Source organism: Urocitellus parryii, chromosome 4 (assembly GCF_045843805.1).
Source record: "Urocitellus parryii isolate mUroPar1 chromosome 4, mUroPar1.hap1, whole genome shotgun sequence".
In the NCBI taxonomy this organism is placed as follows: domain Eukaryota; kingdom Metazoa; phylum Chordata; class Mammalia; order Rodentia; family Sciuridae; genus Urocitellus; species Urocitellus parryii.
The window spans coordinates 173,060,402-173,130,140 of NC_135534.1; the positions used below are offsets into that span (position 1 = coordinate 173,060,402).

The following is a 69,739-nucleotide window of genomic DNA, read 5'->3' on the forward strand; positions in this document are numbered from 1 at the left end:
GTTGGTTAATAATACCAAGTTACAATCAGGAATAAGAAGTTCAGGTGTGCTGCTACATAGACAGATGAGTACAGATAACAATACTTTGTGAAAAGCTCTAAGAAAAGATTTTTTGAAATTTTTCACTACAAAATAATGATAACTAAGGAGATAGGTATATTTAATCTGATTTAAACATTGTACAATATATATACATGTATAAAAATATTACATGGTTACCCTTTAACATGCATAATTTTTATGATTTTGTGTATCAGTTAAAAATAAACTCTAAAAATCAATTCTGTGAAACAATGTGCCTAAAAAATCTACCTAATTTCCTGTTTCTCTGTTCAGGTTTTTGAAAGATGAAGCCTCTTTAATTCAAATATCCATCTCTGGCCCATTCAGCCAAGGCCTGGGAGGAAGGGAGATGCCCCTGGGTGTTACACTTGCCCCAGCTGGACACATCTGGGTCAAGGTAGGAAGGCAGTTGTTTTCATCAGGAAAGAATCTGACTGAGACCCAAGCAGACCAAAAGGAGATGAGAACCAGAGGAATGTTATGATACCAGACATGTAATGACAAAAGTTTAACAAGAATTGGAAGGATTGCAGAGTAGGATCAGCACCCCCCAAAATTAAATTAATACTATCTGGGCAAATCTAAGATATTTAATCAGAAGAAAAGGAACAAAGACACAATTATGAGAAAGAAAATAAGAGATACTAAGGAAGAGACTGGCAATCTAACGTATAATTTATATGCTCAAAGAAGGACCAGAACAAATAGAAAAGAAAATTTTAAAAATGAAGAAAAATAGCTTGCTTGAACTGAAAAAAAAAAATGAAAGAAAGATATCCTCAGATGAGAAGAACTCAGTAGGATCCAGGTGGGATTAATGGCAAAAGATCAACTCGTACACATGCAAGGATGCCAATAATGAACTTCCAGGTAAGAAATTAAACCTTACAGTATCAGGAAAGCAAAAACAAAGTTATCTACAAAGAAAGAAAAGTTAAGCTAACCTTTGTCACAACACAAAAACAGTGTTTTAAGGTGCAAAGTTGTAATATAAAACTTCTCTTCTAATCAAGTTGTTTCCCATGAAAAGCAGCATGATACTCAGATGTGCAAAACCTCAGAGCTCACCACCCATACAGCTTTCTAGGGAAACTCATCACAATGCTCTCCCTCCAGCTAGTGGGTGGAAACCAGAGCATGGGATGTCACCAAATAAAAAGACTACAGTGACCACTACAATCCTATTCACATAAAAGCTCAAATAATTATAAATATGTTTTCTCAATATTGTTGAGGGAATGAGCCACATTCTCATAAGAGAAGATAAACAGCATTAAAAAATAAACATGCACAGGTCAGATTCTGAATTATATAGGGTAAGGTAAACATGTTTTAGATTAATTCCATTAAAATGTAATAATAGTTATAAAAAAGAGAACATAAAAGTAGGACAAGCCATTGGAGATCAATTTAAAATCATCTAAAGCTGCAGATAGTATTTTTCCTGAGGCTTTTTTCAAATGGGGTAATACATGCTTTTGCCATTGTCTTTTAATAAGGAATTCATGCATCAGGCAAACATTAATGTTTAAACCAAAAAGTGTGTGTGTATGTGTGTGTGTGTACACACACACACACTAGTGAATTTGTGGAAAAAACTAAAATTATTAGGGGGCAAAAATCTATACATTAGAAGGTGCATGTTGTTTGAAAAAAAAATAGAGGCAGCAGAGACTCACTTCATGTTCTACTGCGCAGAGTGGCCTTGTCTTAGTTTGGGCTGCTATAACAAAGTACTCCAGTCTGGGCAGCTTAAACGGATTATTTATTTCTCATAGTTCAGGAGGCTGGAAGACTAAGGTCAAGGTACCAGCAGATTTACCTGGGGTAAGAGCTCTCTTTCTGGCTCCAAGACAACTGCCTTCTCACTGGGCTCACGTGGGTTTCCTTGATGCCTGTGCACAGAGAGAGGGGAATCACTGTTCTATTATTAGCACTATTCTATTAATAGCACTAATTCTACCATGAGGATCTCACCCTCCTGACCTAATCTAAACCTAATTATCTCCCCAGGGCCCCAGCTCCAAACATTATCACCTTGGGGGTTAGACTTTCAACATATACATGATTGGGTGGAAGGATATGCAAACATTCACCCCATACCAGCCCTTCCTCCCCTCATCAGGCAAGCAGCCTTCAATGCTGTGCCCAGGAACACCTGCTAGTCATACCACTGTCCTCTGCAGTCCACACACACACACACACACACACACACACACACACCAGCTGTGGACTAGTTTGACTGCAGCCACCCATACAAGGCAACTTTCTAGCTCTTCAAGTCCAGGTGCTAAAAAAACTCCATCACCTAGCACCCTTCATCACCCTTCTGGCTTCACAAAGCCTTGAATGTGGCCTGTCAACTGTGAGTCATCCTTCCATGTCACCTTCTGGCACAGGGAGGTGACTCAGAGAGGATGGAGGATGATTCCCTAGATCCCTCCTGGGAGGATGGGAGGGGAAATAGACGGGCTGGGCAGGAGGGTTGGCAGGTTGATCCTAGGCGTGTTTCATTTCCCTGCAGGGAGAAAGCAGCTCACTCAGCAGGCTGCACATCTGACACATTCTGCTGTAAGTGGTCTCAATTGCCTTCAAGCTTAGAGCTGGGGAGGTCAAATGGAGGAAAAGGAAAAGACAAAAGGTGAGGGTTCCTTCATGTGCAAGCTTCTCAATAGGGGAGAAGTGATTCAGGGAGAGAGGGAAAGCAAGGTGAGAAAGGCAATGATGCAATATGTGTGTGCCTATTTCCAGCCATAATATGTGTCAAATAAGTTAACATTAAATCCATTTTTATGCTACCTTAATGAGTTTGGGTTACATTGTAATTTGGGGTATCCATGATGGCATAATTATCTCACTTTGTTTCTTATATACCATGTTTAGGTTTCAGAAGGCAAAATTATCAAGAATTTTTTTACTGTTTTTTCAAATCACTATTGTAGAATCAATCAGATATGTGTTTTAATATACATTGATTACAATTCACTTTTAAGGTAAGTCTAAGAAGTTTACTGTGAATCATTTATATCAAACATAGGCTGGAGATATAGTTCCATAGTAAAGTATATGCTTAGCATTTATGAGTCCTTGGGTTCAATCCCCAACCCACAACAATAATGAAAAAGAAATTACTGAACATTTGAGTCATTTATTATCCCTCTTCATAAGAACACTATTGAAATAATATAATTTATCTAAACACCATTTCACAAGTGTTAGGAACAGTTAATTTAAAAAATTCTATTGTGTGCTATAAGAAAGGAACTAAAGAGATCGTTTTAGTAGTAAAAAAATTCTTCTTCTTGTGTGTTAAGAGTGGAAGAACAGTTATTTAATCAAAACAAATATGCTTTGCTTGCAGACTTTCCTTAAACCTTCAAAATCCAGCTAATAAGCATTCTATTGGTAGGTTGATTTCTATTCTTAAAGGAGAAAAATGCATTTCTCTTCTTATAATTTCCTTCTTTCTAAAGAAGGATTTATATAATTTTATTGCACACATCAGTTGACATAATTTGAAAATAGCATACTTCCAAGGTACAGATAATTTTCACATTCTGTTATCCATCCCAGGGCATTAAACTTGAGGAACAATTTCCTTCATTTAACAAAATTCACAAAGCCCTGAGTAGAGAAACAGAAAATCAGAAATCAAACCCCTTGTACATATAGGTTTAGGATCAAGAGAGGAATATCCAATATTATAGCTATTATTTAAATTACTTTGGATATTTTGCCAAATGGGAGTGGGAAGGAAGGCAATAAAAAAATATAACTATATAACTATCAGAAGGTAAACAAGATTATCAGATGATAGTCTACTTAAAACTTCAGTAAATCAATTGCTAAGCTATCAGAACTAATCAAAATGTTCATTAAAGTAGTTGTGAAATCAATGACCCAAATCATGAACTTTCCTATATAGGAGCAATGAGCCAGAACCATTTGGAAAAATATAAAACCTGCTCCAATAGCAATGGTTATCTTTTTTATACATAAAGAATGACCACTTGGAATAAATTTAACAAGAGACATGGAAGATACAGATTGAAGGGAAAAACTACAAAACTATCCTCCAAGATATAAAGGAAGATTTAAATCCATTACCAGGAAAGTCGAGAGATGTACAATTGAAGTCCACCCAGATTCACTGAGATCCCATTCAAGACCAGAGCCAGTGATTATGCAAGGCCAAATCTAGAAAACTGGGTTTCCTTCAAGATCACTGGATGAGGAGAGGTCTCCATGCTAAAAGCCTCACCAGGTCCATGTTTTTGTGGTAAGAAGACGTCACACAAAAGAATATAAACAAATGGAGCTGAACTATTTCCAAAGATTGACAAGCTTCCTGCGGCAAGCATATTACTTTTATACTGTAAGTAAAGGTAATGCTTACAGCTGTAAAGATAAACCCCATTGTCTCCTGAAAATTACTTGCTTACCTACAAATCCAATCTGCCTGAAAGATCGAGAGAGGATAGGAACCAGACAAATTGGGTCCCTGTCATCCTCAATGCATGGCTTTTCTGGTTGCCCTGAACTTCAACTTCACACGAACAGGGAGAAAGATCTGAGACCAGGTCTGAATGAGACGCCCTTCACTTCTGCTCCTATTCCCCTAGTTATACTCAGTCTTCATGATGTAACTGCAAGGGAGGCTGGGAAGTAGACCATACTGCTTCCCTTCCCCTTACTTAAATTTTGTTGAATAAAGTATGTTTATTGTAAGGAGAAAAGAAGCCACCCAATTATCTTCTTCATATTACTGGAGTCTGCCCTTTATTTTATTTTTTAAATTTTATACACTTGGAGAAAACTTTTCCAAAAATGCATAATAATTTCCCTGTTCCAGTAGAGTGGACAATAATGAATTTTTTCTATCCTCAGGTCCATCACTAAGAATATCAGCTCTCTTAACTGGGGCTACCTTCAGGAACTCTTGAAATTCTGGTTCTTTACTTCTATACTAAAAGTCTCTGAATTACTCTCTTTCTGTAAATTCTTTTGGTGTTTTTTTTTTTTTGTTATTTGTTTTGTTGTTTTTGTTTTGGTTTGGTTTTTTGGTTTTGCAGTGCTAGGGATTAAACCCTAGGCCTCATATGCATGAGGGGCAAGTACTCTATCACTGAGCTACATCCCCAGCCCTGTAAATGCTTTGAAATGGTTCATTCTGAATCCCTCTACAAATTAAGAATGGCATCTGTCATTTCTTACTGCTGTTATCACTGCAGGCTCCTAGCAGTTCCTTTTCCCTCTGATATCTTCCTTCTATTAAGGGTTTTATATTAAGGTAAAAAAAATGTATCTAAAGTTCAAGCAAAAAGTTAGCTCAGACTGAGGCCCACCCCTGAGTAAAGAAAATGAATTTTTATCAACTGGACTTTTAGTTGATTTTGGTAATCCAATAATATCCTTTTTAAATTGTTTCTTCCAAATTTTTACTGTTTTAAGCAGGTGCAAATAAACAATTGTGCTATTTTATGATAGAATCCTAGAAAAGAGAATAAAATTAAGCTCAAAGAGAATCACTTTGTAAATAGTTCTGTGAAGAAAATTTTAAAATAAGAAATAAAACTAGAATATTGACTAATAAGGAAAGGAGTCTGCAATGTATTGTTATGTAGAAAAAAGCAAGCTACAAGGTGGCTACAGATAACCCTTTTTCTGTAAAAATAAAAATGCACATTTGTATAAGTTTAGAAAAAAATCTGAAGAAATTGGGAGTAGTTATTTCTGAGACATAGCATTACTGATGATTTTTACTTACAATGTTATTTATTTATGTAATGTTTGCCTATTTTAGAAGTAAGTATTTTTTAACCATAAAAACAATAAGGATATTTTTAATAATTTTTATTTTTTTTACACAAATGGAGCACAACTTTTCATTTCTCTGATTGTACATGATGTAGGGTTACACCATTCATGCATTCATACCCATATATAGGGATAATAATGTCCATATTATTCTACCATCTTGCCCCACACACACTCCCCCGCCCCTCCTCTGTCTCCCCTCCTTCCCCTCTGCTCAATCCAAAGTGCCTCCCAACAATAAGCATTTTAAAACACAGTTTATGATTCTCAGAACATAAGTTTCTGGAAGTCCTGGATGACAGATGAGCAATCCTCTACATATTGCCTGCTGCCACAAATAAAAAGCCTCTCATAAACACTGAGGTTTTTAGTCAAAAAAATATAAAAAAGCATTGAACTCAAAGTCACTCTCATAAACAGGGGAAGTTCCAGGAAAGGGTTGATGGCTTCCCCCAGAAGACTTTGTCTGGAAATCTGTTGGATATGATGTTAAATAGAGTTTCAAGAGTCTATCAAAGCCCTCACAGTTTATTATAATTAGAGTCACAGTGTAACCTATACTCGAATTATGATGAAAATGTATTTTGTTGGGAAGAATCCCAGCAACTACACTATAATAAAGGTTTTCAAAATGTACTTCCTTTCCTAACAAAAATATTGGTAATTTAGTATGCAAAACCAAATGCACTTAATAGGCTTCTTCCTCTGGGTATCTACTAAGGGGATCCCAAAAGAACACCATCTGCCCAACATTTTGTCTCTATCTTGCATGAATATCTATAAAACGGTCAAATGGATTTAGGCATAAACTCCAAAATATCCCAGTTTAAATTAAAATGTATTCCATTGATATAAGTAATGTGTTGCTTAAGTATTGCCACAAAAGTACCACTTAACAGATTATGCCAACAATAAGCATTTATTCTCATGTTCCTAAGTCTGCAGGTCTGGCTGGGACAGCTCAGCCTCAGACTGTGAGTCAACTGGGGCAATTCTGCTCCACATGCCACTCATTCTTCTGGGAATTGCAGAAAATCTGTGATATGCTCATGGCAATGCAGACCAAGAGGGCAAGACAAAAACCACAAGCATATTTGAAGCTTTTTGTCATCATTGTGTCCACTAATATCTCATTGGTCAAAGCAAATCACATAGCCATTCCTAACATTAGTAGGACAGGGAAATATACTCCATCTCTGATAAGAAGAACCACCACAATGTCACATGACACAGGGTGGAGACACCAGGAAGGTTAAAGAATTGGTTACAGTAATGTAGTCTTCCAAAAGTAGTATTAACTCACTGTTAACCAACAATACAATAACATCTCTGCTTTTATATTTAGCTAGTCTTAAAAAGGAGGACACTAGAAAAGAGGACAGAAGGAAAAGGGAAAGTAGGATCCAGAAACATGTAGCATTTTGGACACTGCCCAGAAAGAGAGGAAGAGTTGGGGAAGGGAACACAGTGGAGGTCTCTGGAAGGGGACATTATAAAGCAGAACACCCTTATGAAAATATTCACTGATGAGAATTCATAAATGAAGATAAAAAAGAAATGAAGAAAAACAAGATAGTAGGAGACATAAGCATAAAGGATAAAACTTTTAAAAATCCCAGAGAAACACAAATTTTAAGAAAATCATGCCCAGAAATAAAGCCATTCAGGCATAATGAATGTCTTCATTTAATGCCAGCACTTCTTATATGATCATTACAAGTCTATTGTCTGTGTTTTATGATTTATAATCTGAATGCATCTATGAACCCCCATGAGAATCTCTCCACAAGAAAAAAAAAAAAGGTGTGTGTGAGTATGTGTGTATATCTGTGTGTACAAACAGAATTTTTTTTTTCTTCAACCAGGCAGATCAGTGACTCCCTGGAATTGGAAACCTGAATACAGAGGAAAAAAAACTAAAATGGCAAAAGTTCACTCAGCTTTATGATTGCCCTGAAGAGACCGTCCCATGATTCCTGTTCCCCCCATCCTCAAGAGTTGTTCTGCCTTCCTGATCCCTCTGAATCCTTACTCTGAATTACTTCTCCACATTTCTTTCAGTTCTGTGAACTGTCCTTTCATCCTATCGATAAGAATATGTTTCTGCCTCAATGAGCCAAAATTGACTTCTGTTGCTTTTAATTAAAAAAAGATGCATCAAGTACAGTTTCCTATTCCACATGAGATGAGGTGGGTGGGAAGGGATGTGAGAGAGCAAGCAAGCGGACTGAAGAAGCCTCGAAGCAAATTACAAGGCATGCTATCACTCAAGATCTAATATCTGAAATCATTCCATGAACTGTTACCATGGCAACCTTTCAATGTGTATTCAGTGACTTTATAATATATTAACATTTTATTATAAACCAAACTATATTGACTTAATTTGACCTTGATTCCTTTTTAAATATAAATTATTTTGTCTTATAAAAATTATCAGAGCTTCTAAATCAAGATGGGGTGTGAGCCAACAAATACACTTTTCCCTTTAAAGTTTCTATGGAAATGACAATATAAATAAATGCTCTCCATGCTTGTTTCCTACCACCACCACTATTTATACATACACACACACAGACACACACCACTCACTAGAGCCCATCTCCTGCCATCAGAATCGATGAGCCAACATGGTTGATATGGTTAATCCCTTCCAGTTGATTGATAAAATGAAAAAAAAAAAGTCAAAATGCTGGTTGAGTTTTTTTAAATATAGAATCTGGCCAGTTGAATAGAAAAGTTATCTGTATTGGAGGCAATAAAATGTCAAAGAAGAAGGACACTGGGCAGAAAAGACATGGCCTCCGAGAAAGTCAAGATGGTGGCAGCAGAATATCCCAGAGAGCCTAGGGAGGTAGAACCCTAGGGAGAGGTGTGCCTATTTCTCCTCCAGCCACACTCTGTAATTTCCTCATTACCTACATCCAGAACAAAGTCAGAATTTGGGGCAACAAATTGTTTCTAAAGCCATATGAGGCCATTGAACACCATGTAACTCATTCATATGCCACAAGAGTCTGATGTCAGCCCACTCCCTAATTCAGAGAAGAATTTCATCATTCCAGAAAAAAATAGTCAGGCACCCAAAGAGAATGAATAGAAGAGAAATAAACCTACATGGGAGAGATTTTTTTTAAAATCCAGTAATAAAGAGAAATAGAATATTTTATGAAATGTGGTGTCCACATGACCAAAAAGAAAAAAAATGCAAAGAAAAAACATGAGCAGAAGTTCTTCCAAGCCCAGCATCCCCACACACTGCAAATCCTGAAGTAGGGACACTAGGCAGCAAAAGAAAAAAAAAAAAGAAAGAAAGAAAGAGTGATAAATAGGAAAAGATGAAAATTATCCATGGTTAAGGAAACACAGATTTAAGCATATGTCAGTTTGCCTCATGTTTATAGGGGCATTGTGTTAGTTTGTATAGGCAAAATAGAAATAGGAAAGTGAAAGGAGGAGTAGGGAAGAAAATGAGTTGAAAAAGGAGAAAAAATAAATAATTTCTATGAAATTATAGTAATGAAAATTGTGGTATGAGTTTAATAATAGCTCAATAAAACTGGAATAGGGGTCTGTAACAAACTCATGTATGTACAGTCATGGACTATATAACTTACTTGCACAACTAATTTTTAATAACCAATATAATATCTTTTTAAATTATTTTAGTTGTAGATAGATACAATACCTTTATTTTTATTTATTTTTATGTGGTGTTGAGGATTGAACCCAGTGCCTCACACGTGCTAGGCAAGTGCTTCCCCACTGAGCCACAACCCCAGTCCCCAATATAATATCTTAACAGTAGTATTTTTTAAAAAAAAGCAAAATAATTAAAATGTAACTGTTATGCATATCTATACTGGAATATCTTTTTTAAATCCCACTGCCCCCTCCAAACTTAAATTCCAAACTATAAGCAAGCTTCCCTAGAAAATGAAGGCTAGTATTAAGGTGCTGAAGTTTTATTGGGAAGTACAATCCCAGTGCAGCAATGGAAAGGAAAAGGAAAGTGAGGGAAGAATGGGAAATATAAATAGTCACTTCTCTGTGACAGCCATAAAGATGCCCCGCCAATCACCTGGAAGGTAAAAGGAGCACCTGCTTGGCCACTCGGGATGTTGCTGGACAGCCTATATGGGAAAATCATGAAAGGGAAGGCAGAGAGGGGCTTTATCTCCTAACTCCTTCTGGTCAAGTTGCCCCGGGAGAGGTCATTTCTGTGTACCTTTGGGTTGACTCACTAGGTTTCCATACAGAAGTAGAAATCAAAGCTGGAAACTCCAAGAGTATGGCTGGTCAAACTAAAGAGGAATTTCAGGGGTCTTCACGAGCAGTGATCCAAGGGTCTGGAAATGGGTAAAGCAGAGAGAATCTACAGAGGTACAAAACATATGTTTGGCACTCATGATTAGATTTTCATTTTTTAAAAATATGGTAGTTATAGAGTATACATTTGAAGGGAGGAAGAAGTCAGACAAAATGACCAAGTAGGAAGGCAACAGACTAAGGTGCTCATAGTCAGATGAAGTAACAGGAGAAAAATTGCTAACACTCTGAATAATAACCACAGGGCAACACTAAGCTGCATCCATACATGCATTATAAGCCTGGTCAACTAGCTAGACAGTGGAACCACTAAATCAAGAGAGAAATCAAGAGATCCAATGTAGTGGTCAGAATTGGGTATTGAGAAATTTATGGACCTTAACCATGGATCACCATTACACCATGGGCCTGAATCTCTTTGTTGAAGTGTAGACTGGATTTGTATAATTGAGATTCAAAGTGTAGATGGATGATATGATGTTAAGAAGAGTGTGTAGAATAAAAATATTAAGAAACACCATTGTCTGAGCAGAAAAAGCCCAGACAATGAAAAAGAAAGAAGCAGTTAGAGCTTGAAGCAGAAGCAAGAGAACAGAATATTACAGAAGTTAGAGAAAGGGGAAACCTATGGATCAGGTTTCAAAAGAAAGAAAGAAAAAAACAGTCTAGGGCACAGGATAAGGAGCTGGTTTTAAACAGAAAGAGGAACTATTCACCCTGTGGAAGAAAGTCCAGCACTGGATGCATGTAGGCAAGAGGCCATGAAGGGGGATGGAAAGCTGAACATGAAAATGCTTTTGGCCTCCATATTTTGATAAAGTAGGGGAAAACATAATTTGCTAGGAGTATGGGAAATGAGAACTTAGAAAAAAGTAAAGCCAGGCATATTGGCACACTTCTGTAATCCCAGCTACTCAGGAGACTGAGGCAGGTGGATGGCAAGTTTGAGACCAGCCTGAACAGCTCAGTGAGACCCTGTCTCAAAATAAAGTTTTAAAAAGAGATAGGGACATAGTTCAGTAGTAGAACAGTTGCCTAGCCTACAAGAAGCCCTAGCTTTAGTCCTCATTACCACCACCACCACCACCCAAAAAAAGTGGTAATGGCATGGCATAGTTGTTAAAGGCCATGAAAGAGGAACCTGATGAGCCACCAAACTAAATGGGACTACTGAGAGACCAGCAAGGGCTTAAAGTCATCAATGTGCAGTGCTACCAATCTGCAAGGTTCATTGCAAGGTTTATGGATTTTTTTTCAAGCATTGATTAGCTAATCTGAAGATAGGAATAGTAATGTGAAGTAAACTGTGACATTGAGGCAGGGATGCAATATTGTGGAGTGAGTTTAACAGTAGTCAAAGTAAAGGGGGTACTTGTGAGAGAATATTTTAGATGATCACACACAATGTACATGGAAAAGAAAGAAGCCCCCAAATAGAGTCAGGGATCAGGATGCTTGAGTTTTACTTGAGTCTTCTAATATGAAGGCATTTTATAACATGGCATACCATAGATAAGAGAGATACAGGCACAGTAGTTAAGAGCATGGGCTTTGGAGCCAGAGACTTTCTGTTAAGTTTTATTACTTATTGTCACTTAGCCTTGGTTTCATCACACCTAGTCCATAAAATTGTTGTGAGGATTTAAAAAAATTTTTTAAACTAAAAGAGGAGCAGGGAGCACAGCTCAGTGGTTAAAGCATGTGTTTAGCATTCCATCAGGCCATAGGTTCAATCCCTTGCACCAGAAGAAAGAAAGAGATAGAGAAAAGAAACAAAATTATAAGCATTCTATGATTCTACCTATTAGGAGTTAACATGCACAATACATTGGGCAGAAAATGCACTGCTCTTAATATTGATGCTAAATTTGCCTATAGGCAGCAAATGTTTCCAAATGCAGATGAATGCCCAAAGGAAACAAGTGAAAAGCCTAATCCAATTATGAGCTCTTCTTTTTCCTTGACAGAAAATGTCTTAGAAAATGAGTACACAAGAATGGTCAGCAGCACTCGAGGAGGGTATGCCTATTACAATTGATTAAGTCAGCAATTACAGTAGAAACTCGAGCCCTTTGACCCAAAATTTTGAAAAGGAAGGAATATTTCTAAATGAAAAAAAAAAGAACCTTATTTTCAGATAACAAGTAAAACACAATCATAAGTAAGCAGAGCCAGTGTTCTTGGAAATGAAAGAATTATTCTTGGTAAAACTGGGAAAAAATGTCAGAATTATCTGGTGTGTTAAGAAATAGTCCTACTCCACAAGCCCTTATCACACCCTCCTTCACCCTGTAAATGGTTACCAAAAATGTGAAAGACACATACTTGCACAGTCATCTCCATTGGGAGTCTAAGACCACCCTCGAACACCAAAAGCTACATATGCTCAAATCCATTAGAATAAAATGGCATAGTATTTGCATAAAATCTATGCACACCCTCCTGTACACTTTGAATAATACTCAATACAATGTAACTGCTATATAATAATTGTTATACTGTATCATTCAAAGAACAATGATGAGAAGAAAAATCTGCACATGTTTCAGTTCTTTCCCTAATGTTTTTATTTCACAGTTGAATCCATGGATGCAGAACCTGCAGCTACTGAGACCAGACAGTATGTCAAAGGTATAAAATAAACAACTTCAATGATATCCCTTAAAATGCACCTGCAGAACAGATGTAGCCCCTTTGTTGGACTAAAAAAATGAAAGATATTTTACCTAATTATGTTTGAAGACAGATAGTTTGCACCATAGTATACTAAAATCCATTTAACTCAAATAGCTTTAGAGCATACAACTATACAGGGCAACACCTGCTGTTCAGTGCCTAGCACACAGAGAGTATTTAACAACCACTAAAATCCACTGCAGCCAATATTTTTGAGTGCTTAATAGGGGCTAAACACTGTTCTTGACATTGGAGATTTGGTTAACACATTTTTTTAAATTTCTCTTTATTTTGGTAGGGTTTGGTCTTATAAAAGTATTACATGATTGTTGCAAAAAGTAAAATAATACATCACAAGAATTTCTGAAGTGAGGTATTCTTCTGATTTCATGTATAAGTTTCAAGGAAATTGAAAATTTTATTCTGGTGAGCTGCAGAGCAAATAAGAGCCAGAGATATAGTGATTACAGATCAATCTGACTCAAAACCTGTGTTCACTCTACCACATTGCATTATTATTTTTTCTTCCAAAAGGAATAACAGAAGAGACTTGCTCATAGATTTTACTCAGCATTGCAGCCAATTCAACAGTAAGCTGACACATTTTTATTTTATTATATTAATTTGCTTTGCTGAAAACGTCCCTCCTTTTTATGAAAAAGAACTTTAAAATGCAGTATGAAGGCTGGGGTTGTGGCTCAGTGGTAGAGTGCTTGCCTAATATGTGTGAGGCACTGGGTTCAATTCTCAGCACTACATTAAAAATAAATAAATAAATAAATGTATTGAGTCCACCTACAACTAATTTTTTTAAATGCAGTATGATAAAATGCTTCTTGGAATTAATAAAATATTGTAAAATTTTATGAATATGTTTGTTCTCAGTCAAATCTCTCCCCCATTGTATAGACCTGACCAATGGGCACTGGACAATGATTTTCAAAAGTCTGATGGTTTCAATTTGGATTTCAAACATTTCTTTTATTATTACTTTAGCATATGAAGTATGTCACATGAAATGCAATGAGCATGCTTCAGACACACAACTTTAAAAGGTGTTTGAAATACCAAGGATTTTTTAAAGGATGGTTTAATTAGTAATGTCAATGATAACAATCAATTCTGTTTGGAAAATCTAATGTATTTTACATTTGTAAAATCTTGTTCTTTTGCCTGGAGATCTCTCCTACCTATGGCTAATTTTATTGAATAATATTCTTCTCAATATGCTTTTAGAGAATATTTTTTCAGTTGTAGATGGACACAATACCTTTATTTTGTGTATTTATTTTTATGTGGTGCTGAGGATTGAACCCAGTGCTGTACACCTGCCTTACACATGCTAAACAAGATAACAAGTAAAACACAATCATAAGTAAGCAGAGCCAGTGTTCTTGGAAATGAAAGAGCATTCTACCACTGAGCCACAACTCCAGCCCTCAACATGCATTTTTAAAAATATTTTTTTAGTTGTAGGTGAATACACAGTATCTTTATTTACTTTTATGTGGTGCTGAGGATCAAACCCATTGCCTCACACATGCAAGGCAAGTGCTTTATCACTGAGCTACAGCCCTAGACCCTCAACATGATTTTTGATGTAAGTAAAAGCAAGCACAACTTTTCTTTCCTCTCCTTTGGGAAAAAAAAAGTTAAGCAATACAAAGATTTTTTTAAAAAAGCTAAATCAGCTCCTGCCACATTCTACACTCTCCAGCTAACCCCGAGGAAACCATTTTATTATTTTTTTAACATTTTTAATTGACAAATAATAATTTTATATATTTACTGTGTAGAACATATTTTAGAATATATATAGGTAGTAGAATGGCTAAATCAATATACCCATTATTTCACATACATAACATTTTTTATGTGAGAACACTTAAGATCTCTGTTAATTATTATTAATGATATATTGTATTCTTGCAAATTACCCAGAGATTATAATATATTGTTATTAACAATATATTGTTATTATATTGTTATATTGTGTCATTAAAAGAACAATATAGCTATCATGTGGTACAATAGGTATCTTGAATTTATTCCTCCTGACTGAAATTTTGTATGCTTTGACTAATATCTCCCCTATTCTTTTCCCTACCCCCAACCAAACCCCTGGCAACCACCTAAACCCTGAACATGCTTTTATTTTTAATATGTATTTTTCAGTTTTCGTGGACACAACATCTTTATTTTATTTCTATGTGGTGCTGAGGATCGAACCCAGCGCCCCGCACATGCCAGGCGAGCGCTTTACCGCTTGAGCCACATCCCCAGCCCCTCAACATGCTTTTTGATGTAAGTAAAAGCAAGCACAACTTTTCCTACTTCTTTCTATGTGTTCAACTTCTTTAGATGCTTCCTACTTCTTTCTACGTGTTCAACTTCTTTAGATTACAAATGTAAGTGAGATCCTGCTGTATTTGTCTTTTTGTGCCTGGCTTATTTCAATTAGTACAATGTCCTCTGGGTTTATCCATATTATGTAATCACATATTCTTTATTCAATCATCTGTTGATGGACACCTAGTTTTCTTCTACTTCTTGGCTATGGTAATGCTGCAATGAACATGGAAATACAAGTATCTCTTTGACACTGATTTCATTTCCTTTGGCTATATACCCAGTAGTAAGATTGTTGGATCATACTGTTTTTTTGAGGAGTTACAACAATGCTTTCCATAATGACTATACTAATTTACATTTCCACCAATGGTGTGCAAGGGTTCCCTTTTCTCCACATCCTTGCCAGCACTTTTGATATTAGCCATTCTAACAGGCATGGATGGAGTTATATATCATGACTTTAATTTGCACTTCCCTGGTAATTATCAATTTTGCACATTTTTTTCATATATCTGTTGGCCATTTGTATGTCTTCTTTCAAGAAGCATTTAGTCTGATCCTTTGCCCATTTTTTAACTGGGTTATTTGTTTTCTTGCTATTAGTTTCAGTTTCTTATATATTTGAAGATCTTAATTCTTTATCCAATATATGGTTTCAAATATTTTCTTCCATTCCATAAGTTGTCTCTTCACTCTGTTGATTGTTTACTTTGCTGTGCTGAAGCTTTTTAGCTTGATATAATTCCATTTGTCTATTTTTGGTTTTGCTGCCTATGTTTTTTGGGTTGTAGCCAAAAAAATTGTTGCTCACTCCAATGTCCTGGAGCTTTTCCCCTGGAGCTTTTCTCCCAGGATTTTAACAGCTTTGGGGTTTCACATTTAAGTATTTAATCCATCTTGAGTTAATCTTTTTAATATGGTTCAAGGTAACAGTTTAATTTCATTCTTCCTCATGTGGCTATCCAATTTTCCCCAACAACATTTATTGAAGAGACTTGTCCTTTCCCCGTCATGTGTTACTGGCATATTTGTTAAAAATCAATTGAGCCAGGTGCTGTGGTGTATGCCGGTAATGCCAACCTCTCAGGAGGCTGAAGTGAGAGGATCACAAGTTCAAAGCCAGTCTCAGCAATTTAGTGAGGCCCTTGTAATTTAGCGAAACTATCAAAATAAAAGATAAAAAGCTGGAGATGGGGCTGGAATTGTAGCTCAGTGGTAGAGCATTTGCCTCTCATGTGTGAGGCACTGGGTTTGATCCTCGGCACCACATAAAAATAAATAAAGGCATTGTGTCCATATACAACTAGAAAAAAGGGGGGTGCCTGGAGATGTGGCTAAATAGTAAAGCATCCCTCAGTTCAATCCCTGGTACAAAAAAAAAAATTAAGTCTATGGATTTATTTCTGAACTCTCTAATCTGTTCCATTGTTCTGTGGGTTTGTTTTTGTGCCAGTAGCACACAGTTTTCATTATTTTAGCTTTGTAGTATATTTTGAAGTCAGGTAGTGTGATGCCTACAACTTTGTTCATTTGCAAGATTGTTTTGACCATTCAGGGTCCTTTTTTATTCCATATAAATTTTAGAATTATTGCTATATTTTTGTGAAAAAATGTCATTGAAATTTTTTTTCAAACAGAGTGAGTTTTTTAATATTTATTTTTCAGTTTTCGGTGGACACAACATCTTTATTTTTTTATTTTTATGTGGTGCTGAGGATCGAACCCAACGCCCCGCGCATGCCAGGCAAGCGCATTACCACTTGAGCCACATCCCCAGCCCTCATTGAAATTTTTATATGAATTGCATTGAATCTGTAGGTCAGTTTGGGAAGTATAGATATTTTAATAATATTGATTCTGCTAATCCATGGACATGGGGTATTTTTCCATTTATTTGTATCTTCTTCAATTTCTTTCTGAGGTGATCGATGTTAACAAAAAGTGAGTTTACTTTCTCTGTATTCACACAAACATACAAATATTTATCCAAAACTATAAGTGCAGAAAATTCTTTTCACCAAAATATAATCAGATTATATACAATACTCTAGAAATAAACTGACCTTCTTTTACTTAAGATAGAATCAACATCCCCCTGAGAATTAACATTTTTACTAATTTCTCAATATAAATATTTTCACATAAATGAGATTATTTCGTATATACTAGAAGATTTTAAAGCAAACCTTTTTGGGAGGACAAGGGTATGACTCACTGGTATAATACTCGCCTATCATGCACAAGGCCTTTGGTTTGATCCCCAGCACTGCATAAGCAAATAAATAAAGCAAACTTTTTCAGTGTTTTTTTTTTCTTTTTTCCCCTCCTCCCTCTTTCCAACTTCATTATATCCACTGTTTCCTTTTCTCCTTCTTCATCATTCCCCCACCTCTGGTTAACAACCTGGCCTTTTCTGTCTTCTTGTACTTTTCTCCATGATCAGGAACCCACAAATAAACATTATCATGCATTCATATACTGGAACTTTGGGCTGTCCGAATCATTAAATGGAATTATGTGGTACATGTATCTCTACAACACTCTCTCCTCACTCAGTGACCTGCTCCCAAGTCAGCTTCTACAACTCTAATGGAACACTAAGTAAGATTTCCAAGTGATGCAAAATTACTGTTACCAAGTTTTTGTCATTATGAGCATTGTCTTAAATATATATTCTGAATTACTATACCTTTATTTCTATGATATATAGTCTCAAGTGTAGGATTGCTTGATAAACAAAAATGAATGATTGAATTTTCATTAGATATTTCCAAGTTTCTTTCCAAAAAGGCTCCAATTATAGATAGATATTTCCAGCAGTAATATGACAGAATCATTTTTCCGTCTCCACAGTGGGTGTTATTATTCCTTTTAAATTCTGAAAGTCTGGGCTGGGGGTGTAGCTCAGTGGTAGAGTGCCTGTATATCATCTGCTAAGGCCCTGATTCAATCCTCAGGACTGCAAAAGGAATAAGAAAAAATTTTAAATCTGCTATAAAGTGATATTTCATTATTGCTTAATTTGCATTTCCCTTACTACCGATTTAAGCATTTTTCTAGGTTTCAGGACAATTTATATTGCTCATTTTAAAAAATCGGATTCATTTTATTGTCAATTTTTAAGGAAACTTTACATATTATAGAGATTAACCCTGTAACTGTCATTTGTGTTGCATTTTCCCCCAAATCCTTCATGCAATTATTTCTTTATGTTATCTTTGGACATACATACTAATGATTTAGCTTTTCTTTTAATAAGTTATGGTATTACCATCTTGATGGATCTCCCCTACCTCTGGCATGAATATTAGTTCTTTCAATGTTCTTCTAGGATACTTTCTGTTTTCATTTTTTACAAGTAGACATTTTATCTACCTGAAACCTATTTTTATTAGTTATGGGAGATGAGATGAATTCAAATTCTCTTCTAGTCAGTTGTACAAGCACTAGTGTATAAATAAAACACAATTTTCCTACTTAAATGCCACCTGTCTGTTAATTTCTCATATATATCTTTTGTCCGCATGGCTTTTCTTATGCTAATACCCCACTGGTTTGTTACAGTGGTACTACAACATGCTCTGCAGCTGAGAATGCATGCCCCCTCACCATTACTCTTTTATTACTTTCACAGGCATTTACTCTTTAATATGAAATTCAGGATTACATTAATCAGCTCCAAAACACATCCTCTGAGATCTATAATTGAAACTATATTAAATTTATAAAACTAATTTGGAAATAATTGACACATTATACCTAGTCTTTAAAGAGTATGGTTATGTCTGTAACTTTAATCGAGCTTTTATAGCTTTATTTCAATAGACTTTTTACAAATTAATGTATTGTTTTATTAATATATAATAACATTATATTAATTAGGTTAATACATTTTTAGTAATAGTACATATATTTGATATATAATTAAATATAGATATTTGATATGAAACATTAAATAATAGATCACCCTGTGGTTTTTGTCATATCACTTAAAAAATTTTTCAGATAATTGGTTGACATTATAACACAGTCCCATCTATTTATTTGTGTGAACAACATTTTCAGTATATATCTATAAAAGTAAAAAATAGGAGTCAAATTGATGCTGAACCCTAGTAATATTAGTCAAGGTTTATATGAAATAAATCAACAATAAGGTAAGGTATATTATTTTGTTTTGTTTTTGTGGTGCTGGGGATTAAACCCAGGGCCTCATGCATACTAGGCAATCATCAATAAATTTTATATCTTATTGAATTTACTGATTTGATTTCTGAAATTTGTTTTTAAGTACTTCAGAGAATAGGGAAGGCATAACAATGGCAGAATAATATTTTTAGACAACTGTTAAAGCTAGCTGACTAGTTACTGTTCTCTATGCTGTTGTGTATGTTTTGGTATCTTGAAATTGTACTAAGTATTTTAAGCTTTCATAAGGATTGTAAATAAAATATTTTTTTAATTTCCATGTCTTTCTAAGTATATACTATTAATAGAGAGAAAAGTTGGTGGTTTTGAATCTTGAATCTGTCCACTTTTCCAAAATCATCTATAATTCGAACAGTTTATTATTAGAATCTCTTTGAGTTTCTTAGACAAATCATCATGTTATCAACAAAAATAATTTTTGCTATTCTTTTTTAAGGTTTATGGCAATTTTCTTATTTTCTTACAAGACGTTTATAACAAGGTAAGATAATAATGACAAATAGGCTTCTCAGTGAAATGATTGCAGAACAATATTAGTTATTATCTTTGGGGGTATAGCCTTTATCTTTGAGTTTCCTTATATTCTTACTTGGAATTTTTATTAGGAATAATTGTTAAATTTTACCAAATATTTCTCAAGTCTATATTGATAGGATCATTTTTTTAAATACTAATGTAATGAATTACATATATATTAATAGTGAATCAGCCTCCACTACATGAAATATACCCTATTCTAATCAGTGCATTATTCTTTTGTTAGAAAACTTAAATTTTTGTTAATATTTAATTTAGAATTCTTAAATCTACATTCATAAGTGGAAGGTTATATTTAAAACAGTTTTTCCTACTCTCACGCAGTCACACAACATGTCTAATACAAGACATACGGGGGTTTTTCCACCAAGTAATTCTGGACATAATTCTCCAGTGGATACCAACTAAGTGTCCTCTAATTGTTAGTTCTGACACTCCACATGGAGATAGCATTAGATCCAACTGGTTGGAAGCCAGTCCCACAAGACTGACTCTCACTTCAGACGTTAATCACAAGCACAAGTTGTGGCCTGCAAGGACCTGAACAGACACTTCTCAGAGGAGGACATACAATCAATCAACAAGTACATGAAAAAATGCTCACCATCTCTAGCAGTCAGAAAAATGCAAATCAAAACCACCCTAAGATACCATCTCACTCCAGTAAGATTGTCAGCCATTATGAAGTCAAACAACAACAAGTGCTGGCGAGGATGTGGGGAAAAGGGTACTCTTGTACATTGCTGGTGGGACTTCAAATTGGTGTGGCCAATTTGGAAAGCAGTATGGAGATTCCTGGGAAAGCTGGGAATGGAACCACCATTTGACCCAGCTATCGCCCTTTTCGCACTATTCCCTGAAGACCTTAAAAGAGCGTACTATAGGGATACTGCCACATCAATGTTCACAGCAGCACAATTCACAATAGCTAGACTGTGGAACCAACCTAGATACCCTTCAATAGATGAATGGATAAAAAAAAATGTGGCATTTATACACAATGGAGTATTACGCAGCACTAAAAAATGACAAAATCATGGAATTTGCAGGGAAATGGATGGCATTAGAGCAGATTATGCTAAGTAAAGCTAGAAAATCCATAAAAAACAAATGCCAAATGTCTTCTTTGATATAAGGAGAGCAACTAACAACAGAACAGGGAGGAAGAGCATGAGGAAAAGATTAACATTAAACAGAGACGAGTGGTGGAAGGGAAAGGGAGAGAGAAGGGAAATTGCATGGAAATGGAAGGAGACCCTCATTGTTACACAAAATTACATATGAGAGGTTGTGAGGGGAAAGGGGAATAAAAAACAAGGGAGAGAATTGAATATCAGCAGATGGGGTAGAGAGAGAAGATGGGAGGGGAGGGGAGGGGGGATAGTAGAGGATAGGAAAGGTAGCAGAATACAAAAGTCACTAATATGGCATTATGTAAAAACGTGGATGTGTAACTGATGTGATTCTGCAATTTGTATTTGGGGTAAAAATGGGAGTTCATAACCCACTTGAATCAAATGTATGAAAGATGATATGTCATGAGCTTTGTAATGTTTTGAACCAATAAAAAATTTTAAAAAATAAAACTGAGAAAAAAAAGAAAAAAAAAACAAGTTGTGGCCTGTGCTTCTAACCCACAAGCTATAAATCAGGATTCCCACAACCCGCTCCAAGCGTTCAGTTAATTTGATACAGCAGCTCACAGAACTTGAAGGAACATTTACTTAAGTTTATCCATTTATTATAAAAGATATTACAAAGGATACATAGGAACAGCCATGTAGAAAAGATTCAAAGAAAAGGCATGTGTGAAGGGGCAAGAAGCATCTAAGCCCTCTATAGGCATCTCACTCCCAGGATGCTCTTCCAAACCCCAAGTCTTTTTGTGTTTTATAGGGGTTTCATTGCTCAGGCATAATTGATTACATCATTGACCATTGGTGAGGAACTTAACCTTCAGTTCCTCCCCACTCTCAAGAGTTGCAGGGAAGAAGGACGGAAAGTCTCAACCCTCTAATCATGCCTTGGTCTTTCTGGTGACCAGACCCATCCTGAAGCAACTTAGGGGCTCCCAGTCACCAGTCATCTAATTAGCATACAAAATACACCCTTATCACTCCTAAGAGTGCAAGAGTTTTGGATCTTTGTATCAGAAAATAAGGAAGACTAAATATTACAATATATAATCTCAAGAAAGCAGGGACTCATCTATTCACTACCCCTAGAAAAATAACTGACACTCACAGAAGGTGCTCAATGAACATAAACATTGAACGCATATGTATGTGAAATTGGTCTGTGGCCTTTAGCTTTATATGAAAGCTATGCTAAATTTATTAAGTGAATCAAGGATCTATCCATCTTGTTCTATGGTCTTTAATGGTTTAAATCCTTGCTGTGCAAAGGGCATGGACCAGCAACACCATCATCACCTGGCAGTTTCTTAGAAATACTGACCATCAAGTTCCACCCCAGACATATTGAATCACACATAATCTATACTTTAACAAGATCCTGGGTGATGCCTATTAATGTTTTAGAGGCACTGGTTTAAATAGCATTGTACTATCTGTTCTTTAAAAGTTAATTAGAGGGTTGGGGATGTATCTCAGTTGGAAGAGTGCTTACTTCCCATGGGCTCTGGGTTCAATCTGTAGCACCAAAAACAAACAAAGGGAAGAAGAACTGACCTGGGAAGTCACCTGGTACCAGGTCTTTTTAATGATACAGCTTTAGTAATTTTTCTAGTCTCTCTTATGGTGATGACTCTGTTCAAGTTTTATACTTCCCTTTATGTCACTTTATTTATACACACGTTGCTATGAAATCTTTCATTTCCTCAAGATTCCCAAATATTTACCATAGAATTGTACTTATATTCCCTTAAAATCATTTTAATCTCTTATATTTCCATAGACATCTCTCTTTCCTTGTGCAGATATCATATAATTACACTTCCTTTTTTCTTTTACCTGGTTACTGATGGGTTCATTTACCTTACTGCCCTTTTCAAAAAATCAGCTTCCAAATTTATGTCATATTTTGATATGTAGTTTTGGGGTTCTATTTTACAATTAATTTTGTAATTTTCCTTTTCCCATTTCACTAGGTTAATTATATCTCTATTATATTTTTCTTTTTCTGAATTCTTAAGATGAGTTTATTTTTAGACCCTTGTTTGAATGATGAAAGCTTTTAAAATCAATCCATTTTATTTGGAGAATAGGTTTTGCGGTATCTTACAGATTCTTGTACAAAGTTATAGACTTTAGATTGCTAAATGCAATTTCAGCATTGATTTATTTAATAAACAAAAGTTATCTGGCAGCATAATTCTTCATTTCCAAGTGGTCAAGATTTTAATTATTAATCTTAGTAATTAAATTATAAGTGTTGCTTTACTACATTTTAATTAATATATAATATTAATTATGATCAAAGAATTCACCTATCATATCAAACTTCTTTTTTATGTATTAAGAGTTTCACCTTTTTTTTTTTAATGGTGCTGGGGATTGAACCAGGGCCTTGCACATGCTAAACACATGCTCTACCACTGAGCTACACCCTCAAAATAGAATCAACTATTTTAAATGTTCCATGAACATATGGGGGCAAAAATATATCTTCTCTATTCAACAGATATAAGGATCTTTTTATTTTCCATAGGCATAACTGTTTGGGTACACACACACACACACACACACACACACACAAACGAGTTTATTTATTGTATTGTTATTCTTATATGTACTTTTGTTCAAATTTGAAAAGTACATACTAAAATCTCTCATAATTATTTTGCTTATCTCACTAGTCAGTAAAATTTATAAAGAATTGTACAACAGGGCTGGGGATGTGGCTCAAGCGGTAGCGCGCTCGCCTGGCATGCGTGCGGCCAGGGTTCGATCCTCAGCACCACATACCAACAAAGATGTTGTGTCCACCGAGAACTAAAAAATAAGTATTAAAAATTCTCTCTCTCTCTCTCTAAAAAAAAAAAAAAAGAATTGTACAACAATAAATTGAGGTATAAGAGCTATTCCTTTGTTAAGCAAATGAATCAGAAAAACATTAAAGGAATTCTATCAATAGAACTATCTACAGTGGATTAAATTACAAGATTGTTTTCTTCAGGAAAAAAAAAACTTTTTTGCTTGATGTCAAATTAAATCCCTCAAACACAAGAACTATATATCATATCATTTACTTCTTCCCAGCGCGCCTGTGTGTGTGTGTGTGTATTGGACACAATACCTTTATTTTATTTTTTTCTATGTGGTGCTGAGGATTGAACCTGGGGCCTCATGTGTGCTAGGTGAGCACTCTACCGCTGAGCCACAATCCCAGCTCCTTGACTCTTTTTTTTTAATGTTGGCTTTTTGTGGTTGAAAATGACTGTGCAATTAAGTAATTGTGTTTTTTTTTTTAAATTGACTTTTCTCTCAAGAAACAAAGCCATAATTAATACAGTGAAGAGAAACTAAAAAGCAATTCAGAAACACTTTTTATTAAAATACAAAGTCCTAGTAGGCTAACTACAAATGTGATTATGCACAAAGAACCTGCCTGCATTGTTAATCTTTAAAAAGCCTTTCTTTTCTCTTTGAAAACTCCTTTTTGGATTTTAAATAAAGGAGTAGGTATCATGCAAAACACAATTGAATCATGGCTACAGAGTAGCCCCAAATGGAAAGAAATTAGTCACAAAGGAGAGAAGATCCTCTGATATCCACCTATTAATTATGTTGGTTTAGTGCTCTATGGGTTCTGTGGGGATGAAACAGGTAGAAAACCCTAAGAAAGGACCCAGAATGTGAATACTGCAATAACAACAGGTACTTATACAAAATGTTTAATTCCACACAGGTGTAACAAAGGAGCTGGGGAATTAATCTGCACCTGATCAAATGACAGCATTGATCTTGAAGTTAACTGTTGCTCTAAACATTTGTGAAGTGAATTCCTAAACTTTTCACCTATAAGATTATTTTCTTACTTTTAAAAAATGGTAGCTCAGTGGTAGAGCACTTGCCTGGCATGAATTAGCCCCAGATTCAAACCCTGGTATTAAAAAAAAAAAAGTTCATTAATTAATATAGAAACTCCCACTGTCAGCTCTTATCTTTGAAGAGGGGATGAATTATTTCCTTTCCCAGAAATCTTTTGAATTACTAGTGACTTGTTTTGTCAGAGTTGTTTGATTGGCTCCTAAATCATAGTTCACATCGCCAAAATGAAATGTTTAAGCCTGCTGGTTCCTTATGATGGAAAAGAAACCAAAAATTAGGATGAATAAGTAGATTACACCAACTCCACAGGAAAGTTTCCTTTGAAAAACAACTCATTATTATAGTCATATTTATTTGGTAACCATCTGCCAAGTACTTTACCCTCTTCTTTTCATTTTCTATTGTGTAATCTTACACAATAGAAGGTATTACAGGTGAGAAATCCCACGATCAGAAATGTTGAACAACTTGCCCAGTGACACTCCACTAAGTGGTCAATCTGGAAATATAGTAGTGACTCTGAAGCTTTCAGTGTGGGTGTTATGTCAGGTGTGGGTTGTTGAGAGACTAAGAAAAATCAAGATTGGTCACTAAAGAAAAAGCACAAACATTTTACCAAAAGGCTGCAGAGAACCCACTGTCAGGCTGGCCAACCTGCAGCCCTTCCTCAGGTCCCAACCCAGGAGCATCCAAGTCTACTGCTGCAGGATGAGCCAGGAAGGGCAGGTACAACCTACAACCACACTTACCCATGCAAGTCAGCTGGTTGCTCCTGTCTAGCCCTAGCAGTCTTTGTTTAGCAGTCTTTGCTATTGTCCAGATCGTACCAAGCCCATACTGGCCACGAGCATTCTGCAGGGAGGTTTCTACACCAGCATCCTCCACCCCCAACCCCTCTTGCACCCCAGCTCCACCCACAGAGCAAACCCTGTACAAGGTGGTAGAGATGAACTCCAAGTCTCTTGAGGGCACCTGGTACAGGGCCTGAGGCTTAGCCTCTATCCCCAGCCATCTAAGACCCAGGACACCCTAGGGTTACTGCCTCCCAGGCCCTCCTTTCCTCTGGAGCACCTTTGGACAGCCTCCAGAACCTACCATCAAGCCAAGGAGTTCAAAGAGCCCTGGGGGCTCTCTACTAGTGATGATTCTGCTGCTGCCTCCTGTGGCTTCTCCCCACCCAGTGCAGCCTACCAGGCTCAGCTCTCAGTCTGGGCCCCAGGCCAGAGCTTCCCAGCTGGAGGAACTAAAGCTCCTGGTTGTTTTGCCATCCCTCACCTTCTTCCAGCTCTGCTATCAGGGACTGGGACACCATACACACCTGCCCTATACCTTCTTCCAGCTGGCACTTCCATTCCACTCCATCCGATCACTGTTTCCTCACCCAGGAAAGAAGAGGAAATCAAAACCCACTGGGCCAGGTTCTGTTCTAGGTACTTCATTTACTTCTTGCAGTTTTAACCCTTGATTTTATCCAAAGGAAACTAAGGTACAGAAAAGCCAACCTGGGAAGGGAGGATGCTAAGAACCAAACCTGCTCTTTTCTATGCTCTTCTGCTCTGTGGCAGCAGAGAATTTGATGGAATAAGTCAGGCTTTTGTAGTACTTTCTCCATTTTTTGTTAATATGGTTAAAACTGTACCACCACCTTCTAGAAAGAGAAGGGTGCAGCTGGGTAGCAGAGGTGATTTTATGAAGGGGTCTAAGGGAAGGTAATTTTTCCAAATACTAAGCCCCAGCCAACAGTTATTTATTTCCTTCACTTGAGACCAGCTTGGTTATTCTCAATTTGCTTTTTAAGATACTGTAACAGAAATTCAAGGATCAGTCACCAGCTTCAGGGAAATTTTGTGGGGATAAAGAGGACAGGCCTTGGCATGTGAAAAATGTTCTATCTTCTAATTGCAGATCCTCCACCTCCTACCTTGGCCTCTGACATAACCACTGAGCCGTAAACTCCTCAAAGTAAGTCATTTTGGCCTTGCTGCTGAGGTTGGTGACTGCCACAAAAGGAACCTTGGTAGTGTTGATTTAGTGTGTCCATACCCAGCAGACCATATTTTCTAGACCCTGCAGGAGGCGGGTGGGAAATCTCATCTCAAAGGGACTGGTTTCTATTTCCCCTGGCAAACATAGCATGGGAATTACTTGTGTCCCGGAAGACCAAACTCCTACACCCCTCCTCAATGGTCACCCTATTGTTCTCTTCACCATGTCCTTTTCAGGAATGATTCCCACCCCTTTCTCCAAATGCAGACATTGTTCTGATATTTCTTCTAACACCTTTAACCAAAAAACAAACTCTGCCTACAGAACACTGAGCTCAGCAGGTCAGCCTAGCTCCTGGAAATGCAAACTAGAGTTTCAAAAAGATGTAAAAGATTGCTAGAGGATTTTTGGTGTTTTGTAGAGTACCTCCGGGCAAATCACACCCTGTGACAAATTCTTCCCAAATTGTGACAATTCAATCATGACTTCTATGAAGGATTGACTTTTTAGGCTTAATATTGATGATAGCTATTCTTGCTCATTTTTTCCCAAAGTGGGTTTGGTATTAAAAATATTAAGGCAAATGGACAGTTCTTTGAATACTATTTCAATTCTGTGGAGCCTGTGCACTGGCAGATAGATACAGGCAGGAGGTGAAAGGCCTCTGCTGATGGTTACTGTGTTGGTCAGCTTTCTGCTACTATAAGAAATATCTCACATAAATCAACTTATAAAAAGGAAAGGTTTCCTTTGCTCATGGTTTTAGAGGTTTCAGTACATGGTTGTTTGGGCCTGTGGCAAGGCAGTAAATCATGGTGGGAACATGTGATAGAGCAAAGATTCTCATTTCACAGCAGCTAGAAATATCACCTTCAAGAGATTGCCCCAGTGACCAGACTTCCTCTCACTAGGCTCTACCACTTAAAGTTTCTACCACCTCCAAATAATTCCATGAGCTAAGGACCAAGCCTTTAATAAATGGGCCTTTGGGTGCACTTCCCAAATCATAACAGTTACCTTGGAGTTGAAAACCATTTGACAAATCCAACCCAGAGAAGGCTGCATGCTGTCAGAAGAAAAACAGGAGGAAGGGTGGAGGTCTCACACTCTACTCTCCCTAAAATGCATGGCTTTTTGCAATTATGTTCTTTTCCCTTGAAGCTCTTTAACAGCAAATTCTCACGATCAGGAAATTGGAACATTGGGAGGAGGAAACATTTCATGTAACAAAAGTTCCCTATCAGATAATGCTTAAATCTTATACCTTTCTGTATAGATGGATAAAATAATTTACTTCAAATTAACCACAGAACTAAATGTAAAATCTGAAACTATAAAACTCCTAGAAGATAACATAAAAGAAAATCTAGGTGACCTTGAGGTTGGCAATGACTTTATAACACCAAAAGCATATCCAAGAAAGAAAAAATAAGTTAATTTTCATTAATACTAGTGGGGTACTTGCAGCTCACACCTGTAATCCCAGTGACTTGGGAGGCTACAGCAGGAAAATCACAAGAATTTAAGATGAGCCTTAGAAATTTAGGGAGACCCTTTCTTCTCAAAAAGTTTTAAAAGAAAAAAAGGACTCAGTGGTAAAGTGCTCCTGGGTTCAATCCCCAGTAACAAAAAAAAAAAAGAAAGAAAGAAAGAAAAAAAAGAAAGGAAGAAAGAGAAAAAGAAAAAAAGAACAAAATAATTAAAAAATCCTTTATCTTAGGACAACACTTTGTGCAAATAGAGTTAAAATGCAAATTCCTACCTGAAAGCAGTAACATTGAGATGCAAAATCATACTAAAATATAAAAGACTAATAGCATATCTAGCAAGCATTATCCAATAGGGAAATTTTGTTGATGGAATGTATCCTCCTCCCCCAGTGTTCCACTTCCCTTGTCTAGGTTGTCTTGTTCTATTGTTATAGTGGGGGTAGGTAAAAGGAAGACAAGGTGAGCATCCCAATACAATTACTCCTATATAAGAAAAGAGGAATAAAAGTGTTTGTGAAACGTACAGGAATAAAGTCTCATCTAAGAAATAAACATGCCATTTCTACTTTAGCATCTTGACATGTGACTTCTTTGATGAACAGAAAGAAACCTGGTGGTTCAGGTCTTGAAATTAGAGTAAATATTTCTTGGTTATCAACAGCCAAGGCAGTCTCTATAAGTCACAGGTCCAACACAGCATTCAATTTATAGACTTACATATTTTTTTTATTTCTTTCAAATTTAGTTATTACTAGAAAGAAAGAAGAACTCTTAATATTCAGGTATATTATCCGACTATTTGGCTTAAATACTTAGAAACCTGATAAAGAGAAAAGAAGTAAAGGTAAAAAAAAATTATTATAAAGACAATCATGAAAGTTACTAATAAACCAAGAACTACTTTTCTGAAAAATAACATAAACCAATATCTAGCAAGTATAATAAAGAAAAAAATGCAAAATGAAGAAAGCAAAAAAGAGGGAGAAAAAATAATAGCAACAGAAATCAAATCAAAAATAAAGTACAGGGCTGGGGTTGTAGCTCAGTGATAGAGCGCTTGCTTTGCATGGGTAAGGCCCTGGGTTCAGTCCTCAGCACCACATAAAAATAAATAAATAAAGATATTGTGTCTATCTATAACTAAAAAAAAATGTAAATAAATAAATAAAGTACAGCCAGACACTTTGGCACATGCCTGTAATCCCAGCAACTCAGGAGGCTGAGGCAAGAAGATTGCAAGTTCAAAGCCAGCCTCAGCAATAGCGAGGCACTGAGCAACTCAGTGAGACCCTGTCTCTAAATAAAATACAAAATAGGGCTGGGGATGTGGCTCAAGGGTTGAGTGTCCCTGAGTTCAATCCCCAGTACCATTCAATCAATCAATCAAGTACAAAATTTTTGCTTGCATTTCTAAAAAAAAATATTAAGGAGATTCAGGTCATATCAAAAATAGCATTCCCTTCTCCAAATCCCCTCTCTTCTCCAAATCTCCCAGAGCATGCCACACCTCCATTTTCCCAGATGCCCCGGAGTCTTCCCCAAATATTCACCTCCTATATCATTTTTAGTCTTTCTTTTCCCTTTCTCTTTATCATGTAGCTTGGTTGAGTTTCTCTAACTTCTTTTTGAATCCTTTCCACTTTTCCCATTATTTAATTCCTCTATCACAAAGAACATCCTGGAAACTTATCCAGCAAGCTAAAATTCTAACCATTCTTCTGATTTTCAAACTCCATCTATTCTACCCCATCTTCTCATATTTGTGTCAAAGCCTGGGTACTATACAAAAAAAAAACAGCTAAAATGGATTAAAGATTTAAATGAAGGCTTGAAACTACGAAACTAGTATAAAGAAATCTAGGGGAAATGCTTCAGGATATTGGAATGGGAAAAAGATTTTTTATAAGACCCAAGAGCAAAAATAGACAAATGAAATTATGTCAAAGTAAATAGCTCTGCACAGCCAAGGGGGGGGGGGATCTACAGAATGAAAAAAAAAGCAACCTAAGCATGTGAGAAAATATTTGCAAACTATTCATCTGACAAGGAATGGATATCCCAAATATATAAGGAACTCAAACAACTTAGTGACCAAAAAAATAAAAAAAAAAACCTAAGCCAACTTTAAAATTGGAAAAGAATCTAAATAGACATTGCTCAAAAGAAGATACACAAATGGCCAACATGTACATGAAAAAATGCACAAAATCACAAATCATCAATGAAATGCAAATCAAAACCATAGTGAGATATCATGCATACTACAGCTGTTAGATGAAAAGTAACAAGTATTGGCAAAGATGTGGGAAAAAAGGAAGTCTTGCATAATGTTGGTAAGAATATAAATTAGCATAGCCATTATGAAAAACAGTATGGTGATTCCACAAAAAAATTTTTAAAAAGAACTCCCATATGATCTAGGAATCCCACTACTAGGATATATATAAAGGAAATGAAATCAATATGTCAATGAAAAATCTGCTCTCCGTGTTCATTGCAGCATCATTCACAACAGCTGAGAAATGAGAACAACCTAAGTTGTCCACCAACTCATGGCAAATAAAATGTAGTACATATATGCAATGAAATGCTGTTTAGCCACAAAAAAGGATGGAATTCTGTCATATACAACAACATGGATGGAATTGGAGTACATTACATTAAGGAAAATAATTCAGGCACAGAAAGACAAATATCTTACTCATGTGAAATCTAAAAAAGTTGATCTCATTGATGTTGAGAGTAGAATAGTGGTTACCAGAGAGACTGGGGAGAGTAAGATAAGACAAGAAGGAAGATTGGGAAAGGTTGGTAGATGGGTACTAAGATATAGTTAGATAGGAGAACAAGTGCTGAAAGTCTATTGCACACTAGGATGGCTATAGATAACAATAATGTATATTTCAAAAAAGCTACAGAAAGGATTTTGAATATTTTCACCACAAAAAAAAATGACAAATGTTTGAGGAGGTAGATAAGCTCATCCACATTTGAACATTACATAGTATATTCATGCATCAGAAATCACATGGAACCCCATAAATTTGCATAATTTTTATGTTTCAATTTTTTAAAGTAAAAGAAAAATCTGGGTACCAGGTCAAAGCATTCATGCATAAACCAACCTACAAATCTTATCATTGATCCATACCCCATCACAAATGTTTGAGTCCAAGACAAATTGAAAGAATAAACCTAGAGAACCCCAAATGTTCATCCCCAGAATTAATTGGCAGTTCAGTATGTGGAAACCTAATGTAACATGTCACATCAATGTAACACACATGGGAAATCATGGAGTCTCAAAGGGTACTCAAAGTAATTTGTACCTACATATATGAAGTTGCTATGGATGACAATTTTGAATAACTAAAATATAGTTGGTATCTCTAACAGACAGAGATTGAGGTTAGGGCAAACAGACAAAATCTACTACGTTTCTAGATCTAGAAATCAGATCCAGAATATGAAGTATCTTCATGTGTGTCATCCTTAGGCTCAGTTAAATTTGGACTTGAAAAAAAATTTTTTTAAATAAAAATTTTAAAAAAATTTGGACTTGAAATTTGGCCTTGCAGGATGCCTGTCTGTCTCTGTAGGGCTGAGGAACATCTGACTGGAATGAATATGACTTGTAAAAATTATTAGCCATTCTTTGTTTCAATAAGCAACTATTTATTAAATAAATATCTTGCTTGCAAATATCTTGCGATAATACTAATAAAATTTATTACTTCTGCAGTATTCAGACAATACTAATAAAATTTATTACTATAAATAGCTGAAAGTTAAATATATCCTTTGTGGGCTGGGGCTCTAGCTCAGTGGTAGAGCACCCGCCTTGCATGTGTGAGGCACTGGGTTCAATCCTCAGCACCACATAAAAATAAATAAAGATAAAATATAGGAGCTGGGATTGTGGCTCAGCGTTACAGCACTTGCCTAGCATGGGCGGGACCCGGGTTCGATCCTCAGCAGCACATAAATAAAATAAAGGCATTGTGTTGTGTCCATCTACACCTAAAAAATAAATATTTAAAAAAAGATAAAATATAGATAGATAGATAGATAGATCCTTTGTGACCTATCATTATTTTAAATAAAATTGGGGGTTTTTTTCCAAATTTACAAATACATATTCACTGTAGCTCACTTAGAAATATGCACAACATAAACTGGGTATAATGGCACATTCCTGAAATCTTGGGTACTTGGGTAGCTAAGGTGGGAGGATTGCAAGTTCAAGGCCAGCCTGGGCAATTTAGTGAGACCCTATCTTGAAAAATAAAAAGGGCTGGGGATGTAGTGGTACGGTGTCCCTGGGTTCAATCCCCAGTACAACAAGAAAAAGGAAGAAAAAGAAACCCTAGACAACCTAACAAAATTTAAATTGCATTCTCCCAGCTAGAGAATTCCACTAATTAACATATTCGGGTATTTATTTTCTTCCAGCATGAATTTGGTAATGTAAACATGTCCAATGTTTAATAAAGACATAAGTGTGCTGCTGATATTGTAACAGTGCCAAATCCCTCAATGAAACATCAATAATTACTAGATTAGAGGTTTGACAGATTCTCTAGGCAAGAGATTAAACATTTGTCTGTCTCACAGCACTAGCATGATTAGATACCCTCCCATTGATAGCAGATGTTTTTTAACCTTATTTTGAGACAGAGTCTCACTAAATTGTACAGGCTGGCTTTGAACTTGTCATTCTCCTGCCTTAGACTCCAGAATAACTGGGATTATAAGCAGGCACCGCCACCTCAAGCACCTCAAATTTCTACCTTAATTAGGAGATCAGAAAAACCACATAAACCTAATTTTAAAGCTCCCTTACATATTTCATTTTGAATCACTGGTTTTGAAACATAAATTATATAACATCTTCCAAAATATTTTTGGGGGGATTACAGAAAATTAAGAATTTATTGTTCAAATGCTGCCATCTGGTGGCCAAATATTACAAACAGCAAAACTAGACCATTCACAGAAAAGACAGGAAAACAATCACACTAACCACCTGATTTGTTAGCAAAGTGATAATCTGGAACATACTGTGTAAAAATACTAACTGCTTATGAACCACTCATTCTGACCTATAGTCGATATTTCTTTGCCCATGAACATGGCAGCAATGTCTATTAGAATGTTTCCAAAGACAAAAAGGCAGACTCAACAGAAAACACAGTTGACAGTTAAATGTTGGTACGACAGTTGTTCTCTATATTTTCAAAGCATATGACACAGGATCTATTCACTAAATAAAATTGTATTTGGGTCCTGTTATGTTCCAGATACTCTTGAATTTCACTGGATACATGATGGAGAACCAGAAAGATTCTCTCCTAGAGAAACTCATGAGAAACATGGTCCCAGCCTGCATGGTCCTGCAGTTGTGCCTTATGGGCCTTGGTCTCAGGTGAGCTTGGGCTTCTGCCTGCAGGAAGCACCTTTTCCTCATTTGCATAAAGAGGACATATGGGCTATCAACTTCTCAGGGGGAAACTCAGATAGGTGTACCTACTAGGACCTCTTAACAAAATCTTGGTCTCTTCCCTAATTGCCTAGCCAGGTGGATTTGACCTCTTTCCTCCTTCTTCTCTGTTATGAATAATGTCCCCTTCGTAGGTTGATGAAAGCAACAGTAAATTCCCAGTCCCTAGTCACTGACCAATGTATTTGTAAGCTAGAGTGTGCTTATGATAGTGGAAATGCTGTCAGTAAAAGGAAGAATCCAGTTGTTCAACCTCCTCTTCAGACATCCCTGGAAGCCCTCTCCTCTGCCATGGGCCTAACCTTCTACTTCCAGAATGCAACTGAGAAAAGAGTAGAAAAGGCTGGCAGTCTGTGGCTGACTGGGACATAGAGGTGGCTCATGCTCCTGGCAACTCCAAACGGCATTCTAAATGTACCTCCTACAGTTTCTGGAGAAATTTCTACAAAAGGTCTTTGGGTAGTAACTAGTTATTTAATTTGAAATAAATGATACTGTTTTATCTTCTAATCAATGTCAAACAGTTACAATTGAGATTGAAAGCAATGGATTGTGTCAACTTTCAACTTGAAGAACAGGACTATTTGTCTCCTATGACACCAGCATGGGACCAAGAAAGCTATCAGAATGTTCAGATGATATGTGCAATCCAAGCAAGTTATAAAAAGTTATTGTTCTGCAAATTGCTCCTCCCTGCTCTTTATAATTCTAGTAGGGTCATCAATCACATGGTCCTCTCCTCACACTTCAAGACAGTCCTGTTACTCCAGATGACCAGAGTATACCATCCTCCAAAGAGACACAGTAATTAGTCCAAAGATGAATTATTGTTACCTAAACAGAAGAATTGGGTCATTTTTGTGCTTTGGTAGGAAGGGTAGGGAGAACAGGTTTCACTCTTTGAGATCCATGAATATTTTTGCTACACCAGGACAGAGCCAACAGAGAAAAGAATTATAATACGAAAAGGTAGCATTCCAATGTTGTAATCTAAACTCCAGGATTCAGTTATGCCCTTCATTCTTCACCATGGGTCCAATCAGCATCAAGTGAGACAGGTAGAGCTTTCTTTTAAAATTTACCTAGAGGGCTGGGGATGTGGCTCAGGCGGTCGCGCGCTCGCCTGGCATGCGTGCGGCCCGGGTTCGATCCTCAGCACCACATACCAACAAAGATGTTGTGTCCGCCGAGAACTAAAAAATAAATATTAAAAAAAAATTCTCTCTCTCTCTCTCCTCACTCTCTCTCTCAAAAAAAATAAAATTTACCTAGAGTTTGAGGTGTGGATGCAAATAATCTCTTCAGCTTTAGAAAGCTCATCCATCAATTCTGGTCTTAGAAAAAAAAAGAATACTTTTAGGAGAGAGTAATAGGTGGTAACCAAGAATGAAAAATAAAGACTCAAATCTTAAAACTAGAAGGGGCCTCAAATATAATCTAGTCCAAGGCCTTGGTTTTAAATATAAGAACCTAGGACTGGAAGGAAAGAGGGCTTGTTAAAGGAATATGTATTGTGTCTTCACAGCTGGATGGGGTTTCAGCCTATGAGACTCATGCCCATGCTCACTTAATCTTCAGAGCCAGCCTGGAGGTACAGATTTTGGCTCCATTTCAGAGATGAGGAAATTAAAGACAGAGAAACATGACTTGCCCCATTGCCACACAGCTAACATGTAACAGAGCTGAGCCTCAAATATAAGTCTGATTTTTTTTTACTGTACATTTAGATGAAAACATTATGACACTAGAAGTGAGCGGTACTTAGTAGTGAGTCAACTCTTATTCTTCAATAAAGGCATCAGTACCTTGATAGCATCTGGGAAGACTCAAGGAGAAAACTTAAAAAAGGCCAAGATCTGGTTTAAAATGCTAAAAGAGTCCCTTAAACCTTCAAGTACCAGCTGTTTTCTAAAAATTGAGGAAGTTGGTCTGGAGTGGAGCTCACATGCAGGGCCCTGGGTTCAATCCCCAGCACCACAAAAAAAAAAAAAAAAAAAAAAAAAAAAGAGGATTAATTTTGAGGAAGTTGAAACTGTATCAAAATAAATCTACAAAATAGAATATCACCTGCTTTTCAATGACGAGAGAGAGTGGGGGGGGGGGAGAGAGAGAGAGAGAGAGAGAGAGAAGGAATGGAGCCAGGTATGATGTTGCACACCTGTCATCCCAGCTATATAGGAGGTTGAGGCAGAATTCCAAGTTCAAGCCTAGCCTGGGCAACTTAGTGAGACCCTGTTTCAGAATTTTTAAAATAATGTAAAAAGAGAGCTAGGGTTGTAACTCAGTGATACAGCACTTGCCTAGCACACACAAGGCACTGGATTCACAGCATCACAATCAAAATTGGAATAGGCCAAAGGAGTTCAGTAGAAGCCTGTATATCTAAACTCCATTCCCATTCCCCCACACCCTGGCTATTCCTTTCCCTGAAGTAAGCTCTCATGCATTTGGGAATATGACTAATTTAATAAGTCATTGAAAATTGCCTACCTAATGCTCATCTACAAACCCCATCCTGATTTGCATCAGAATCCTAATCATATACAATCTAAAACCCCAAACCATCCCTTGGTGGTAATTTGTTTGCTAAAAAATGAACATAGTATTTAGATATTGGATTTCTCCGTTTTAGAGTCTAATGGAGAGACCTTTTCTATACCCTCAATTCAAGCTCTTTCATGCTCTCTTATAAGAAACTCACTTTCTCAGTTTCTGAGTTCCAGCTTAGTTCTGTCAACTCCATCTACCTTCTCTCATAGTATCAGAGGAGCTACACTATACATTTGTTTTTGTTGTTTTTTTGGTTTTTTTTTTTTTTTTTTTTTTTTTTTTTTTTGGCTAGATTGAGGTATCCAACCATATTCAATTGCTTTATTTTAATGAAATTGCTGCCTGGCCTGTATGATGGGACCAAGACAAAAGGATAGCCCCTTATGGAGGAAATAGTAGAATTTGGAACCACAAATCTAAGTTATTTGCTTTTGACTTACATTTTCACATGAGTACTGCCTACACCCTCAGAAGATTCCATCAAACTGTAATGTTATGATAAATTTGGGTTAAACAGGTGTAGAAAAGGTCTTTTTTTTTTCTTCTAGTGATTAAAAAAAATAGCCCAACTGAGAGAGAAGAGTCATAGGACATATATGACTCAATATCTCATGTCCTTTTTCTAGTCTCTCCCAGACATTATTCACATTTTCTTCTTCTTAAAGGATTGATTTTTTTCAAGGTCACTGGCTGAACAAAGGATTTGAAGGTGGTCACCCCACTCTTCCAAATTTTCCTTGATTTCATCACATTTCATGTCTGAAGTCTCTCCTGGGATAGAACTGCTAATCAAATATCCATTTTGATCTTAATATTGGTATGCTTAACTATATAGAATTGTTAATTTGGTGGAAATAAATCACTCTTGCAGTATCTTTTTTTTTTAAAAGGCACACCAAAGAAACTTTATCTGAAGTTGGTTAAATGTTCTATAATTCTCAAGAGCATTGGCTAGGGTCTTCATAAAATCTCTGCCTTAAGCTAACAGTACACACTGCTACAAGCTGTGTCTTCAATACGGCTTGTACTGTTAACATACTGTACCTAAGTATTGCAACTCCCACTGTCCTTGGATAGTCAAAATGCAGCTGATGACTGATATTATCTATGCAGATGACTGGTACTCTTTTCCCCTAGACATTCATCCTAGTAGACTGAATGCCCTTACATAGCTTACAAAGAGTCTGCTAGCCTGGGTTCCTGAACCCCATATCCTAAGACTCTTGTCTGAGTATGGAGGCTAAACTGGAACCTGCAGTCCCTGGGCTTGAATTTCATCTCCAACTGGAGGCCCCCAGAGGGCCTTCTGTCCACAACCAAAGAGCTGAAGAGGGAACACTGAGATCAAAGAGCATCCCAAAAACTGTCCTGGAGGTGAGGGCTTTCCCTAATCCCCTGTAGTTACCCTAGACCCCTCCTAAACATCCTAGAGAGATAGTGATAATCCTTTTCTCTAGAATGGAGATTCTTACATAGAGGTCCACAGACCCCTAGAATCTATGGACTTTTCTGTGACTTAATTAACTCCTTGATAACACATATGAAATGGGTATATATATATATACACATGGCCTCATGGTTTTCACATTTTTTTAAATTTAGTCTTCAGTAGAATCTTCAGTTTTCTCTGAAAGTCTTCTAGTTGGAGTTGTTGGGAGCAGAGGGTAACAGTTACTCTAACTAACAGATAAGCCCTAAGTCACTGATATCCAGCCATGTTCAGTGCATGTGACTACCAGATGCCAAGCTCTAGAAAATGTCTCTGAAACTGCAAGATTCTTTATAACCATCTCAAGTCTAATCTGGTCCCTGAAAGAATCATTTGTACTTGGCTATCAGAGACAGAACCAGAGAAAGAAAAATTCTTATATTCTGTGCCTAAGGCTGTCAGAATTTGTTACATGTCCCAGACCAAGCCACTGGACTGACCTCTGAGCATGAAAAGGGAAGAGCCATTGAGGGGAACAGTCATCAGCTTCAGACCCAGCTCCTAAGAGCCTGGGACCAGGGGCTCACCCTAGCCTCTGCAGAAAATCCGATCCCTATAGACAGACATTCTCCCTCTCCTAATACCTAATGTCTCCCTGAATCTGAAATAACCCTTACAATGCTGAAAGAAGGAAGCCATGTAACTGGCTCAGGCAGGCAACCAGAATTTGGTGGTATGTCCTAGAAGGGCACAACCAAATCTGGAAGTTTTAGAAATGCAAGGTACTTTGAAGCCAAAGTGATTTATACTGTGGGTCTCAAACCTCAATAGAATAAAGATCACCTTCAATTTTTAAAATGCATATTCCTAGACCACTGGGATTGTGATTCAGTAGTTCTAGGGTAGAACCAAGGTATTTATACTTTTTAAAAGGAAACCAGTAATTCTGACCCCAGGAGTCCAAAATCTTTAGAAAATTTCTAAGGGCCCTAAGGTACCAGATACAGAGAAACAGATCAGGCAAACCCCTTTCAAACCTCCACCAAGATAATACCAGAGACTTTCAATTACCATTTATAGGGTCATCTACATACTACATACTCTACTAAGCCCTACATGGACTATTTTATTTAATCCTGTTGTGCCCTAATGTGCCCATTTACACATGTGAGTAATGAAGCTATGAAAATAGGTAAATTGACCAAGATCCTTCAGTTCTAAGTAGCAGAGTCAGAAATGACATTCAAGTCTGAATCCATATCTGTTCTTAACTAATCTACCCAGAATTCTGAAGAGTTTCAGTGCCTGGTGCCTGATGACAGCAAAAGGGGAAGATATGAAACCACATCCCTTCTGCAGGTGGGCTGGGGAAGAACTTGATGGGACACAGAGTAAATGGACAACCACTGCAAGAAAGCAGACAATCAAGCAGGCTATCAAGACAGACAGAAAGAACGATGGGCAGATGGGCTGACAAGGTGTTTTAGTCAGCTTTTTCACTGCTGTAACTAGGGTTACCCTGGTCCCAGGCTTTTAGGAGCCGGTCTGGATCCAACCAGAACAACTGTAGAGGAGGAAAAGTTTATTTAAGGGCTGCCAGTTTTGCAGATCTTAATCTTCAGAAGGCTGACTCCATTTCTTGGGGCTCAAGATGAGGGTGAATATCATGGAAGAAGAGTGTGGTGGACAGAAGCCGCTCACATGGTGAAGAGGAAGCAGAGAGAGACTCCACTCCCCAGAAAGAAATATATACCCAAAGCCATGCCTCAATTCCCACCTCCTCCAGCCACACCCTCCCACTTTAGGGTTACCATCCAGTTAATCCCTCAGGGGATTAGACCCACTGATTGGATTAAGACTCTTGCGACCCAATCATTTCTCATCTGAGCTTCTTGCACTGTCTCACACAAGAGCTTTTGGGGAACACCTCACATGCAAACCATAACAGTAAGGATTACATTCCTGGAGTGCAGAAAGAACAGAGGATAGAGATGATATATGAAAAATGGACTAAAAGGGCTTTAAAAGAACTGGCTGGCTACAGGGAAATCAGTGAAATGCCATGGGAAGCTTTTGATCAATATAAGCCCAAGGGCCCTGGGTCCTATGACCCCTTATGGATAGTCCTGCGTTTATACTGTTAAACTGACAGAAGAAATAATGAGTTTGAGGTATCAAAACCAAGACCAACTTTGGAGCCCAGAACTCTTTACAGAATATTAGATACTCAACCATAAAGGGGCATAACAATAGTATCTACTTCACAGAGTTATGTACGTGAGAACTAAATGAAATAATTTGAATAAAATGTTTAGTATAATATGAACACATAGAAATTGGAAAATGGTAGCTTTATAATCACTAATTACTACTGAAACCATGCTCAATAAGCAACTTCTGTGGCATCCTGTTTATTTGTGACAAAAACTGAGGTCAAATATAGTCTCTATACACTGAAGTTTTTTCTCCATAGAAGATTTTGTTAATGGTGTTCTTTTTCTCACTACTCAAAAATAAAAAGTTATCCACAAATATATCAACAATTTGATCAAAATCAACTTTTAGCTTTCCCTTTGCTTTTAGTCCTGATATTACCCAAAAACCAACTTGATACAACTGTTCCATCCCAATTTGCTCTTGAGGAAAAATAAAGCTGTGGTTCTGTGAACCATCTATATACATTAGAACCCACTGATTGATTGTCAGTAGGACTTTCAATAATTTTCAAACACTCTAGAGAGATGCCTCAAGCAAATGGACAGATCCAAGAAGGCCAGCAAAAAGACCTGAGTGCAAAAGTGCAATGAACATGGCTGGTTGAGTGTTTCCTCACCAGGCAGCACCCCTGTACTAGAAGAAAACTCCACCTTCTGCCCTCTCAATTAGCCTCACTGTTCAGTAAAGAACTGATGACACGGTCTTCCTGAGAGGGAGCATTTAGGTGACCTTGGGTAGGAAGGAGTGGAAGGAACAGAACAAATTAAGTAATGAAGAAGGAAAGAAAACTAGTATAGTATAGATTAAGGTCAGGGAACTTGACCCCACAGAGCCTTCAAGATAAACAAGCTACTTTGACAAAAAGGTGCCAAAAAGGTCCCACATGCCTCCAGAGAGAGAAGATAAATGTAAGGAACCAAAACATATGACCCCTCTGCTGGTCCTGGAGATGGCAATCGGGCATGTCCCAGCAACCTCATCAGAGAACACATTCCTAATTCCTGAACCATTTCTACCTAATAATTCCTGAACTATTTTGAGCGACCCTACATTGTGGCCACTCAAGAATAAAATAAGCTTTGTAAAAAACTGTATGTTTTAATTTGGGAAATGAGAAAATGTTCACAAGCAACCCAGAACAGGTGCTAGCAAGTTCATTCCCATCAGTCACACTTGTGGCAGAAGTTCAGGATCTGAAGAATCACTTTGTCCAGTGCCTCCTGAGATGCTCTTTCAACTGAGGAATGGTAGGCAGTAGCTGCTGGCACTCATGACAACGAAGGGGCAGTTTCAAGAGCTCAGACATCCCATCTCGAACAGTCACTCTGCCAGACTCTTGTACCATCTTGATCACAGCTGCAAGCAGGGAAGAAAAGTTCAGATCCTAGCCTCTCTGGAAAGCCAATGTAATGGTTCGTAAATAACCAAAAAGAAAAAAAAACCATAATTCCAGTCATTTATGTCAGATATTCTAAAGCTAGAAAACTTGAGGTAGACTTCACATTTGGAAAATGGGCCTGATAATCAGATTCTAAATCTGAGCAATCTTTGAGACAATACACTCCTTCAGAACATGCTTCATGTTCCTATGTCAAGGACTTATCACAGAGCTTTACACCTGGTTGGTCCTTGATCAATGGTAGCTACCACCATAAACACCTCAGTGAATCAGAAGTTCCACAGAATATATACCAAACAATGCTTACTCCAAATATACACAACTTCCCATATTCATTAACCACTCTGACATGAGGCAGCCCCCAAGCTCCTGCCCATCCTCCTGATAGTAGAAGACACCTCTGTTCACAGCCTTCTCATCCATGGACTCCAATAATTCTCCTGTTGTCACAATAAAACACTTTTTGACCCTTACATCTTACTAATTTTCTCAAGAAGGCTGCTCAGAGCAAAGTGACAATTACATTACAATCTAAATATTCCAGTTTTTTTTTTTTTAATAGTGCCCTCTTTGTAGAGAACATAAAGTTGTACACAGGTTTTTGAGGGCAGGTTGTTATTTAGTAAAACAATTGATTCAAGTGTAATATGTTTGAGGGGGAAAAAATGCAAAAATCAAAGAGTACTATTTACCTTCTGATTCTAGGAAGTATTCTGTATTGAAAGAATTCCAATGTTTTTTATTTTTAAGGCAAGGAGAATCAAAATCTTGGCTGATCACATGTAGGTGTACATGGCTAGTTGGAAGAAAAAAAAATTGATCATTAAACTTATTAAAAACAATTGCTTGCCAGGCACAGTGGCACATGCCTGTAATCCCAGCCCCTTGGGAGGCTGAAGCAGGAGGATTGTGAGTTCAAAGCCAGCCTCAGCAACTTAGTGAGGCCCTAAGCAACTCAGGGAGACTCTAAATAAAATACAGAAAAGGCCTGGGGATGTGGCTCAGTGGTTAAGTGCCCCTGGCTTCAATACCCTGGTACCAAAAGAAAAAAATAAAAAAGCATACCTCATGCTGGGAATGGCATGGTAGCCCATTCTGAAGCGGAGTTTGCTAGATCCAGCAAAATCTGCAATCACCTTTTCCCCAACAGTGTGCATGTGCTTGAGGAGTTCAAAGTGTTCCCTAGTCACATCCTTCAGACTGGAAATGGAGGCCCATGGTAAGACCAGCCAGTGATGACGAGCCTTAGGATATTTATCCTTAATCACCACTACCTGCTCATCTTTGTAAATCTAGCAGAGGGGCAAAAGAGCAGGAAACAGACATCTGAGATTCTTCTGTGTGCAAGGTATTGTCATATTCATTAAGTCACTTAATTCCCAAAACTATATTGTGCAAAGGGAGGTGAGGGGAAAAAAAAGCGGTAAGAGCACTGAGAGTGAAGCTGAAAGTGTCTTACAAGTCACATAGCCACTAAGTGGGAAATCTAGGATTTCAACACAAATGAAGTGGATTCCAGAGTCCATGTTTTCAACCACCAAACTATACAGAATACACAAAAGATGCATGGAACAAAATAGTTTCCAAAGACCTGATATTAAAATCTCTGCAGGCATCAATTCAAATGCATTTACTCTAAAACAGGAGACAGCATGATATATGTGCATGGGTTCTGAGGAGCCCTAACAGACCTGGTCCCTTGTCAATCAGGATGTAATGGAAGCAGACCTCAAAGGTTCCTCAAGGATGATGGCTGACTTAATCCTAGTGCAGCACAGTACTACAGTACAGACATTACCTGAGGCTCCCTTAAAAGGGACCATGATAAAGTTAACATGACTTTTCTTAACACTACCCAAAAGTTTAAAAGAAACAAGGCAGAAGGCACATTCTTTTGAAGAACTTAGCTTCTCTCCAAAGAACCTTACTGCCAATGGGAAAAAGCACTTGTTCTCATAGGATAGCAAAACAAATCTCACTTGGACGGACTGATAACCTTTGATTTCATTTGGAAATATGGCCTCTGCAGAGTGGTCATGTACAACATGAAATGTACTTAAGTTTCAAAATTTTATTCTGACCTGCATTTTGGGGTCCTGCATAGAAATTTTCAAGCCTTGACTCCAATGGCCCAGTGAGTCCTAAACAAAAAAGGACAATGTAAATTGCAAATGCAAATAATTCATCACTAGTTATCACTATGTGACAGAAAAGTCTAACGAAATTTTGAAGGTTAGATTTTGAGAATTAGACTTCCTTTACTTCAATTTTTTGCCTTTTAGGAAAATATTGTCTTCCTATATTCAGAACTAGGTTTTAAGATGGAGGCCAGAAATGCCAGAACATGAATTACATCTTCTTTGCCGTCTCACACTCCAACTTCAGCCTGACCAAGTTTTCACTTCGATATCAGCCTATGAACTACATGATCTATAAACAGTGTTCCAATGTTAACTTTCTACAGATATACAAATGACTCATTTTAGTGTTCAATGTTAAGTACATTATTACCATACTACCTTCCTTCAAGTGGCTTACCTCAGGAATTTAAGAGATGAGCACATAAAGGGACATTCACCCAAATGATTCTCATGCAACAAACAAGTGACTCTTTCATCATGGTTAGTAACCCTTATTATAGTTAATTACCCCTCACATGTGTCTTGGCTTTATAGTATACAAAACAATGAAGCAGTCATTATATCTCATTTAATCTCCACATCACCTATCAATCACACTTCCCTCACCTTTTTGTTAGATGCATCTTTCTCCTTTTGAGGGGCCATAGAGCATGGTCTGGGGCTGCTCCCAGGTTCCACCCCTGTCCCAGGCTCAGCTTCCTGGACAGCATCCCTTTCTACAGAATTACCGTTGCCTGACCTCTTTCTCTTCCTGTGTGTTTCTAGGCCAGGGTTCTTTGCCTCTTCCTCAAACTCTATAATATATGGATAAAGTTCATTCACCATGTAGAGAACCTGGCCAGGGTGCAGCTTCATCTCTTGGTCCTTTCCAATTATGACTGAGTCAATGCTGGTGGGATTGACTCCAACCTAGGGAATAAATAATCAGAAAATAATTATAATAATAGCAACACCACCACAAGTAATATAGCTGCTGCTATGCTGACCTCTTACTATGGTGCCAGTCACTATGCTTAATGCTCACCTATCACTTCCACACATGTCAGAGAAGCCTTCGCTAGTTGGCACAGATTAAGTATAAAATGGAAATCCAAGTTACACATACACATACCTGCTTTACCTTGACATATCCCTTGTTACACTCTGCTTTCAACTGTACTGAAAGAGATTAGAAAAAGTTAAACACAAATGCAACACAAATCAGGCACTTGCTTCTATTCTCCCTAAAGGATAATGAAGCCTTAATGCACAAGGCAGCCTAACAGATGAACAATTGCCTGATATACAGGTGGCTAGGGTTCCAAATCCTACAATTTCTAAGAGCTCCAATCCTTCCATAGAATGTCCATCAGTATATATATTCCCTTAGCTACTGATAATATCCTATGAAAAAGCTTCAGTGAATCCCTACAAGATTCCCTAAGGTAGAACCCCTGGCCAGCTCAGGATTATAGACTTTGCCAACAAGAAACCCAAGTTCTTGGCTCAGGATTAAGTCAGGCTTCCACTATTATTAAAAAAACAACTATCGCCAGGCACCGTGATGCATGCCTGTGACTAATCTCAGTGACTCAGGAGGCTGAGGTAGGAAGATCCCAAGTTCAAAGCTGGCCTCAGCAACTTAGTGAGACCCTGAACAACTTAGCAAGATCCTGTCTCAAAAATGAAACATAAAAATTAGAGAAAAAAAAAAGGTGGGGGCTGGAGGTATAACTCAGTGCCAAACTGCCCCTGGGTTCAATTCCCAATACCAAAAAAAAAAAACAAAGAAAGAAAAGAGGGGCTGAGGGCATAGCTCTGTAGTAGAGCACTGGCCCAGCATGCTTGAAGCTCTGGGTTCAATTTCCAGCACACACACAAAAAAAAATTTAACATATATCAGATACTCAGACATGGTAGCACACACCTGTGATCCCAGTGACTCAAAAGGCTGAGGCAGGAGGATTGCAAGTTTGAGACCAACCTCAGCAACTTAGCAATGCCCTAAGGACTTAGTGAGACCTGGTCTCAAAATAAAACATTAAGGAAAAAAAAAAATCTGAGGCTATGACTCAGTGGTTAAGTAACCCTGGGCTCAATTCTTGGTATCAAAAAAAATATATTATCAGATACCTTCAACAGAGAAAAGAGGTAAAACAGAAAGCCCAGTTGGCCTTGGTTGGAAGGAAAAGAAACAGTATTTTAGAGGAGGTGCAGTTACAGCTCAGTGGTAGAGTGCTTGCCTAGCATGTTCGAGGCACTAGGTTTAATTCTCAGTACCGCATAAGTATACATAAGTAAAATAAAGGTATTGTGTCCATCTAAAACTAAAAATATTTTTAAAATAAAAGAAATAATATTTTAGAAAAAGAACTGCAGAAATGGAACAGTCTGAGCACGTATAAGAAAAGGTCACATTAAACACTCATGTGCAGGTAAGTGAACTAACTATCTGAGATTGAGACAGGGAGCAAGAAACACCATAGCTGCTCATCAGGAAAAGATAAGTAGATACACCGGCTGATATACACACACATATGCCCTAGAGTTGCTGCTGTGAGGAGCAGGATAGGAAGAGGCAGCGGCTGCTTCTGTATCTTGGGCCTTTCCAAAGTTTACAGGAAACAGTGAGGTACACAGTAAGGCTTTTTCCTGAGAGCAAGGACTTTCATTTCATTCTTCTTATGAAAAGAAGAAATACTAGGGAATGATATTGGCCCAATTATAATGCTATATCATGGGCATATACAAATATGTAACAATGAATCCCACCATTATATGTAATTATAATACATCAATAAAAAATATGGGAAATAAATAAACCCTATGAAAGAACTGCATACCATATAGTCTTATAAAGACATTGCTCTCTGTGTGAGGCTATATGTAAGGGATGACACCACTCCATTGCTTCTTAGACATGATTTCAGTCTGGAGACTCCAAAATTAATCTGTCTCATTATCCAGTGTGGAATCTCCCTGGACAAAGCAGTATACAGGACTCAATTCCATTATCCCACGGTAAAATGATAAACCTGTCTGTTCCCAACCCTCACCTCCCCCTGCCTAGAATGTTACCACATTGGGAGTATAGAATCAAAAAAATGGGGCCCTGGTGTTATCTAAATGAGATTAGTTCTTGAGTTTTTGGTAGACAATAGGTTTTCCAGCAAGAGCACCCAGGAAATACACATCTTTGGTGATCACTATTTTCTAGAACCAAACATGGAAATCACATTTCTATGACCAAATACCTTGCTGTCGAGAACATTTCTTATCAGTGATCTTGGTCTCTGGGCCACGCCCAATCATAACTGTTTCCAAATGTGGAAGTTTGATTCGCTGGTGCAAGATGTCTTGTCTCACCAACCAGCACACCCGCATTATCACTGAGAGATAAAACAAGAGAATTACTGGAAAAACAGATGCACAAGTACAAGTCCTCCAGGTCTATAATCTAGCACCACCAAACATGTGATTTATCAGCTGTTCATCTTGAGGCAGGTGACTTCACCTTTCTAGCCTCAATTTCCTTACCTATAAATTTGTGATAATGACAAGACTCAATCAGGCTCCTGTGAGGATTCAATGAAATAATACAGGTATTTACCTCCTTGCCTGAATCATACTAAGCAATCAAATATTTGTTACAAATTTATTCATATACTTTATGTGCTGGACATTAAGGCTACATAAGCACTATAAGAAGAAAATAACCAAATGTGGCATTAGCCCAGAGAGAGAACTGACTGACTCCTGAGGAGGGTATTTAAAAATGTTTTATGAGGAAGGAATATTTATCAGGGTTTTAAAATACATGAAGGAGTTTGCCTATCAGAGAACTACAAACATAAGAACAAAGATGTTCCTCAGTTCTTAGATGTCTTTATGTGTATTAGAAAGTTTTCCTTTCTTAATTGAAATAATATACTGCTATTAAAACAATACATGTTATTCCCATCTGTCATAATATACAACCTGTACAATGGAGGTGCTGATGTTCTTTTGAAAAATAAAGGTTATTTTAGAGTATCAGAAAAAAATAAAGAAATTCACAGAAGAGATGGACCAAGCAAAAGCAGAAAAGCCTGAGAAATCTGGAAGGTAAACTTAATGACATTTGGGGGATGACAAAGAAGTAAAGAGAGACACCAAATCAAAATTCCTAATTTAGAAGGTGTCCATTAACCAAAATAAAAAATATACAGGAAGACATAATTTAAGGACAGAGGTGAAGGTGAAGAAGGACCAATTTGATATTAAAACACAATTAGTTTAAGCTGTCTGTGGAAGATCCAAGGGTCAAGTAGGGATATGCAAAGATGAAGCTAGAGAAAGAGGGATGAACTGGGGCCTGGGGTTGTGGCTCAGCGGTAGAGCACTCACCCAGTACGTGTGAGGCCCTGAGAATCACGTGTGATTCTCAGCACCAGTAAAATAAATAAATAAATAAAATGTTGTGTCCAAATATAATTAAAAATAAATATTTTTTTAAAAAAGAAAGAAAAAGGGATGAACAGAACATATATATTTGATAGGCATCAACATGAAGCTAAGACAAAAAGAGAGAATGAGATTACCCCAGAGGTGGAAAGGGGAATCACAGGTAAGTACAGGACTCGATCTTTGGGACACCTCCCCTAGATTCCAAATCAATGCTCAAGTCTCTGACAACCCCCTTCACAGAGAAATGAGGCCTGCAGTCAAAGCAGCAGTTATGCTGTCTGCAAAAACTTAGTGTTCATAAAGAAAAAAGAAAACAGAATTTTAAAAATCAGAGTTTCATTACTATCTGCAAAGACAAGCCAATACAAAGCAGAGTGAGAAAATGAAAGCTGAAGAGGTGCAAATTCACAGGAACTAGATTAATATGAGAATATGCAGGCTAAGAAGGTCCTGTATTAGTCAGGAAAGGCTTCCAGAAACCACCCAGTTAGAGAAGGCCAGAAACCAAGGGGACTGATAAGGAAAGAAAAGAGTAGGAAAGGGTATTTCATTATTTCATTTTTAAAAGCATAAGTGACAGCACAGTTTTCAGCAATGGCAAGCCATGGACCAGGGAGAGAAAGCAGACTTAGTTGCTAAACCAGAGGAGCTGTCCCAGAGAGTCACACACACACAAAAAAAAAAAAAAAAAAAAAAAAAAAAAAAAAAAAAAGAAAGAAAGAAAAAGAAAAAGAGAGAAAGAGGAAAAAATGGCAGAAGTGTTGAAAGAACACTAAACTGAGAAGTTTAAATTTAACATAATCAATATTAGTCAACCGCCAGGTTTTGAGCTTCACAGTAAAATGAAACAACAGAAGTCAACATTTTGCCAACAGCTGTGTACAGGCAGGGTAGAGTGGAGAAAGCTAGAGTCAGAGACTAGTCAAGAGGCTGTTAATACATATGTAGACCACAGAGATTCAAAAGGCAGTTCAGCAGGTCTCGGGGAGGACACTGATGTAAGAACCACAAAATTCAGCTGTAAATCTAAAATCCTAAACCTGAAGCCCCAAATGATGACAGTGCTAGAGGCAGGTCCAACTTTAAAATGCTGTGTGTTCTGAGGGACATCTGTTTGCACTTTCTAGAATCTGACAAATGAGCAGGTAATGGACTGAAAAGCAAGTCTTTGTTATGCACTGGGAAATAAGTAATGTGGTGAATGAAAACTGATGCTGACAATTAAAAGAAACCATAAAAGAGTATAGTTTGAGAGTAGGGACAGGGACTATTTACAGCTTCGGCCACCCACTCCTATGTGTCCCCTGCCAAAAAAAGGAGGGTAGGGTGAGCCACTGTATTAGGAACAAAAAAGTGAACATAGATTTGAGAAACATTTAGGTGGTAAAATCAAGATTTAGTGATGAATATAATAAGAGTAAGTTTGGGGAAGATGTTGAGTTCAGTTTCAGGCCTCTGAAGTCTGTGGGACTTGCAAGTACAGCTATCCAGGGAGCCAGGCATAGGTGACACATGCCTACAATTTCAGCAACTCAGAAGGCTGAAACAGGAAGACTGCAGGTTTGAGGCCAGCTTCAGCAACTTAGCAACACCCTGTTCTGAAATAAAAAATAAAAAGGACCACGGAAGTAGCTCAATAGTGAATCTCAAGAAGAAAAAAGAAGAAAAAAAAAAAAAGAGGTTTTAACCTGACAACTTTGATTTGGGAGCATGGAGTAGGTACTTTAAACCAAGCTATTTAATGTACTCACTCAGAAAGTGTACATAGAATGAAAAGAGCAAAGGAGCTAAAATCACAGGCAGTGGAAACATCAAATATTTTAGGGAAAGGGGAAAAAAACATACACAGGAGAAATGACTGGTAAACAAAACACAAGGAGAAACAACTAGAATGTAAACTTTTTTTTTTTAAAGAGAGAGTGAAAGAGGGAGAGAGAGAAAGAGAGAGAGAGAATTTTAATATTTATTTTTTAGTTATTGGCGGACGCAACATCTTTGTTTGTATGTGGTGCTGAGAATCGAACCCGGGCCGCACGCATGCCAGGCGAGCGCGCTACCGCTTGAGCCACATCCCCAGCCCCTAGAATGTAAACTTTTTAAAGAAAAAAATTATCTGTCTTGCTCATTTCTGTATCATAATAAATACTTGAATAAACCAGCTGAGCATATTGTCCTGGAAAGCAGAGGAGTAAGGTATAAAAGATATGATCAAGTTCCAAAAGCAGTAAAGGAATCCAGTAATGCCTGAAAAATGCTTATCTTTTTTTAAAATACATTTTTTAGGTGTTGACCTTTAATTTATTCATTTATTTACATGTGGTGCTGAGAATTGAACCCAGTGCCTCACATATGCTAGGCAAGTGCTCTACCACTGAGCCACAACCCCAAACCCAAAAAATGCCTATCTTATCAGGTGTGATGGTACCTGCCTGTAATGTCAGCAGCTCAGGAGGCTGAGGCAGGAGGATCACATGTTTAAAGCCAGCCTCAGCAACTCAGCGAGGCCCTAGCAACTAAGCGAGACCCTGCCTCAAAATGTTTTTTAAAAAAGAGCTAAAGATGTGGTACAGTAGTTGAGCACCCCTGGATTCAATCCCTGGTGCCAAAAAAAAAAAAAAAGGGAAGGAAGGAAGAAAAGAAAAATGCCTATTGGTCTGGTAACCAATCACTGACGACCTTAGGATGAAATGTCAAGAGAATAATGAGTCTGAAAACTAGACTGCAAAAGAGAATGGGAGGTGAGAAAATGGGGACAGAATTTATAATACTCTAAAACAGTATGGATAACAAAGGGAAGAGAGTTACTAGTGGACAACAAAAGGAAGACAATCATCAGAAATGTTTTCTTTCTTTAGTTGGGAGTGTCAGGAACCTATTTATTCTTACTGGAACACAAACTGAAAGAGGCAGAAATGACAAATGAAAACAAGGTCTTATAAACAAAGGCATAAAAAAAGGTCAGAATCAAAGATCAAGGGATTTCTATGGCCAGAGACACACTCATCCTGAAGCTAAAAGAAAAGGAAAGATGAGTGTAAATATAGGCGATATTGTTAAGAAGGAAACAAAGGAAGACATTTGAGAGGAAAGCTGGAGGTGGTGGTCCACACCTGTAATTCTAATTATTTGGGAGGTGAGGAAGAAGGATTCTGAGTTCAAGGACAGCCTTGGTAACTCAGCAAGAACCTGTATCAAATTTTTAAAAGGAGGTAGAAATATAGCTCATTGGTATAGCACGTGTCTAGCATACAGGAGATTCAATCTCTGGTAGAAAGAAAATTAAGGGCTGGGGATGTGGCTCAAGTGGTAGCACGCATGCCGGCCCGGGTTCGATCCTCTGCACCACATTCAGACAAAGATGCTGTGTCCGCCAAATACTGAAAAATAAATATTAAAGTTCTCTCTCTCTCTCCCTCCCTCTTTCTCACTCTCTCTCACTCTTTAAAAAAAAAAAAAGAAAATTAATTAATTTGAGGGAAAACATATCTGATGACTGTAATTTACACCATAAAATAACAAGTAACAACAGAGTGAGGTGTTTGGGAATTTACTGAATAGTTGAAGGAAATCAATATGGGATAGTGATGACCAACCAAGACTTCAAAGTTAAGACTGCTTGAGTTCAAATCTTGAGCACCTACTCACTGTGTAACCCAGGCAAGTTATTTAAACTCAACACTTACCATTCCTGTTAATAGTGAAAATAGGATTAAAGGAGGAGCTTCAGATATGATAAAAGATCATCCAAAAGCGAAGACTGTGCAACTAAGGTCAAAAGACACAAATCTGTACTGTCTCCCCAAGTGAACAATCCTGACTCAAGTGTTCTACTAAATTCCCAACGTAAGTCAAATTCCCTAGAGTCCAAACATGGGCCATTTTAATTCCAAATGGGATGGGACCTCAAATATCCCTGCTTTGCAGATCCGCTCACTGGTGTGTAAGAGGAAAGGCTTGCTTCTGTAAGTCTTTTTCCTACAAGGCCTGTTGAGGACGCCGCGAAGGGAGGTGCTTCTGGCGGAAAGTACCTTTCCCAACTGGTTGGGGCGGATCCAGGAGCTAAGTTTTTTTCCGGCTTGTAGGGCGACAGAGGTGGGTAAGGGTGTCGCGAAGAGGGGCGGAGACCAACGTGAACACATGCTGAGACACGCCCACGAGAGCAGGAGGGAAGGATGAAGCGACATGTACTAAGAAAGAAGCCGTGAGAGCGTCCTTCAGGCCACATCGCTCAAGGATAGCAGAAGCCCTGGCCTAATGCAGACACCCTCCTTCAACCCACACGGCCAAAAGACGAGGTAGGTCGGCCATGGCCTTACCTCGAGTTAACGAGACCAAAACGTTCACGTTACTCCTTCCGGGCTCCTCCGCTTCCGGCGCCACGGGATGACGTCACGAGCCGGCTGGCGAGCACCCTGGGCCCCGCTAGTTCCTCTCTCGAGAATTGACTGAAAGGGTGTCGCCCTGTTCCCGGATGGAAAGGCGCCTGTCCCAATTGGTCCCTCACAATTCCTAGTGTCGGTCCTGCCAGTTATCCCGGTGGGGAGAGCTCTCTCGGCACCGCTCTACCTGAGGGCCACTCGCCTGTCACTGTCTCTGTCTCTGAATTAGGAAAGACAAAGCTGCAGTCTCCTCTGTGGCTTTTCTCCGCAGCATCTTGACACTCCCATTGTAAGAAGAAGCAGCTCACTACATTTAGAGCCAACATTCAAGCCGAAGGCAGGACCCGCGGTAGCATTGCCGCCCCCTTTCTAAACTACAGTCTGCTTTCTCCCTTTGAGAAGCGGTGGTGGGAAAGAAAAGACTGGAGAGCAGAGAGGCAGAGAGATACCTGAACTGAAGGACAATCAGGGAGGAGAAAATAAGAGGGCAGGATGAGATGTGTGTCGTGATTTTTATAGAAATTCCAAGATATTCCCTTAAAGTCACATATTCAGTTATTCAAAGGCATCTCTGAAAGACCCCAGCCCAACAACCTCAGGCCTAGTTGCAAAACCACCGAGGCATGTCACAAACCTACGCAGGCACCAGAGGTGGTTTTCAGATAATTAGTTAGGTCCCAAGGCATGCCTGAATAAGCAGGAACAAGAGGACCAGAGTGCAAACATGTAGCTTTTATGTTTTTTTTCCAGTAACATAAAGTGAAAAACAACTTTGCCCTTTAGGTAGCCTATATGCTGGGTTTAAAATTAACTATTAAGAAACCTATTGCTTCCCCCGCGTGAAAACTGCCCCTTTACCCTATAAAAATCTCTGTATCCCCAAGCCCGGTGTGCCAGCTCACCAAAGCTCCGGCTGAGGTTCTGCTGGGCACCCGCAGGCGCCTGTGTCCCAATAAATCACCTCTTGCTTATTGCAGCCAGTGTTTCGTGTGATTCTCCTTGGACAGGGAAACGGGGGTCTTTTCATTTGGAGGTTCCACCGAGATTGCTCCTCCCCCACCCCGTCCGGATCCCTGCCCAAGGACCACCTGGCATCACTGGGAGGTAAGCTGGCCAGCTCATGTTGTGTTTGTCGTGTTGTCTGGTGTCACTTCTTTATTTGTAACCTTTGACTGGTACTTGGTTTCTATGCGCTGCATTTGTACGATTACGCGTAGTCCCTTTGTATTTTGGGCAGCTTGAGAAGGAGTTGACGAACTCGGACTTCTCCCCTGCCACCCCGGGAGACGTCCCGGGGAACACTTTGTAGGCAGCGGCGAAGCTTCTGCTCCGCCTAAGCCATTTGGTCTTTGTAGGCAGCGGCGAAGCTTGTGCTTCGCCTAAGCCATTTGTTTTGAACTTGCGCAGCGCTCTTTCTCTTTGGTCTGATTGCAGTGTTATTGTGGTTATTGTGTTATTGTTTCTGTCTCTGTATTCAATCCCTTCATCTGAAACTAACATGGGGCAATCAATTAGGATCCCTTTGGGTCTCACCCTTGACCATTGGCAAGAGAATCTCCCAATCTGGTATTGTCAGACCCAATCTGAGGGGGATGCTCCCCCAATTCGCTTGTCTGAAGGGAAGGCCCCAGTCGGCTTGGGGCCAACACCCACTTTCATTTTTTTGACAATCTGAAAAGGGAATCTATGTCTTTGTGTGTGTCTCTGTGTGTCTTTTTGTCTGTGTCTCTGTTAAGTGTGATGGCATTGTTTTAGTTTGACCGATGCAGAGTCCCAAATTCCAATCTGCCCTAGAGGTATGGAGATAACTTTAGCTAGATTTTAACCTAAATTGTGAGCAAGATTAGGGAAGCAGTGTTTTCTTTTCTTCCTGTAGTTGGCCTGAGTGCACCCGCCTGCTGGGGATCAAAGAACTTTGATATCTCGCTTTAACTTTTCTCAAAACCCTGTCCTCATTATTAAATTAGCATTAATTGGCTTCAGGGATGGGAGCCAAACTTTCAGTCATAAATTCTGTCCCAGACTGAGATTCTACACCGAGGTAAGTGCATGCACCCCATGTCTGTTTGAGGTGCATCTTTCTCTCTCTTTCTCTCTGGAGGATAAGGCGGGCACCCGACGGCTACTTAAACGCAATTAGTGCAGCCGCCACTCTTCAAGACTCGGGTGAAAGGTTTCTCGGCCTAAGCAGCTCTCAATCACCTGTTCAGTACAGAGCAGGCATGTTGGGTTCTGCCAAAGCCGTTTCCAACTTTTCTGTCTGGGCCTGGAGAGCAATTGGCGTGAGTACACAGTGTCTGGAATCCCGATCTGCCTCGGATGCGTGGAGGTAGAGGAAAGAGTTTGGAACAACTGAGGAATTCCGGTCTGGGCTACTCTCAGACGAATTCTTAAGGTTCCTTTCTCTTGAACCCCCTTCCGACAGCCCCCAGGGGTATCTAGGGCGATCGGTAGATGAATGGCACTGAGGGAAAGCCCCAATCACATTTGCCTCCGTATGGGCTATGCAACACTCCCAACCCCGCATCCATTCCTCCTGGATGCTTCCCTTCCTTCGCAGGTCAGAAATGTTAGCAATTCAGGTTGTAGGACTAAGAAAGACATGAGATAATTAGTAAAATCTGCCCAGGTTCTCTAAGGTACATAGGTAACTTTCAATAGTCTGTTTTAGCCACTGATAAGAGTCATGATTAAATGGAAGTTCAAAACCTGGAGAGATTTTTTTTTTCCTTATCTGGTCTATTTTAAGGTTATTATAGATTGTTTCTTGGGGATAATCTAAGTTAAATGTGTGTCTAACAAAATTAATTTTTTTATTGTAACAATCTGGTATCTGAATGGGTTTCTAAAGCATTGCACTATCTTGCAGTTAAAAGTTGGGTTTAAGTAATTGTTTAGTTTAAGATTTCAGATAGTTCATACCAGAGAACTTAAATACTTAGGATAAAAAATTAAAAGAACTCTACTTCCAAGTTGGCAAGTAACTCCCAATCATTCAGTTTTATTTTTTCATCAATCTTTGAACTGGGTAGCCTAAGGAGATTTCACTAGGTATACAGTGCATTGATTTGGGCAAGGATAGTAAATTATGATTTGGTATCTGTCTCTCTCTGTGTAAGATTTAAAAAAAAAATGTTAAATTAAAACGTTGGTCTGGCTTATTGAAATGACATTAATTAGCAACAGTCTTGGAAATTTTCAAAACTTAATTTTGATATACATGGTGGTGTGTGGTTCTCTTTTAAAATTTTTCAGGCAATTTAATGTAACTTAATATTACTTTAGAAACTTCAGAACAAAGAAAGTGGCTTAATGATCCTGAAGAAATTTCTTCTGTGGTAGCCTCTATATTATCAAGAAAGATCCTATTTTCAGTTTTGTGGGAGCAAACTTTTCTAGTGTAGAAAGATAAATTGTGACTTATGGTTAAAATACCTTAGGCATAAAGTTTCTGCTCAGAATTCCGGTTTTCCCAGTTCCTTCCAGACCTCAGCCAGGGTTTAAGCTAATATGTAAACAGAAGCAGCTTGGAGCTCAGGCCCAAGGGAAAAAAAAAAAGGGTAAAAGTGTCTTTTTATGGGAACTCAAACCAGATTAAACCAAAGAGTAAATTGTATGGCATTTACTAATTACTGGCCGGTCAATTTTTCTAGGACTTTTTTGCCTTTTCTTAGATTCTATATTTTTTTGAGCTCATGATTTTGTTCCTACAGACAAGTTAATGTTTTTTCTGATAAGTTCTATTTTTGATCAACTGGAGTTTTTTTGAAACATTGCAATGGAGATTTCATCTGCGAAAAGCTACAAGGCCGTCACTATTATGTGTGCACACTCTTGTTATGTGTTGTATGTCGGTATGTCTATATGTGTGTATGTCCATATATCCTGAAGTGATATGACAAATTGACAAATGAGGAGCGCTCATAAAAAATTTAAAAATGGATCCAAATATCTTTAATTCACGTGATTCAAATGGTTCAATTTAAATTGGGTAAACAAATGAAAGTAAAGATGTTTTTAAAATTAAGCTTATAAGTTTTTCTAGGTGTTCAAAAAGGCTCTAATAAAATGTTGATGTCTATGAAATAATCTGCTTAAATTCAAAAATTTACAGGTATTGTTTCAAAATGTGAACAAAAGGAGGATAACAGATGGAAAAGAAAAACTGAAAAACTGAAAGGTTCTAAAAATTGTGTTTCTAGATAGGAAAGTCTATGTGACTAAGTAATCAAAAAGGTTTAAGTAAAAAAAAATAAAGGAGGTTTATGTAAATTTAAGTTACACAACTATGGTTAAACAACAACTGTTATTTTTCAATACTTTTCTTGTACTCTTTTGCTCTGCATAATGAAGTTCCTTCAAATCCGATTGCAGAAAGTCTCAAATTAAACTTCCAACCAGCTTCTACTTAGGCACAACCAGCCTCTGATGACCGATGGACCCCCAACATCTTCAAGAGAACAGTTCACTCAGTGCTGAAGCTCACTACCAGGCATGAACTTCTGCCAGAAATTGATTTTTGCTCTAATTTTTATCTTTATTCTGTTTTTATTCGCTCTGATCTTCTTCAGGTGCTGGTGATGATATCTGAAAGAACTTGCCAATAGACAGGTTGCCTGCCATTTATCTAAGCCCTGCCATATCCCCCTTAGTCATTTCTTTAAAAGCCAAACATGGTTAACATAAAATCATCAACGTAATTATGGTAATTTTAATGTGTTCATGTCTTCCAGGTACACAAGTTTGTGAGGTAAAAGCTTTATTATTTGTGTTCTATAACTGGACTTGGTATCAGTAAAATATGTAAAGTTCTATGTTACTTTTTACACTGAGATACAGTTTAAATGTATTTTTAAGTTAATGAGAGCTTAATCTATGTAAAGGTTTTATTGCAAAACACAAAAGTACTTTGCTACTTCTCTACAAAAAGTTAAAAGCTTTCAGCCTTTCTTTAATTCATGTTTTAGATGTGATACTATGTTGTGTTAGCTAATGTTCATGTAAATTTGAGCAACAATTTATGTAGGCTTTGTAAAATGATGTCTAAAACGCAAAGATCAGCTTCAGAACTATAATATTTAAGACTTATGATGAGCCCCGCCTTACTTGAGATAAGGCTCTATGTCCCATCTCATGTAAAAGTGACTATAAAAGAAGTAGGCCAGATTTCATTGCATTTAAGGTTGTGTCCAAAAGTTGGTTTTTGTCACGATTGCCAGGACCTCAAACAGGGAATTATAATGTATAACTCTGCCAGAATTCAAGGTAGCTATTACATAAACTAAATATGTTTTTATCTTAGTTAGTTTTGTTTTGTAGTTTGCTTTTAGATGGTCTAAGGATTGCCTGTTAATGTTTTAAAGAGGTACTGCTTTAAGAACTCACAACTTGGGTTAATTTAAGATAATGAGTTAGCACCTACAGGAAAGAGATAGACATTAAGGCCCAGTACTCTTAATACAAGGCTGTTGAAGTTTATTTGCTGGATGTTTAAGATTAAGTTTTAAAATTAAAGTTAAATTAAAAAGGGCCAAGAAAACCAATATTTGGCTCTTGCCCTCTGAGTCAGTCTGAATCAAGGGATAGGGGACTTCTCCAAAGAGCTCTGCAACTCTAGGCCACATAACCTCCTGATCAGGGAGATTAATGAGACCAGTGGAGGACAGAAAGCCAATCAGTGCATTTTCTGTGAAGAGGAGGGTCATCAGAAAAGGGAGACATCCCTGATGCTTCCGAGGGAAGCCACGTGGTCAAGCAAGGCCTGGACCCATCCTTGCGCAAATGGCACTAGCAGAACTGAGAAGCTGCTATGAAGTTCCCGAGGACTCCCAGGAGATTCAGCTGACTGGTAACAATAGATGGAAACAAAGTCAGTTTGACTTGCTTCATCTTAAACACTTAGCAAAGACAGTCAAAGCCAAAACATAGCTGTTCCTGTGCATTTTAAATAATAATAATAGTTAAATGTAACTTCCATAAATAAGTAAACTGGAGGCTGCAAAAGAGATTCTTAGGTAAGAATGCCTGATAACTATCAAAAGAAACTGCTAGAGTAGTTTTTAGTTTAAGGCCCACAGATATTCCTAACCTATACAGGTAGGCTTGGTGTTTGCTAGTATGAGTATCCAGCCCTAAGTAACAGAATTAGATTTCTCTATTAGACACAGGTCATACTAGTAAAAAGATTTTGCAAGATCAGATGACATTAAATTATTAAACTATATCTTAAGGGAAGGATAACTGTAACCCTAAAAGTTAAATGTTGTGTTTACATCCCTGACAATTCTGGCAATGTGACAAATATCCTTAAAGATTTACATGCTCAGATGGAAGCCATGTCCTCAGCAACTTTAACATGGAAACAATATCTTAGCTTTTGGTTCTTGGTACTTCCTGGCGGAAAACATTGTTAGTCTTTGTCTTTGCCATCATACTCATTGGCATATTCCTGTGCTATGGCATTTATTGCTGCATCAATATGGTTCCAGTACTAATGAATTCTTGTTTCTCTTATAGACCACCCATCACTCAAATGGCCCTCCAGCCTATCATGGACCACTCGATTGACCCGATTTTTAAAAAGGGGGGACTCCAAACTGCTTGCCCCAACATCGCCCCTTTTTGTCAGCCTGAAGAAGTCAGAAAGATCTTCGCCCCCTTTCCTTACAGCAGTAAGGAGTTCCCAAATTAGAGGGGGGAATAAAGCCAGATTTAAAGTTAGGCAGTCAGTGTAGTTAGGTAAATCAGGTCTAATATCGAGTGAAATCTAAAATGGAGGCCATGCTGGGAATGACTCAGGGAAAACACAAGACAATGGATATAAGATTCTATCCATGATCAAGAAAAAGGGGGGAATGAAAGACCCCAGCCCAACAACCTCAGGCCTAGTTGCAAAACCACCGAGGCACCAGAGGTGTTTTTCAGATAATTAGTTAGGTCCCAAGGCATGCCTGAATAAGCAGGAACAAGAGGACCAGAGTGCAAACATGTAGCTTTTATGTTTTTTTTTCCAGTAACATAAAGTGAAAAACAACTTTGCCCTTTAGGTAGCCTATATGCTGGGTTTAAAATTAACTATTAAGAAACCTATTGCTTCCCCCGCGTGAAAACTGCCCCTTTACCCTATAAAAATCTCTGTATCCCCAAGCCCGGTGTGCCAGCTCACCAAAGCTCCGGCTGAGGTTCTGCTGGGCACCCGCAGGCGCCTGTGTCCCAATAAATCACCTCTTGCTTATTGCAGCCAGTGTTTCGTGTGATTCTCCTTGGACAGGGAAACGGGGGTCTTTTCATCTCAGTAGATGAAGTATCTGGCCAGCCGGGACAACTCAGCAAGACTGTCTCAAATTTTTAAAAAGGGTAGGGACATAGCTCTCGTAGAGCATTTTTAATTCCTATCTCCTGAGTGAAAGCAGTAAAGAATTTTTCTCAAATGAAAATTAAACTCAAGGAGTCCCATTTCTTGATCAATGTGGAATACTGTTTCCTTCCTTGGAAAAGCAGAGATCCATTGTATGCTAGAGCTACCAAAACAAAAGGGTGGGAGGTGCTTGCGGGGAAATCAGAGAGAGTTGCTTTTGTTAGCAAGATGCAGGTTTGTATTAGGATCACACAAGGAAGTGGGGAACACAGGAACTACCTCAGCAGCCACACAAGCCTCAAGGCTGAGGAATGTGGTTCACAACTGCTCAAGATTAAAAGAAGTAGTTCTGGTGACCTGACCAGTTTTGTTGTTCACTCAGAATTAAGCTTCCCTTCACCTCTGTTATACCTGGCCTGCCCTGGTGTTTCTTGTGTCTAACAATTTAATTGGATCATTCTAATTGCATTATTCATTGTATAATATGCAAAAATTGGCAGCATTTCCATGCCCAGCTTGTTAAGTCTAGCCCATTGTGTATGGTGTATTAATGACCCCAAAAGCAAGGTCACATGGCGTAATGTGTGGCTAAGGGCATGGCAGACTCTTAAGACTTTCAGTCTCCAGATACCATAGCACACACCTGTAATCCTGGCAAATCAGGAGACTGAGGCAGGAGGAATGCAAGTCGGGAGACCAGCCTCATCAATTTAGGGAGGCCCTAAGCAACTTATTGAAAGCCTGTCTCAAACAAGGGCTGGGCATGTAGCTCTGTGGTAAAGCACCTCTAGGTTCAATCCCCAGTACTTAAAAAACAAACAAACAAAAAAGACAAAACTCTTTCAGTGACTTCACATTATTGTGCAAATAATCTCCAGAACTTTTCCATTTTGCAAAATTAAAACTTTTGTCAATTAAACAACTCATTTTCCCCTCCCTAACCCCTATAACCCATTGTCCTACTTTCAGTTTCCATGAGTTTAACCACTCTAAAAGCTTCACCTAAATAAAATCATACAGTATTTGTCTTTTTGTGACTGGCTTATTTCACGTAGCATAATGTCCTGAATTTCATCCACATTGTAGCATGTAGCAGAATTTCCATTTGCAGGGTGAATACTATTCCATTGTGTATGCACTACATTTTATACATTTACCCATCAATGGACACTGGATTGCTGCTACCTTTTGGTTATTGTAAATAATGCTGTTATGAACATGAATATACAAACATCACTTCAAGATCTTGCTTTCAGGGCTACTGATGTAGCTCAATGTGGACTGCCTGCCCAGCATATGCAAGATGCTGAGGTTTAATCCCCAGTACACCCCCACCCACACACATAAGAGCTTGCTTTCAATTACGTTGGATCTACACACAAATAGGATTATTGGGTCAAATGGTAACTTTATTTTTAGTACTGTTAGAAACTGCCTTAATGTTTCTCTTAGCAGTTACACCATTTTACATTCCCATCAATAGTGTACAAAGAGTTCCAACTTTTCTACATTCTTACCAATACTTGTTCCTTTTTTTTTTTTTATAGCAGCCATTCTCACCCACAGTGAGGTATTATCTCACTGTGGTTTTGATTTATATTTCTGAAAAGGTTAGTTCCATTTGTATATCTTCTGGAAAATATTCTTTTGCCCATTTTTCACTTAGGTTATTTGTTTTGTTGTTGCTATTGAGTTCTTCACATATTCTGTATATTAACCTCTGATCAGACTTAATATTTGCAAAGATTTTCTCCCATTTTTCAGGTTGCCTATTCACTGTGTTGTGTCCTAGGATGCACAGAAAAATGTGTTTTCTCATACTGGGGGATCAAACCCAAGGGCTTACATCACATTTTTTTTTTTTAAGACAGGATCATGCTAAGTTACTGAGGCTGGCCTCAAAAATGTGATCATCCTACCTCAGCCTTCTGAGTTTCTCGGATTAGAGGCATGTGCCACCACACCAAGCAGAAATTTACATTGATATGGTTTAATTTTTATCTCTAATTTTGTGGCCTCTGCTTTTGGTGTTGGCCAAGAAATCATTGCCAAATCTTTTCCTCTGATTTTCTAAGACTTTATAGTTTTAGATCTTACACTTAGGTCCTTGAATCATTTGTAGTTCATGTCTTATACTGTGTGAAGTGAGGGTCCAACTTCATTGTTTTTGTTTAGCTTTTTGAAACAATGTCTCACTATATAGCCTAGGCTAGATTCAAACTTTTGATCTTTCAGCCTCAGCCTTCCCAAGTAGTTGGGATTACAGGTGGACATCACCACATCTGACTCAACTTCATTCTTTTGCATGTGGATATCCAGTTTTCCCAACACCATTTGTTAAAAAGATTGTTCTTTCCTCAATAAATGGTCTTGTCATCCCTGTCAAAAATCATTTGAGCCAAGCATACTAGTGTATGCCTATAATCCCAGTGATTCAGGAAGCTGAGGCAGGAATGTCACAAGTTTGAGACCAACCTCAACAATTTAGCAAGGCCTTCAGCAACTTAGTGAGAACCTGTCTCAAAATTTAAAAAAAAATAAAATTAAAAAGCTGGGGATGTGCCCGTAGCAAGCCTCTCTGGATTCAATCCCAGTATGGAAGAAAGGAGGGGGTGGGGAATTATTTAACCATTTATGCAAGGGTTTACTTCTAGGATTACTGTTCTATCCTATTGTTCTATGTCTATGCCTTTATGCCAGTACCACACCATTTTGATTACTATAGCTTTATAATAATTTTTAATCCCAACTTTGTTCTTTTTCCAACCGTTTTGGCTAGTCTGCTCTAGGATTTTAAAAATCCCAATAGTTAGAAATTGGATCTCATATGAAAATCAGAATTCCTGGTCTCTTGAAAAAAATTAATAAATCAAGCACATTCTGGCAACAAATAGTTAGAACTGAATAACTGACATCTGTTCTCCAGTTTGCCACTCTCTGCACCTACATGATTATATAACCTGTCTGAACTCATAAAGGCCCTTCTTTCTTTGAGACTTCAAGATTCCTGATCTAGAGAAAAGCAGCCAGACCCAGAGGACCTACTTCATCTAAGGAAAAGGCAGTTGGAGCCAGAGGCTGTGCCTAGTCTGGTTCAGAGACTTGCTCTTAAGCAACAGTGTATATATAGCTAGAAAACCACATTTTGTTTCGGCATTTGGGAAGGTTATAGCAGAGTTCTCCAGAGAAATAGTAAGGGTAGGAGAGGGTTGGGAGGGGAGTCAGGAAAGGTCTATTTGAGGGGAAAGACCATAAACAAGTGAAGACTTGGATGGAAAAATATTCTAGGTCTATGATCCAAGTTGAGGAAAAATAATACACAAAGGCCCTACAACAAGGAATTTAGCATATGCTTTCAGGCATCATAGAAATCCAGTGTAGCTGAAAATCTAATGGACTTGGTAGTGAAAGGAAAACGGTGAAATCTGAACAAGAGCCAGATAGTAAACCGTTTAAGAACTATATGTGGGTTCATCATTCAGTGAAAAGTCAGTTGGAGAGTGACATAACTTGCCTTTCATTTTATGAAGATCACTGTGGCTGCTGTGAGGAAGAATGCATTGGAGGGGAGGACGAGATTAGAAAGGCTGAGAACAGTCAGGAGTTTACTGATGTAGTGCAAAGGACGCTGGCAGCATGAACAAAGGGAGAGCAGTGAAACTGACTCAAGAGATATTTTGGAAATAGTAACAGGACAAGACAAGACATATTCTCTGTTGGCAGACCTTGGTCAGATGCCAAATAATAAAATTACTTAGTTGTAATAGGACCAAAACCAACTGAAACAGAAATTTAGATGCATGTTTCATATATCCAGAAACTTCTTACTACAAAAACTGTGATGTTGCCTGCATGTTTCCTCTGGTTCCAGGAGCCTTCTCTGACCACACAAAGGATAAAGTGAGGGAATTGATACCCCCCAAGAGCAGTAATGAAAATGATGTAAAGAAGTGGTAGGGTAGGGCTGGGGTTGTGGCTCAGTGGCAGAGCACTTGCCTAGCATGTGTGAGGTACTGGGTTCAATTCTCAGCACCACATAAAAATAAATAAATAAAATAAAGGTCTATCAACAACTAAAAAAAAAATCTAAAAAAAGTAGTGGGGTAGGGCTGGGGTTGTGGCTCAGTGGCAGAGTGCTTGCCTAGCATGTGTGAGGCACTGGGTTCAATTCTCAGCAGTGCATATAAATAAATAGATGGATAGATAGATAGATAAAAACAAAGGGCCATTGACACCTAAAAAAGTTAAGATGAAGATGAAGACTAAGAAGAAGAAGAGGAGGAGGAGGAGGAGGAGGTTGGATAAACAGCTCCCCACCCCCTCATGCAACAGATTTGAAGCAGCAATGTAATATCTCCTAGGGCTTCCTAGCCAGCTGCTCAGTGAGGTAACCTGCACCCCATACTGGTTTCCTTCCCATCCCTGTCCCAATTCTTCATTCTCCTACTAGTATTTCTTGAAATCATCTCTTAACAAAGTACAGATGCTCAGATCCTTATGTCCATGTCTCCTGCTGTTTCCCAACTTTGTTATGTTGTAGCCAAAAAATAAAATTAAATAAAAAATAAAATTATAGTATTTGCAAAACACACTGGAGTAAACTTGAGGTGACTAGAGAAGTCCTATGAGGAAGATGGTAAAAAAAATTCTCATATTTTCTTTATTATTATATACAATAAGAAAGATTTTTAACCAGAGTATTTAAGAACTAGAGGTATAGTTTAGTGGTAGAACACTTGCTTAGCACGTACAAGACCCTAGATTTGATCCCTGGCACCACAAAATCAATTAATTAGTAAGAATTAATTTAAATAGCATATGAGGAAATACTATTGATTTTAGTCAATATTTTTAAGTTTTCATGAGAAACTCAAGCATGTTTCTGAGAACATACCTTTATGACATTGCTTTTCATGATGAAATAGTTATACAGTTTCTGATTAAGATGTTTTAATGATAACATTCACAAATTCTTGGTAGTCATGCCTGTAACTGTAGAGCAGCTCTATCCTATAAACATGATGATATATCCATAAACTATACCCTACAATTTACTTTAAAATCTTCCACCTATAATTTATACTTTGTTTTCAACTCCTGCTTTTAGGACTGGTGAATTTCTCCCACAATGTGCTGATTTTACAACTGTGTTAGTTAGCTTTTTGTCACTGTAACCAAAAGACCTGACAAGAACAACTTAAAAGGAGAAAAAGGTTACTTTGGCTCACAGTTTCAGAGGTTCAGGCCATTGTCAGTCTAAGCTCTAGGCCCAAGATGAGACAGAACATCATGGCAAAAAGGCCTAGCAGAGGAAAACTGCTCAGTTCATGACAGCCAGGAAGCAGAGGAAGAATGAGTACAAGGAGCCAGGGATAATGCAATACCCACAGGCATGTTCCCAGTGACCTACTTCCTCTGACCATGCCCTACCTGCCTACAGTCATCACCCATTGATCCTTTCAAATGACAAATCCAACAAATGGATTAATCCACTGATTAGGTTATAGTTCTCATAACCTGATCATTTCACCTCTGAACATTCCTACATTATCTCACACATGAGCTCAGGGGATACCTCATAACCAAATCATAACATAGCATAACTATCTCAAGGATCTAATTTCCAAAGGTTAAGGAATAGTCACTGTACTCCCAAATACTCATACTCATACCATGGATGGGTCATGTCAGAATGTATATTTCAATTCAGCAATGCTTCTCTGTGTAAATCACAGATGTTGTGGTAGACATCCTGAAATTTCTTATAAATATTAAGAAGAAAAACAGAAATTTCTTCTAGCTCATCCCACCTTGCTGTCCCCTATCTCTTCATTCCCAGACTTTTTACAACATTGAACTTCCTGTCCTTTCCCACATCCCAATATATCAGTCTTTTTAATTCTTTTATTTCATACTATCCACTCTGGATTGTTCTTTCTTTTCTATCTAATCCACTCTTGGTCCTTCCAATCCATTCACATCTCACTTGGATAAAATACTTCAAAACATGATAAATCTCATTATGTCATCCCACTGTTCAAATCCTCTCAAAGACTTCCACTGTACAAAAAAAAAAGTAAGACTATTGTAAAATCCTTGTTTAGTCTTACTTCTAGAGAAGCTCTTGTCCAACTCTCCAATTCCATATATTCTTCCCTTTTAACCTATTAAACAAGAGCTTTCCTTCCATTTCTTGAACCCACTCAGTAAATTTCCTGAATTGAAACCTAGAAAACTTCTCAAGCTACTTTACAGATTGATGGGTCTACCCTCTGTACCACCTCCAAACCATATGAATCCTATCCTATCCAGACCTTCACAATCACAGATAGGCAATAGCGGGTCCCATAACAGGAGGACCTGCGATTCTTGACCCTTTTATATCAGTTATATCAGTCCCTCCTGAAGGTCCAATGGGAGGGACATTGCTGTGTGAGCCCACATGGATACTTGCCTCCCAGTATCTAGGGTGTTTGGCTTGCAGCCAGATGAAAGCGATTCCAGTTCTCCATTACACGTCTATTTATTTATTCATTCATTCAACCCTTCAGCACCTTCTATTATAAGGCATCATTCTCAGAACTGGGACTAACAAAGTGAACAAAATTACTGCTTTCAAGAGCTTACAATATAGAGGGGGAAAGCAGCCCATAAAAAAAAATGTGTAGATTATATGAGGGCAAATTCTATAAAGAAAAAAATAGGGTTGAAAATATTCTGCATACTGTGGAAAGGTTTCTCTTGAACAGAACTCAAAGAAGGAAATCTTGTGGATATCTGGGTAAAATGAGAAATCATCAAAGGATTTTAGTTAGAAGATTGACTTTTTTTTTAAGGTGGGGTCTTAACATTGGCCTGTCTCAAACTCCTAGGCTGAAATGATCCTCCTACCTCAGCTTCTTGAATAGCTGGGACTATAGGCATGTACCGGTACACTTGGCTTTGACTGTGGCATATTTTTTTAAAGGATCACCTTATTTTATGGTACTAGGATCTTAAGAGAAGGGATAGTTTTCAACTCTGCAGTTTCCTCAAATTTAGATGCCTATAACCATTCAACAAACACATAAGAGTATCTCCTCTGCCAGGCAGTAAGCTAGGTTTTTAGGACAGAGAGGCCATGAAGCCAGACACAGGCCTTCCCTTAAGGAGCTTTCAGTCTAATAAGGACAGCTTTAGCACACATTCCCTTCTCCCAGTCTACTTCTCTGAACTTACTAGTATCCTTACTGCTAGAAAATGACTTACCGGTTCTTTCTCTCATTTGTCTTTCCCATTACATTTTAGAGTGGATGCTTAATGGCATTTTCCTGAGCATGGTTTGGCTCCTCTTGACACTAAATTAGTAGGTCTACACTTTTATACTATTCAGCCAACCCTAGGACCCTCCTTCCTTGTTACCCTTTTCATTAGCAAAGCTCCAGCTCTCCATATCAAAATAACTCAGTTTCATCAAATATACTCTTTCTTCACCATAGTTTCAATCACAGTAAAATTTCAATTAGGTAGAGAGAAGTTATGGGAGGGGAGGGGAGGGAGGGGAGGGGAATGGGGAAAGGAAGGACAGAAGAATAAAATAGACATTATTATTGCCGTATGTATATATGTAACTGCATGACCAACGTGATTCTACAACCTGTACACTCAGAAAAATGAGAAATTATATGTCAAGATCATTGTACTGTCATGTGTATCTAATTAAAACAAATAAAAAAAGATACAGAGTAAAATTTCTACTTACACAGAATATTACTAAATTATATGGCCTATAACAAAAAAAATTCAACAATTTCCAAAGGGCTTTGATATAGGAGAGACCTACTTACCTCTATAAGAAATCTTATAGAAGTCACCATCTATGTGACTTCTCCCCAGATAACTTGTGTGCATGTGTACGTGCGTGCTGCTGTGAATCAAACCCAGGGCCTCCTGCATGTTAGACAAGTGCTCTATCACTGAGCAACATTCCCAGGACCTCATGAGATATTTTAGAGAGAAGGGGAATAGCAAATATGATTGAGGGGGTAAAAAGAACACTTATTTAGTCTTTTTCTCTATGGTACTCTATTACTTCAGTAGATCCAGTGATTCACACTTGTCAGAATTTTCACCTTTGTATAGTTTTGCTCAACATTTGACTCAGGACAAGGCCAATTGACTGGCTTTGGCTAATGGGACATTAACAAGCTCAATGCAAGCAGAACATTGATAGTGTTTACACACTACAGCCTACATAGTTAAGTTCTTGAGGTGCTCCTGTTCAGAACCCAGCTGCCATGTGGTAAGGAACCCAAACTCAACACTGAAAGAGAACCAAGCACCCAGCTGAGCTCCCAACCAAAAGCCAGCATACAAGAGATCTAGCTTGGAAGTTAGATTCTCCAACTCCGGTTAAGCCAACTCAGCAGATGCTACATGAAACAGAGATAAGCTGTCCCTGCTAAACCCTGTCCCAATTGCAGAATTTTGAGCAATTACATTACCAAATTTGGAGGTAGTAGGACTGGGGATGTGGCTCAAGCGATAATGCACTCACCTGGCATGCTCAGGGCGCTGGGTTCTATCCTCAGCACCACATAAAAATAAAATAAAGATGTTGTGTCCACCGAAAACTGAAAAATAACTATTAAAAAATTCTCTCTCTCCTCTCTCTCTCTCTCTCTCTCTCCTTTCTCTCTCTCTCTTTAAAAACATTTGGAGGTAGTACATTAAGCAGCATGAAATAACTAGAATATTCCCTTTAAAAAGAAAAAAGGCACTATACCTACTGTGTGCTGGCTTTTTGTGGCGTGCAGCACCGGAGATTTAACCCAAGAGCACTTTTCCACTGAGATACATCTGTAGTTCTTGCTAAGTTCCTGAGGTTCTCTCTAAATTACCTAGGCTGGCCTCAAACTTGCAATCCTCCTGCCTCCACCTCCCAAATCATTGGAATTGCAGGCATGTGCCACCACATCACACCTGACTGTGTGCTGGAATTCCTAAAACTAATATTTGAGTCAAGGTTCAATTTTCCTTATAGGAGAACTGCCTTATATACTGTGTAAATGTCAGTTTAATGTCTGTACCCCAACTCATTCTGTAAGCTCAGAGGGAAAGGATTATGTCCATAATGGTCAACATTGTTTCACTGACCTAGAAAAGACCCTGGTATAGCAGGCATTCAATCAATATTTTAGTTAATCAGTTGGGGGTGTAGTTCATTGGTAGAGAACACTTCAGTGGAAAAAAAATAAATCAACATTATATTATACTAACTAGCTATATTATTGCCTCTGCTTGAATTAGGATAGTAATTTCTATGACCATTATTGTTATTAGCAAACACTTATATAATGCTTATTACATGTAGATACTGTTCTAAGCACTTTGTATATAGACTCATACATTGTTTAACAATGGAGATATGTTCTGAGAATTGCATCATTAGGCAATTTTGTCATTGTGTAAACATTGTAGGGTATACTTGGATAAAATATGATAGCCAAGAAGTTACTAAGTAATATAATCTTATAAGACCACAACTGTATATGCAGTTTATCGTTAAACTAAAACCATTATATTAATTTAATCTTCACAATAACCCAATGAGCTAGATACTATTATTATTCCCTTTTTAAAAATCTTTTATTGATTTTATTTTTTTTAAATACACGACAGCAGTGTAATGCATTGCAATTCTTATTACACATATAGAGCACTTATTTTCCTTTTTACAGATGAGGAAAACTAGACATGCTTATGATAGGACCAGGATTAAAATCCAGATAGACTGTTTCCAGAATCCATTCTTTTTTAATATTGGGGATCAATCCCAGGACCTCATACAAGCTAAGCATGCATTCTACCACTGAGCTACATTCTCAGCCCT

At 38.0% G+C, this 69,739-nt stretch overlaps 1 protein-coding gene across 3 annotated transcripts; it reads right to left on the bottom strand.

Annotated features, from left to right (window-relative positions):
• Positions 1-40,377: 40,377 nt before the first annotated feature.
• Positions 40,378-59,781, bottom strand: Aptx (aprataxin). 3 transcript variants are annotated; one of them, XM_026387952.2, is made up of 8 exons: positions 52,449-59,781; positions 46,941-47,075; positions 44,819-44,865; positions 44,314-44,616; positions 43,648-43,707; positions 42,632-42,858; positions 42,259-42,362; positions 40,378-41,523 (listed from the first exon to the last, which is right to left on the bottom strand). In XM_026387952.2, the coding sequence occupies exons 2-8, from the start codon at positions 47,068-47,070 to the stop codon at positions 41,369-41,371; spliced, it is 1,026 nt and encodes a 341-aa protein (XP_026243737.1). In that variant the 5' UTR covers positions 47,071-47,075; positions 52,449-59,781; the 3' UTR covers positions 40,378-41,368. The 3 variants fall into 3 exon arrangements, with proteins under 3 accessions (XP_026243737.1, XP_026243738.1, XP_026243739.1); XM_026387953.2 differs by having other exon boundaries at positions 51,816-59,781; XM_026387954.1 differs by lacking the exon at positions 52,449-59,781 and having other exon boundaries at positions 44,819-44,860; positions 46,941-46,991.
• Between the last annotated feature and the right edge of the window lie 9,958 nt (positions 59,782-69,739).

What these genes read in the sequence shown, in the direction of transcription:
- Aptx (XM_026387952.2), bottom strand. Translation starts at nt 47,070, where the DNA reads ATGCGGGTGTGCTGGTTGGTGAGACAAGACATCTTGCACCAGCGAATC. An exon ending in GAAATGTTCTCGACAGCAAG is followed by an intron (nt 44,866 to 46,940) that starts GTATTTGGTCAT and finishes AATCTCTTTCAG; the next exon opens with TACAGTTGAAAGCAGAGTGT. An exon ending in GATATGTCAAGGTAAAGCAG is followed by an intron (nt 44,617 to 44,818) that starts GTATGTGTATGT and finishes TTTATTCCCTAG; the next exon opens with GTTGGAGTCAATCCCACCAG.